At 33.9% G+C, this 71,318-nt stretch overlaps 8 protein-coding genes and 1 long non-coding RNA gene across 12 annotated transcripts; 4 read left to right on the top strand and 5 right to left on the bottom strand.

Annotated features, from left to right (window-relative positions):
• Positions 1 to 14,747: 14,747 nt before the first annotated feature.
• Positions 14,748 to 17,086, top strand: LOC137814143 (uncharacterized). 2 transcript variants are annotated; one of them, XM_068616720.2, is made up of 4 exons: positions 14,748 to 15,285; positions 15,562 to 15,623; positions 16,098 to 16,168; positions 16,249 to 17,086. In XM_068616720.2, the coding sequence occupies exons 1-4, from the start codon at positions 14,977 to 14,979 to the stop codon at positions 16,881 to 16,883; spliced, it is 1,077 nt and encodes a 358-aa protein (XP_068472821.1). In that variant the 5' UTR covers positions 14,748 to 14,976; the 3' UTR covers positions 16,884 to 17,086. The 2 variants fall into 2 exon arrangements, with proteins under 2 accessions (XP_068472821.1, XP_068472820.1); XM_068616719.2 differs by having other exon boundaries at positions 15,508 to 15,623.
• An 8,476-nt stretch (positions 17,087 to 25,562) lies between these two features.
• Positions 25,563 to 28,042, bottom strand: LOC137816175 (uncharacterized). Its single transcript, XM_068619257.2, has 2 exons — positions 26,751 to 28,042; positions 25,563 to 25,895 (listed from the first exon to the last, which is right to left on the bottom strand). The coding sequence occupies exons 1-2, from the start codon at positions 27,999 to 28,001 to the stop codon at positions 25,839 to 25,841; spliced, it is 1,308 nt and encodes a 435-aa protein (XP_068475358.1). The 5' UTR covers positions 28,002 to 28,042; the 3' UTR covers positions 25,563 to 25,838.
• Positions 28,043 to 36,413: 8,371 nt separating this feature from the next.
• Positions 36,414 to 37,537, top strand: LOC137814142 (uncharacterized). Its single transcript, XR_011081608.1, has 2 exons — positions 36,414 to 37,078; positions 37,210 to 37,537. It is a non-coding gene; the product is annotated as an uncharacterized LOC137814142 (long non-coding RNA).
• A 206-nt stretch (positions 37,538 to 37,743) lies between these two features.
• LOC137814141 (uncharacterized) lies at positions 37,744 to 39,812 on the top strand. The gene has a single exon (XM_068616718.2). It carries the CDS (start codon positions 37,949 to 37,951, stop codon positions 39,641 to 39,643), a length of 1,695 nt encoding a protein of 564 aa, XP_068472819.1. The 5' UTR covers positions 37,744 to 37,948; the 3' UTR covers positions 39,644 to 39,812.
• Positions 39,813 to 41,148: 1,336 nt separating this feature from the next.
• On the bottom strand, positions 41,149 to 46,976 carry LOC137814140 (Cation efflux family protein). 3 transcript variants are annotated; one of them, XR_016521235.1, is made up of 10 exons: positions 46,423 to 46,941; positions 46,093 to 46,201; positions 45,157 to 45,196; positions 44,324 to 44,400; positions 42,599 to 42,687; positions 42,418 to 42,487; positions 42,252 to 42,285; positions 41,969 to 42,119; positions 41,679 to 41,768; positions 41,149 to 41,374 (listed from the first exon to the last, which is right to left on the bottom strand). XR_016521235.1 is itself a non-coding variant. In XM_090302870.1 (10 exons), the coding sequence occupies exons 3-10, from the start codon at positions 45,159 to 45,161 to the stop codon at positions 41,273 to 41,275; spliced, it is 627 nt and encodes a 208-aa protein (XP_090158996.1). In that variant the 5' UTR covers positions 45,162 to 45,196; positions 46,093 to 46,201; positions 46,423 to 46,976; the 3' UTR covers positions 41,149 to 41,272. The 3 variants fall into 3 exon arrangements, 2 of the variants coding, with proteins under 2 accessions (XP_090158996.1, XP_068472817.1); XM_090302870.1 differs by having other exon boundaries at positions 42,252 to 42,290; positions 44,324 to 44,404; positions 46,423 to 46,976; XM_068616716.1 differs by having other exon boundaries at positions 42,252 to 42,290.
• A 548-nt stretch (positions 46,977 to 47,524) lies between these two features.
• Positions 47,525 to 51,985, top strand: LOC137816020 (uncharacterized). The gene has a single exon (XM_068619122.2). It carries the CDS (start codon positions 47,525 to 47,527, stop codon positions 51,983 to 51,985), a length of 4,461 nt encoding a protein of 1,486 aa, XP_068475223.2.
• Positions 51,986 to 53,364: 1,379 nt separating this feature from the next.
• LOC137814139 (uncharacterized) lies at positions 53,365 to 55,513 on the bottom strand. The gene is made up of 2 exons (XM_068616715.2): positions 55,326 to 55,513; positions 53,365 to 54,438 (listed from the first exon to the last, which is right to left on the bottom strand). The coding sequence occupies exons 1-2, from the start codon at positions 55,477 to 55,479 to the stop codon at positions 53,537 to 53,539; spliced, it is 1,056 nt and encodes a 351-aa protein (XP_068472816.1). The 5' UTR covers positions 55,480 to 55,513; the 3' UTR covers positions 53,365 to 53,536.
• Positions 55,514 to 57,961: 2,448 nt separating this feature from the next.
• LOC137814136 (nudix hydrolase 23, chloroplastic) lies at positions 57,962 to 62,492 on the bottom strand. The gene is made up of 8 exons (XM_068616712.2): positions 61,906 to 62,492; positions 61,637 to 61,768; positions 59,998 to 60,074; positions 59,678 to 59,813; positions 59,446 to 59,586; positions 59,291 to 59,349; positions 58,640 to 58,714; positions 57,962 to 58,301 (listed from the first exon to the last, which is right to left on the bottom strand). Exons 1-7 carry the CDS (start codon positions 62,104 to 62,106, stop codon positions 58,654 to 58,656), a joined length of 807 nt encoding a protein of 268 aa, XP_068472813.1. The 5' UTR covers positions 62,107 to 62,492; the 3' UTR covers positions 57,962 to 58,301; positions 58,640 to 58,653.
• A 295-nt stretch (positions 62,493 to 62,787) lies between these two features.
• LOC137814135 (uncharacterized) lies at positions 62,788 to 66,064 on the bottom strand. Its single transcript, XM_068616711.2, has 6 exons — positions 65,741 to 66,064; positions 65,370 to 65,465; positions 64,034 to 64,169; positions 63,408 to 63,696; positions 63,258 to 63,312; positions 62,788 to 63,122 (listed from the first exon to the last, which is right to left on the bottom strand). The coding sequence occupies exons 1-6, from the start codon at positions 65,855 to 65,857 to the stop codon at positions 63,048 to 63,050; spliced, it is 768 nt and encodes a 255-aa protein (XP_068472812.1). The 5' UTR covers positions 65,858 to 66,064; the 3' UTR covers positions 62,788 to 63,047.
• Between the last annotated feature and the right edge of the window lie 5,254 nt (positions 66,065 to 71,318).

Below are 71,318 nucleotides of genomic sequence, written 5' to 3'. Positions count from 1 at the left end.
TGGTTTCTTAGTTAGTTCGCATTGTTCTAATTAATTTCTTGGGCGCATGATTCAAGGGAGAGGAGGTAAGCATTCCCATGGAGTATACGCATGGAACAAAGTGGGTATTGATTAAACTAGTAGACGCATGCTTTACTGGTGAGTTTCAGTTCAATCAGATCGGCGCATGTTCAATCTGGTTTAACTCTGTTGGAGGATTGAGAAAAGATTAATCTTTAGAGAACCTGTGAAGAATTCAATGGTGGAAGAACTTGGGATCAACCGCTTTTTATTTGCTATTTTAATATCTTTTATATTTTTTGCACAACTATCTCAAACCCCATTTTCATCTTTATTGTTATTGCTAACTTTTATTGCTTGCAGATAGATTTTAAACCCTGATCAACTGATTTTACTATTGGATTCGTTGGGAAACGACTTGGGGTCATCTGACCACAATTATACTATTATCTCTCTAGTGTTAGACAAGTCTACGCTAGAATCATATTAATTTGACAGTAAAACGACTATCACACACACGCACGTAGCAGTAGTCGTTTGACCGAGCGAACGAGCAGGACGTAGATGAAGCACAGAGAACAGAGTGAAACCTGAAGAAGAGGAAGGGCACTGTGAGAGTGAGGAAGATCAACGACGAGACTGAGAGAGTGACGAAGAGGAATGTGAGAGATTGAGATTGAGAGGAAGGAAGAGGAACGTGAGAGACTGAGATTGAGATTGAGACTGAGATTGAGAGAGTAAACAGTGAGGGCAAACACAGTGAGAATCAGTGACTTCGAAAGAGGAACTTTGAAAAAATACTATTGAGTGAGAAAGAAAAACAGTATGAGAAATTAAGTTGAAATTGAGAGTATGTTTTGTATAAATTTAGTAAAGTGTAATATTTAAAAAATTTAATAAGTTAAAAAATTTAAGAGAAAATAGTAGTTTAAATTTACAAATTATAATATTTATTTATAAAATGTTACTGTTTCTTTTGTGTATAGTGACATTTATATCAAAATTGTTACTATAATAATTAAAATTTATGTTTATTTTATTTATAGTGACATTTATATAAAAAAAAGTGTTACTATAATAATTAAAATTGATATACTGTAACATTTTAAATAAATGTTACTAGGAAAATGTTACCATAGATAGAAAATGGTGTAGTGAGTGTCGCTACCAGATAAGTGGAAATGCTTTAACAAGGACCGTTATAACAGTATGACGGACCCTAACAAGCACATGGATGTGTACACCACACATGAGTTTGTACACTTCGGACGACGTAGTTCTATGCTGAGTGTTCCCTACATCACTGAAAGGAGGAGCCTTGAGCCGGTTTACGAAGCTTCCTCCAAACTCTGTCGGCAGCTTTGGAACACTGGTGTCCAAGTTTGAGACATAGTTCGCCACCAGCCGACCACATCATCTAACCTCCATCGCCCTGGTCGACATTCGTCAGGAGAAAGGAGAGTCGTTAAGGAAGTTCATTGATAGATTTAAAAAGGTAGCCATGAGTATTCGGAATCTGAGTCCGGACGTGGCCATGCTTCACATGCTTACGGCCTTGCGACCAGGACCCTTTGCTGACAACTTGTGCATGCAACCAGCCGCAAACTTGGACGAGCTTAGGTGGAGGGTCGCTAAGTTCATGTAGTTGGAAGAGCTGAAAGAGTTCAGGAATTAGGCCCGGGCTGAGTGGAGATAAGGGGAAGGAGGAGAAGGAGCGTCAGAACAGGCCAGTTGTTGGTCGAGGAGATAGGCGCAAAGACAACCAAAGACATTGGTTCACAAGATATACCTCATTGAGCGCAGACAGTGGAAAGATCTTAGATGAGGCTTTGAGCGTCGAACTGATTCCGCCACCAATAAGGGTTGAAAGTCTTGTGAACGCCGATTGGATTCGTAGATGACTCATAGATGTCAGTACCACAAAAATAGTGGACACACCCTTGAGAAGTAGTAGGCCCTGAAGGATAAGATTGTGAAACTTATCCAGGTCGGGCATCTCTGCCAGTTTGTACAAGGGGGTCGAGGTACGAAGCAGTCCCCATGAAGGGAAGAGCACACGAGACGAAGAGACTACACCCCTCCAAGAACGCAAGAAGACGACCATCGACCTGAGCGTCGGTCGAGACGGGAGGACCCTCCAAGAAGGGAAGGAGGAAGGGGTGACCGATAGGTCATTAACACCATTGCTGGGGGGTTTGCCGGGGGAGGTAGCTCCAACAACACCAGGAAGAAACACCTGAGGGAAGTACATCAGGTGAACACCGACTAAGGATGCCACACATCACCTTCACTGATGAAGATTTCAAGGGTGTCAACCCTTCATAGGACGATCCCATGATGATATCTGTCGACATCAACAAGTTGACCATCATGAAGACGTTGGTGGACCAAGGAAGTTCGGTGGATATCCTTTACTGGAAGACGTTCAAGCAGATGAGGATAGCCGAGGAGGAGATGAAGCCATATGACGATCACGTGGCTTCTCGGGTGAGAGAGTGGGTACCCAAGGGTATATCGAGCTTTATACCACCTTTGACAAGGGAAAGGCGAGCAAGACCATTAAAATCTGATATCTGGTAATCAACGTCAACACCTCGTACAACATTTTACTGGGATGACCATCCATCAATAGATTGAGAGCGATCGTTTCCACGCCTCATCCGGGAATGAAGTTCTCGTCGGCGTCGAGAGACATTCTCACGGTGCATGTAGACCAGAAACTGCCATGAGAATATTACGCAGAGAGCTTAAGGGTAGAGCCTACGCGTCAGAACGCCTATGGCAGTCGATCCCCTAGGTGTAAATCCTTCCGAGGACGGAGGTCCCCTCAAAGAGAAGCTCAGTTGGTGTGCAGAGAGCACACAATCGTTTTAGTAGAACTGGATCACTGAAAGGTCAAGCCACGACTTGAAGCTAAGGAAGAATTGCGTCAGGGTTCTCTTCTTGGTGAGGAAACAATACCTGCGTAGGCACGACCATAGCAACGGTTGAGGCCGAGGTGATACATTAGGCGTTGAAGAAGAATGTTGATCTATTCGTCTAGACAACATCTGATATGTCGGGAATATCATCACTTACAAGCTTTCGATTTACAAGGAAGTGTGTTCGGTCGTGCAAGAGAAACGTAAGCTTGGCGAAGAGAAGAGATTGGTAGCTAAGGAGGAGGCCGAGAAGCTTCTATCGGTCGGGTTTATACGAGAGGCTCGATACACCACATGATTGACCAACTTAGTCATTGTCAACAAGGATAACGACAAATGGAGGATGTGTGTAGACTATACAAACCTTAACAAGGTGTGTCCAAAAGCTGATTTCACAGAGAACAACCCTGATTCGTCACCTCCCAACACCTATAAGTCCTTCACCTCTCCACACCTATAATTCCTTCACCTCCTTATTCAATTTGACCCTAGATAGGTACCTTAGCATTTGTTTTCTTGTATAGATTCTCACTCGAACCTGACACGTCTCCACCTTAAAATTCACTGCCATTCTCATTCTTCTCTCACACCTACCTCTCCCACCTTTTGCCCCTAATCCAAAGATATTGAATACAATCTAGGAAACACTGTTTTGAGGTTATTACTGCCAACCCAGGCGTCCTCCCAAAATTTAGCTTTGTCCCTAGAACCAATTTTCCATCCTATCCTATTGTTTCTTGAAACCATCATACTCATTCTCCCTCACCATATAATTTAGATAAGTCTCTCCACCACCAAGATTGAAATTTCATTTAGGGTTGACTTTGACCTAATTCCATGCCATATGTTGATAACAATAACTCCTTCCACTTCCCTTTTTCATCACTCAAAAGTCACCATTTCCATTTGGTCAGAAAAGCACCATTAAATTTTTAGATATCTTTAATTCCCAGCCTTCCCTCATCCTTAAGTCTACACAAGTTCTCCTAGCTTACTCGTGATATAGATCTGCTAGCCTTCCCCCAACCCCAGAGGAAACTCCTTTGAATACTAATGATGCTTTTACACACCGATTATGGGGATTTAAAAAAGGACAAGTAGAAGAGTGGTAGCGTTGTGAACACCGACTTGATTAAGCATAATCTTCCCACGAAAGGCAAAAATCTCCCCTTCCAAACACTAAGTCTAACACTTATTTTGTTCAAAATTGGCTCCCACAACTGCTTCTTCGTTGATTTACTACCCACTTCTAACCCCAGATATTTAAAAGGTACTCTCATTTGTGTTCAATTTAAATATTTCATAACAAACAAGAGTGTTCTTTTCAACATTTATGCATGTCAACTTTGATTTATGGAAGTTGATATTCAACCCAAAAGCAAGCTCATAACATCTAAGGATAACTTTCACAGTGATAACATTATAAAAGGTAGCTTCACACAGAAAGAGAGTGTCATCAGCAAATTGAAGCATACATGACTCTACCTCATACCTACCAACCTTCACACTTTTAAGCATATTGGCCTTTAATATTTGTCTTACTAACCCAACCAAGCCTTCAGCTACAACAATAAATAGGAACAAAGCTAAAGGATCTCCATGCCTCAACCCTCTCGTTAGTTTAAATTTCGCAGTGGGGCTTCCATTAACTAGTACTAAGATCGATGCAGATTCCATGTATCCTCTAATTCACTTACTATGAAAGCCCAATCTATGCATCATATCAAATAAGAAGTCCCACTATACCGAATCGTGTGCCTTTTCATAGTCCACCTTCATGCATATACCACTCCTTCCATACCTCATGAGCTCCTCTACAACCTCATTGGCCACTAAGACACTATCTAGCATCCCTCTATCCTTCAAGAATGTCGATTGACTTTCATCAATTACCGAAGGGAGAACATTCTTAATTCTGCAAGATAACACCTTCGAAATGATCTTATATAAGACACTCACTAAGGAGATTGGTCTATATTGGTCGAGTTTTGTGAGGTCACACACTTAGGTACTAAAGCTATAAAGGATGCATTACAGCCTTTCGAAATATTATCCCTTTTTTTTGAAAATGATGCACAACTGCTACAATATTATGTTTAAGAACTTGTTTTGAGCTAACATGATTATGTTATATCTTGCAAGATCTCAAGGTTCCAATAAGCATGCCTACACCTTTGTATTGTGATGACCAAGCGACACTCCATATTGCAGCAAATCTTGTATTTCATGAGCGTACGAAGCATATCGAGATAGATTGTTGTCACATAGTACGGGAAAAGTCGCAAATTGGGATGATAAGTCCATCACATGTCTCTTCACATTGTCAGTTAACAGATATATTTACTAAGCCTTTCGCGAAAGATCAATTTGTGACTTTGTGAAACAAGTTGAGAGTCCATAATATTTACTTACCAATTTGAGGGAAGTATTGAAATTATTATATTTTCCATATATATATATATATATATATATATATATAAAGTGTATCAATGTATAATATACTTGAAAAAAATAAGACAATAAATAGATATAATTGTTGATAAATAAGCATAATATATGAAATAGCGAATTATATAGAGCATATATTTCTAATTTGATTGTACATAAACATTAAATATGCGTTGAATGAATATACATAAATATCTTTTTCACAATATTTGATAAATTGGATATTTATTTAAAAAATAATTTTTAATTATTTAATATTTGGAAAGTCCTTATTTTTATAAAAATAAGATTGTGTAAAAAATAGTTGTTAAAAATCTAAATTAAAGTAAAATAATCTGAATACAAATTAAAAAAATCTAAAAAAAAAGAAAAGTTACTCTTCAAGTATTTAAATAAATTTGAGTGCAAAATTTAATATTAAATTATAGAAAATTCATAATATATAAATGCAAACATCATATATCATCACTCCTTTATAATCACGTAGTGGCACGAGAGATGGGTAAAAGGGTCTATTAAAATGCTAGCTTGACTTTTGCTGTGTTTTTATGCATTGAAACACGAATCCAATTTACAGAAGGAAAAGGAAGAGAAATTTTCCATTGTTTGAAAGAGAAAATTACAAAATAATAGAAAAAAATCATTAATCAATTGTATAAAATAATATAATTAATATATATCTATATATTCACTATATTTCCTTTTTTTTTTCTTTTTCTTTTCTTGATTACCTATTTTCTCTTTTTATATTTCTTCTCTCTACCAAATATATAGTAAAACAATTGAAAATAGTAAAATATGTTTTTTCTTAAAAACTGAAAAAATAGTATAAAGTTAATAAATTAACTTATTTAATAAAATTGTAAGATAACGTTAATTGTTAAATTAGCTAAATAATAAAAAAATATTAATAAAAACCCATATTAATATTATTTTTTTCATAAGTTCAACTCTTAGACACAAATATTGTTTTAAAAATTATAATTTTAGTCATTTCAATAATTTTGAAAAGGTAAATTCCACAATATTTATATAAGTACTTTAAATAGATTATATTTATAATTTTTTTTCTCAAAATATATGAAAATGCAAATATTTGAAAAATTCTTCTATAGTCTTCGTGATATTTATGCTCTAGTATCACAGTTGACTCTAATTTCAAAAGCATGATCATAATATATAAAAACACCACATAACAAAAACACAAAGGGTAAATTAATTTAAATAAATATACAATAATAAAATTCATTTAAAATATTTTATTTAATATTCAATAAAATCATTCCATTAATTTGATATTATTTAATTTTAGATAGATAACTTTCTAAAAATTTCTTTGCACTAACATAAGTGAAGAACACATATCATCTCAACTTCCATCCTCATGGAAGATTCATATTCTCGTAGGATAGTTATTTAAAATCATTATGAGAATTCATGTTTATTTAAATCTACACAAAAATAAACTTTTATCAATTTCTCATCACCTAAAAATCTTTATCTTTGTTATCATTAGAACCTAACATCTCATTGTGCTTAAAATAAATCAATATTTACGTTATATTAACAAACACAATTTCCCCTTTTTTATAATATCCAAATCATCAAGGTGTGATTTATGATCAATCACTCATTTTTTATTTATTTAAGATTAATAATCCACTTGTGATTTAAGATCAAGTACCCACTTTTAATCTTAATTTAGAAATGCTGATAAGTAATTTATCATATATCGCCATGTAATTTAATGTTAATATAATTTTCATTAACCATCTTAACCTAATGATATGATCTAGAGGGATAATATCATTTTGGGCTTTTCTTTCTAATTTTTTTATCATGTTTTTTAGTTAAGAATACTGAACTTTCGTGGACATGAGAAGATAAAAAAACAAAGAGAAGATGGATTATTCATGTCATTATCAAGATTCCTATGTCTTATCATTATTTTTTTTCATCTTTTCTTAGTCAAGTGAATATCCTTCCCCAAACTAAATAATAATATTTTTATTTTCGTATTACTCACTTTTATTAAAAAAAAATCTCCTAGGAAAATTTAAGCAAAATAATTAATTAGTTGAGAAAATTTGTAAATACCTGCATACATTAACCACTCAAATTGAACCAAAACATAGTCGTTCTAATTACAAAATTATTATATCACACTTAAATTAAAATTATACATCAACAACAACAAAATTTCATAAACAAAACTATGTAGACATAATTCAATTTATTTCATAACTTCAAAGATTTACTTAAATCATATTTATTTCTCAATTACACCTTAAATAAAAAAATATATTAAAAAAAGATATTTCAGAATAATTTTTTTATCTTCTAAATTTACTATTTTAGAAATATTTTTGTTTACAGAACATCTTCTATTATGAAATAACCTTGCCCAAAATGAACTCAGCCTTCAAGTCCTTTAAGTTCATTTGGACTTCCTAATGGATATTTCTTCCTGTACCCCTACATTTATTTTCTGTACCCCTACTTTCTTTGAAATACCAGAATTATTCTTGATAATTTTGGGTGATTCTGGATTAGAGGTACCGTAAGTAAAAACTGTTTCTGGAAAAAGAGATCCATAAACAAAGTATGTTTCCAAAATAGGAAATCTGAAAGGCAAAAAACCATTTCGAAATATTCTTTTGGAACACATCTTTTACTTAAATCCAGAGTTCATAAAATGTGTTCCAAAAAGTATGTTCTGGTAATATTCAAGAAAAAGTAATCTAGTAGTCATTTTTAAAAAGGATAAAATGATATTTTTCGAAAATAATGGGGTGCAGGAAGCCATTTGTTGGGGGTGTAGGGAGAAACACCCTTTCCATTATGTCAAAGAAATTAGAATAGGGCTTTCCATTATGTGAAAGCATAGGGTATTTCTTTTTGTACACCTCCACATGGCTATGTAACAGATAAAAATATCTTAAATCTCTACCATTTTCTTGTACATTGTTTGTCATCGATAGACTTTTCTCGTCTTTTTGTGTTTGTTCGTGAGATCATGTCTTTTTCTGACCCTATATTTTGTAACTCTCACGCTTTTTCTATTTAGAAGAGTTTAATATATCACATTACATTTTGTTGAAATTTTTTCACTCTTTAATAATGATTTATGGATTTCATAATTTGAAAGTTATTTTTTTTATGAAAAAAAATCAGATTGTACAATCAGGAGTCGAAAATAGTTTTTGTACTGTACAATCAAGATGTTAAAACGAAGGATTTTTAGAATGTGTAATTTAGATGTTTTTTTATGCAACAAATATTTATGAATTGTGTATTCTAGAAGATATTCTGGATTATGCAATCTTTAATTTTTTTTATGTAAAAGTAATTTCATAATTGTGTAATTCAGAAGATACTTTTGCTTTTAGAATTGCACAATGTATTTTTTTTATTGTAAAATCCAAAAAAAAACTTTAAACTATAGAGATAAAGCGGAAATTTTCATTTTGATGAGGTGTAGAAGGAAAATAAGAAAATGCAAAAAAAAAATAAAAATTCCCACATTTAATTAGTACCCTTTTTTTAACATATATTTTCTTTAGTAAAATATCCTTTTTTATAAAAATAAGTACTCTATTTTTTTTCTCATTTACCTTCATTATTCTTAATTCTTGCTTTGCATCTCTATTTTTATTGTTGTTTAAATACTATTTTTCTCCTTATATTGTTTATTCCTCTCATCATTTAAATTATTTTCTTCCCTCTCTGTTCTTCTTTATGAATAAAAAGAATATAATTATACATGCATTCCCTAATTGATTAGACAACATTTTCTATCAAAACTGATATTGATTGTGTTTTTTCATCAATATAATGTTCGAAATAGTTCATCAATGTTACATCCCTTTATTTTTCTCATATCTAGTAACCATAATCTGTATGAAATATCAAAATAAATATATAAACATAATACAAATATGTTTACAACTCTTTTATGTAGTGTTTCAAAACATAACCTTCTTCATAGGACTTTAAATATCTACATAAAATTAAAAAAAATATTCAAAAGAAAATAAACATTTTCATCATCTAGCTTCTCTTTGAGAAGCTTTATCACCTGTAACATCATCTTTTCTTGTGTAAATACACGAATACAACCATAAAACAAAACCAAGGGTAAACTAGCTATTTTTAAAACTTCTAATATAAATATAACTTTAAATATTCATATAAAGTCATCAATTCTCATGCATTTCCACATAACCATAAAGTGTTTATCGAAATTCACAATTCATTTTTCTCATGTCAGACTTCTACTTTCTCACAACACATAGACACTTGACTCTACTTCCGGAAGACTCGTGTATTGAAATTAACATGAGACCTGCACATGTCATACTATTTGTTGTGAAATCCACGTAGTCATGCACATAAACCTCTCAATATCTCATCATCTTATCATGTAGTATGACAGGGTAAATTCATGTGACTTGAAAGAGCATATTATATTTCAAACCACAGACAAAGTCTTATGAACTTCTTTCGACTCTCACCAAATGAATAACTTCCATTATATACGTAGAGTCAGAATCATCTCATTAATTGGGACCTGGTATATTTTAAACTTTCTAAACAATCCAAACATATATCAAAATTACCATATAACTAAGTTCTTTTAATCATACTTTTAAATAAAATGTATAATATCCAGTTAAAAACAATAAGCAATAATACACTAGGCTTTCACAATAAAAAATAAAAATTAAGTTTTTTTTGGAATAATTTTTTGCTTGAGAAAAAATACACCCGTGAGCAACCCATAAAATTTGGCTTGAGTGAAAATCTTTAGTTTGAACGAAAATGCACCTGCGAGCAACCCAAAAATTTGGTTTGAGCGAAAATCTTTAGTTTAAACGAAAATTAACCAATGTCACTCCAAAGTTTTTCCCATTTTCGCTTGAACGATATTCCATCTTATTTGAGCGAAAATAGACCAGAAAGTACCTCATAATTTAACCATTTTTGCTTGAATGAGATCCTATATTGTTTGACCGAAGATGGACTCGAGAACACTTAATATTTACATTCAAATTGTTATTTTATCAAATATACTAAAACAAAGTAACAAAGTCCATGCTACAGTCGAATAATTACTCTAAATAACATCAAACAACCAAATACTCAACAAAATTATCCTTTAAGTGATTCATCAAACTATTTAAATACATTCATTTACTTATTCAAATAAAAAAACAATATCATTTTATAACATCTACCATATATAAAATTTCACATTCAAATCTCAAACAACTTCTAATATACTTAAAACAAACCAGCATGCAAGAAAGTTTGAGACTGGTGACCACGTCAACCCCACATCCATATCTTCTAGCCTAGGGTTCTATTGGAAATTAAGACTAGTTTCCCTTACTTGAACTTGAGCATATGCTCACTAAGAGCTCAAAACCTACCAAAAGCTTAAGGGTAGCTTAAGTTGCACCACAGAGTCTTGATTAAAAATCTAACTATATAAGTAGGACCTTGAGTTAACAGAGATTAATCCTGAAACTAAAAGAGTCACATGCAAAGACAAACCTAACAAGTGCAAAATTTAACTTAAAGAGAAGAGAAAAACGAACTTACTCTATTAAAGATTCTGATCGGGCAGTCTTGTAGTTATTCACTGCCAAAAGTCTGATGGCGGACTCCGATCATCAAACTGATGAGCGAGAAGATCAGAGTCTTAGAGAGAAGGCAAAGAAAAGAAAAAAATGAGTTTTTTTTAGAAAGATGATGGTTATTTTAAAATGAAACCTGAATAACTGAATTTCTATTTATACACTCTTTTAACTTTAATAATAAAATATTGAAGTGTCATTTTAATTGTATCACTTCTACTTCAAAACTATTTTTGTCAGTCCTTACAATCAATCTTATATGTGGCATATTGAAAGATATTGTAGGTAATGTTTGGACAATAAGTCATGTGACATTTATTTCATCTAAAGATAAATTACTACATTTCATGTGTGACTTCTTTTAGGCCCCGTTTGATGGATTTGTGTCTTCTTCTTTGCGGTTTTTGAGTGAATTTGCGGAAGCTCCATGGATTGATGGTGGAACAAGGATCTCACGTAGAGAGCTGGACTCCTTGAAGGTGTATGCTAAGTATGAAGAGTGAGTGGTGAGACCATCTCACTTGGAAGGTGAAAGTTTCGGAAGATTAAAAGCCTAATCCTAAGAGGTCTTAGGCAAAGAATGAGAATGGCACAAAATTGGCAGCATTTCACTAATGAATTAATCTTGTGGAAACATGAGGTAGGCTCCTCCTTTTATAGCCAAGGAGGACCGGAAATGGCCAAGACAAAATGGTGGGAAATTCAAAACCTAATGAGTTGAAAGTTGGCGCCTAATGGTAGCTCACATGGCAAGTGTGACAAGGTGTGTCTCATGTGATGCCATTAGGTCTAAATGACCGGCCTTAGTTAGATTAGGTGTTTCTAGAAACCCTAATCTAACTTAGCTTGGTTTTTAGAAGCCAATATTCAACCTAATTACAAATTAAACAATTTTACAAAAGAAATTCCTATGCTAATTTGACAAGAATTTAAAGACTATGCTACGCTTGATTTTGGACCTCTTGGAACATGTAGAGGTAAGTTTCTCTACCATCAGTAGCAGTGTTCCAATCCTCATCAAGCCTCTTAGCCATGACCCTTGTAGTTGGCCAAATATGTCTTGATGTTTGACTCTCTTTTGAGTTGGTGTTTGGCCCTCTTCCATCACCGTTTGGTTTAAGGCGATGAAAAGGTTACCATTTGTGAAGAAAGCGTAAATACCAATGTAGATACAACAAAAAACACACGGAAATCGAAAAAAAAATTCAATCAAAATTTTCTTCGCTGAATTGCGAAGAAAGTTGCAATTTACTAAATAAATATATATTTACTTAATTAATTAATTACAATTTACTTTCTTACCCTTTTCATTTTACACTTAAATTATTATTATTTTTATTTAAAATAAAATTATAATTTAAATATAAAATATAATCAAAATTATAAAAAATAATTATTATAAAATAACATAATTAATCATATTATATTTAATAAATTATAAATATAAATAATAATAATAATAAAATATTTTTTAATAATATAGAAATAAATTTATATAATAATTATATTAATTACAAAAAGTAAAGATAAAAATAATAATATTATTTAATATAAAAATAAGTTTTTATCAAATATTTATAATTATAAATATTTAAATTAAAATAATTATAATTTATAAGTAAATAAATTAAATTATTTTTTTAACAATTTGTAGATATAAGGGTAAATTTGTAAACTTACATTCTTATCAATTAAAAAAATATAATCTCAATCATACCTATCACATCACTCACAAACTTTCATAAATTTTTCCTACACTTTCCACTCTATTTATCTTAATCCAAACATCCTAACTTTCTTTACACTTTTTCTTCTAATCATCTCAAATTCACTTCCTCATTTCCATTTCCTCATCCAAACAACTCATTAGTGTTGTCGAAAATTACTTTATAGAAAAAGGTATACCTAATCCAAAATGTACTTTGTTATATTTTTATTTATTATCCTTATAACTTTATTCTCTTATTTTATTTTTCATAAGCATTATTGGAAGGTATAAATAGCAAAAGCTATAAGATGAAACAATAATAACAGTAATACAAATTTTAATCTTAAGCCAAATAAGCTTCCCTTGTTTATTCTTAATGACATTTTGGTAAAGGGGAACTCATTGAACAATTTTGCTACGTTCATAAAACTTTAACTATACTAAAACCTAAAACCTAAAAGTTTTATTATTTTTCGGAAAACCATTTCAATATGATTACAATGAGTTTGTTTCATAAGTTCAATCTGTCTTGAAAAATCAATGAAAGTCATAGTCTTGACACACATGTATCATCGTCAATTTATGTCATCAAACACAGTTGACTTTTCATGCTTTTGAACTTAATTTAATGTGTTAAAATTAAAATATGATTCACGTTTCAGAAGAATATATACCTTTTAAAATATAAAATACAATCGTAATTATCTTTTAAAAAAATAAAAAATCAAAGATTAAATTTAAATTTTACTTTATCTCAACTTTCAACCGTTAATCTTCCACTAAATAATTAAACAAGTGCATTTCATTATCTAAATTGCAACACCTCTCATTTCAGAGAAGTTAAATATCAATATCAATACTTTTAAGTTTTAAATATAATTTTTTAAATACACTCTTTATTATTAATTAAAATTAGTTAAAAACTATAAATTTTGATGAACCACATTTGTGTATTTTATGAACTCCACATATTATTCTCCATAGCTTTTCATTAATGATAAAGAATTTATCCAAAATGTATTTTGCTAGCATTTCTGAACTCTGGGGAGAAGTTGAAACGGTGGTTAAGGAATTGAAGCAAGTGTTGTGAATAAAGAAGTGAGAAAATAAGAGTATCATACACTAAGATTCATGTTTAATTGGTGTAATGATATTAAGATGGTATCTAATTTTTTTTATTTTATTACAGAGTTATTTTTATGAACTTGATAACAGAATTAAAAAAGGAACAATTTTCGAAAAACAATCTTAACCCGGGAAGATCCTGTATGAATTTTTGTGAGTGTTGTTAGTCCTGAGGGTATATTTAAAGGAGTGCTTGGAGTCTGATCTGATACAAAAAGGTTATAAATCTGATCTTAGCATCAGACGTAAAGTCCATATTCTTTGCACCTTTTAAGCAGCATATTAAAGCCAAATAAACCAGAACATATTCATCATTTTCACACAATTTTTTTTTGTTCAGACAAGAATTTTGTCGGATATAAACAGTTGAGCAATAAACGGAGAAGATGAAGAAGAAGAAGAAGAAGAAGAAGAAGAGATAAAAAAAAGAAGAGAACAAAAGAGGAAGAGAAGAAGACATGAAGAAAGGTGAAGAAGGTTAATGTTACGGTTAAGGAGGGTTGGGGTTGCGGGCCCCACCGTCTCTCATCTTAAAAGTATAAACGATAACGCCACCACCCACTCCCTTCTTCTCTTATCAAATTTTTCTTCTTTTTCCTTTTTTTTAAAAATTGGTGTAATTTTGTAATGTAATGCTTTCTTCCACTCTCATTTCCTCGTCGTACTCTGTCCCTTTCTCTTTCTCTCTCTTCTACCGGCTACCGTCCCACCCGGTGCCACTCTCACACGTGCCCCCTCCTCCCAAAAACTCCGTCGCACGTGCCGTCCCTCACCCATACAACTCCCTTTCTGTGGTGCAACAAATAAAAGTTAGAGAGAGAATAATAACTCAAGGAAGCAATATATATGGAGATAGATAGAGATGGATAGAGAGAGAAAGAGAGAGTGTAGGTATGCGTTTGTGTGTGAAGGGTGAGAGATAGAAAGAGAGAGAAAGAGTTGATAAAAGCATAATTTTTTTTTTCTTGGTCTTCGAAGGGGCATGTAGATGCAGTAGCTATAGAGTGGTTTATGGATACCGTTCCTTATCTTTCTTTCTACCTTGTTTTTGTTTGAAATCTGAAACTTCAAGATCGGTTTTGGGTGAGTGAATCTCGTGGTGGGTTGTGTTTTTTTTTTGTTCTGTTTTGCACCGATGAGGATCCGGAAAAGGCCGGTTCTTTTCCCGTCGTCGCTCTCGCCTCTGTCAGATCCACACCTGATCAGCCGGTCGCCGGTGGTGGTGCAACTAAACGAGGCTGCTTCCACCGCAGCGAAACATTCTCCTTCTTCTTCTTCTTCTTCAGCAGTGCTCCATCGCCATGCTGCTTCGTGGAGCTTGGATCGTTGCCAGCCATCCAATCAGTCTCTCCCTTCGATCGGGAAGCCAAGCAACGGCTGGGATTGTCCCTCCGTCATCGGTGAAAGTGGGGCACACAGACAGCACAACAAGCAAGACCCTTTGGTAAGTAAAAACACACACAAACACTAATTGTTTAATTTCTATTTCCCCTTTTTAAAAAAAAATTGTTTCACTATTTCCGTTTTGTTTTTTCGAAATTTCATGATGCGGGCTTTTACAAGTGCACTTTTGTCCAATTTCTAGCAAGTGGTTACCCGTTGGTCTCAAATTCGTTATTTTATTCTTTTTTTTTTAAATTAATAAATTTGTTTTTCGCACACCCAGAAAGGGGCACGCTTGGGACAAGAACAAGATCGTATGTATATTTTGTTTTTGCAGGAGGAGGTTGTTGGAAGGGAAGAAAGTGGAGAAGACTCCAGAGAGAAGGGTAATCATACCAGGTAAGAACGAAAAAAGAGAAATCGTTTTTCCCCTCTCTTGTTCTTTCATGAAGTCTCATAGTAAAAAAGGTTAAAAAAACTGTGACCCATATCTAGATTTGAAGTTTTTAACTAGCATGAAAAAAGAAAATATTATTATTATTATTATTATTATTTATAAAAATACATCAGTGGAAAACACTGTTGAAGTTGTTTTGATGAAGAGGTTTGTGTAGCCACCATATATACTCTCCCACATATCTAACCAAAGTCCTTGGTTATTTTCTCAAAATTGGACATCTACCGTTTGCACTAGAGGTGCACAAGTAGCCACCACCAAATGCTGGTCCCCAACTACACTGTGTTTTCTGCTTTCCAAGTTTTGCACTATTATTTTCACTTCAACTCCCATCCTTTACCGTAAATTTTATGTATTCACGTACATCTATGTATATCTAATGGTTGTGGGTCTTTCTGGGTCTGCTTTGTTTGTAGGAAAGGACGCAACTTGGCTTTGGAAACTCTAGCTGGGGTGGTGTCGCCGTTAAGCCCTTCTTCTACTCAAGGTAAATGGCCAAGACTAAATGCATGTGACTGTGTCTTTCTGCCTGGTGTTGACCGTGTTAGTGTTATTCATGCGTTTCAGATAGATGGTACGAGGAAGAGAAAGCTATTCCGCTGAAGAAAAGGAGAGGGGCACTCGAGGAGAATAATGCTGCTGCTACTCATAGCAAGAAGATGAAGGCGAAGATGAAGACGAAGATGAACAAGAAGTGTTCCTCTCGCAACGAGGATAGCACGGAAGAGGAAGATGAAGAAGAGAAGGGAGAAGAAACAAAAGTGGATGATGTAAACGTGAATGTGAGTGTGAGTAAGAAGAGGGTAAGGGGTAGTGCACTGATGGAAGGTTCTAGGTGCAGTCGTGTGAACGGGAGGGGGTGGAGGTGTTGTCAACAAACGCTGGTTGGTTACTCCCTGTGTGAGCATCACTTGGGGAAGGGAAGACTCAGAAGCATGACAAGTGTTAGAAGCCGTTCCATTGCATCAACTGCACCAAAGAAGGTGCACATACACCACCTTTCTTCTTCTTCTTCTTCTTCTCTTGAGAAGCAAAACACGAGTGTTGCTGAGCCCTTTGGGGAGGAGGAGGAGGAGAAGAAGCCAGAGATAATCACGAAGAAGAGGATGAAGCTTGGCGTGGTAAAAGCGCGTTCCATAAGCAGTTTGCTAGGACAAACAAACACCCAGATTACTGCTGTAGCTCATGAGAATAGCAAGTAAGTCTAATAAGTAGTACAAGTGCAGAAAACGGTTATTATTTCATGTACTTGTGCCTGAGAGAAATTTTAATACTGGAGTTTGTCTTAATACTTGGTGCCACTGCATCTTGTTCAACTTGGTGGTGCTTTACTTTGTTTCGTTCTGATGTTTATATTTTACTTCCTAATATGCAATTCGTTACGTTGTGTGCGATTGTTTTGAAACCATTGCACTGGGGGACATGTTCTGATTTTGCACTGGAATGTTTTGTTTTGGACTCGATCATGATAACTGTGTGTCCTTTGACCGAGGAAACAGCTTGGACTATCGCAAGAAAAATATTCTTCAATCCAAAAATTGTTATCAAGAGAAAGGAAATTACAGGGATTGTAGATTAAGACGCAGTTTAAGATTATTGTTATTGGTGTTGATGTACATATCAACCGTGCATGCATGGTGTCAACAATTGCACCCTTTACTTATATATACAAGTGCGCTTAGTTCTGCAATCCGCGTGGTCATTTTGATGTTTTAAGAAAAGTACTATTTACATTTTTTTTTTTAAATTTGTCATTTAATTATTTAACTAACTATTATAAATTCCAACCTTTTGCATGTTTTTGGAAGTATTCTTCACTCTTTTCAACATTTAATGTAACGGAATGCTTTTTACATTCATAAAACACATTTTTACATTAAACAATAAAATACCTTCTAATCTTTTAGATAATAATAGATAATGTTATTATTAATAATTTAGCTTATAGAACTGATGCATGGAACTATTTCTTATTTGTGTATTTTATTATAGGTGATAAAAGGAACTACAAAATAAAAAGATGACATAAGAATTAGTAAAAGAAAAGAGGTAACATCTTTTTAAAATTTGTTATAACTTTATTATTTAAAATATTTTAATGAAAAAATCCTTTTTAATAGAAAAAAATTGTTTATATATAAAGAACCATTATATAATGCTTTATTTAGGATCCATAAAATGTTAGTATATCTCTATCCTCTAAGTGCGTGAATTGGTATTTGGATTCTCAAATCAACGTTTCGGACATGAAAAATGGATATTACTAATAGTAGCTTCAACTTAGATTGAAGTAATGGTTTTGTTTTTAATTTGATTCTATACGAAATCAAACATGCATAAATTAATTTTGAGAATTTAGGTAGTTCTATATTGAGTAAGTCAAATAGTTTGTCTTTATTATTATGTGTGGCAGATACTTAAACAACAACCACTTGTTTCAGTCTTCAAAAGTTCCATATTGTGCTGTTTTATGGCTTGCATTAAGTGGAACACCTGTTCTTGAATATAATAAGCAATTATGGGAAATTATTTGCGGCTATAACTGGAGACGAACACATCTATGTGAAGTATATTATCCATAATTTGTTTCTTTTTAAAACAAATGGCATGACAAGTTTCGAGGTGGAAATAATTTGTTTGCTTCGCTTTTTGCAATCAAATTGGGAGAAAAGTTTGAGAAACGTGTATAAATCCGTTGGAAACAATTCTGTAAAGAGTTTAATGACTTACAATATTCTCAGTGAACCTGGCAAGTCTTTTTGTTTCTGTACTCTCTGAAATTATAATTTGTCTTCACTGGCCACAAATTTTTTGGTTTTAAGAGCTACATGGGAAACAACAGCTTTTGATTCAGATGCATGGACCCTCAGCTCCCTTTTTCTTCGATGACATGACCTACATATGGCAGGTCAAGTACCCCAAAATTATTTTCTTTAAGATTATTATAAAAAGGAAATCCTCGCAGACCACAGAAAAACCAACGACCGAACCATTTCTCAAATCACCTCTACGATGATTCGTTGCTTTCAGCTTCTATTTACATGAAAAATAATAACTAATTTAGACGTAAAAATTAAATTTATGTTTACCATCAAATTAAACATCATGCAGTCGTATATGTTATAGAATTTATATTTATAGTTATGATTTTCTGATATGATTTCGGGCTATTCTACACTGTTGTTCTAACATTTTGCGAGGAAAACTAAAGATGTAGGATTTGTCTCATAAAACAACATATTACAGATGAAAACTGTTGAGTGTAGAATACAATGGTACAAGAAATTATCCAGTCTATAAAGGTAAAGTTTCTCTTGCCTATAGCTATTAAGAAAAGCTTGAACGTAGACCCCGTGATTTATGTTCTTTAACAAAACTATCCTCTAAAGTCATACTTAACAATACCGTGTATAAATTTGCATAGCATGTAACTTTTATTACTAATTTAAAAATAAAAAGAGCTCAATGGTTTGACATAAGTCATTCCTGCAGAATAACTTTTTGTATGGTGAATGCCTTTTATGGCCTAATTGCAGTAGTATGGTAGTGCCCATCTGATTAAAATTATAATATAATGTATTCATTCTACCGAAGAGCTCTTTAATATCTTCTCTTTCATTTCCATGCCAATTCCATGCCAATTCCTGGAAATGTTTATATGAAAACCACTTATGTTTTTCCTCCTATTTTTCACATAGTATAAATACATGGTGTACTATCAAGAAAAGCCTATGATTTGTGTCTTGTGATGGGGAAGGATTAGATGACAGCCACCGAAAAATTTGCTATATTTTTTAGTGGCCATGGACTAGTATGTATATCCTTTACTTGTTGCAGCAATATAGGGCTAAAAAATATACTTGGTTTGTTTTGGTTTTGTTCATAACTAATATTATGCTGTTTCACTTTGGTTTCATGAATAGGAAACTAATTAATTAAGCTGTTCGATCAAGGACCTTCTGTTTTGTGGATTGTTTATTGTAGGTTTTCTGTGTTTCGGAGAAAGAGACCTAGCATTACATGTTGTTCACTTTCTTTCTTTTATACACATATATATATATATATAGTGCATGAAAAACTTTGTAATTAAGAAGAAGGTTTGAGGGCAAGAAAGGGTTATAGTACTATTAATATGGGTAAGGATGAAAAGGAAAGCAAATGTCTGCTAAAAGCGAGAAGTATAGAAACAGATACAGACATGAGAAATGCACGCTATGGACACGAGGGTGATCGACACAGATTTTATGTATGTTTTGAGGTGTTGCATCGCATTGGATATGCACGTCTTTAAAGCCTAGTGTAGGATACTCCTTCCTTTGATCATATTTCATATTTCTTTTTCTCTAAAATGACTTTCACTGTGCTTTCCAATTACTCTTTTTTACTCTATCTGACATGTTCTATTTTTAGTTCTTATTAACACACATTTAGTCTATCTCACTTTTCTTTTCTTTTCTTTTTACAGTTTTACTAAGTATTTCAAAGTTATATTTATTAGCATACCTTTATGTTTATAATATTATTTTGAATTTACAGGGATGTTAACAAAAAAAAGAGTGTTAATATTTAATTAATTCTGTAAAGAGATGAGAGTATATTCTTCCCAGAAAACATAAGGTAAAACTACCACTGAATTGTTTTATGTTAGAAAAAATACAAATAATACTGTTGGTTTTCATTTATGTGCCTGAGCCATTAAATATGACAGAGAGATTCTCTTGGATGGAGACGGTTGAGATGGATGGAGACCCTATACCAGCACTTCTCCACAAACCACAAGACTCATGCCCTCCACCCAATTGCCCTGGGAGTCTTAGCTAGAACAAATTAATACTGAAATCGAATAAAGAAGGCTAAAGAAGTGACAATTAATATACAAGGTTCTGTTGTGGTTGCTGGTGTCATAGTTCCTAGAGAAGCCAATTAAGTCATGTTCCTCAAACAACATCAACCAAAGTCCTCAAAGTTTAAGCATGCATTTAAATGCAATTAGAAATGTAATTAGAGACTTTATATGAAGACAAAAGCTTGAATCATAGTGTATTAATTCATCATGAACTAAAGGGTTGAAAAGGAAAGTCTGATTACTACATATAAATGTGAAAAGAGAAAAGGGGTTACCATGGAGTGTGTGTGCAATATTGTTATGAAAAAGAAAGAAAGGAGAAACATAGGATTGGAGGCATAACAAATTTGTAGACTTCCAACTTGTTAAAAACACAGCTTCTTTGGATCATGTATATTGCGTGTTGCTTTGGGTCTTAAATTGTGACTTTGATAGATGATGAAACTCACATGCATTAACATGTTTGTTATTGGTGGAAAGGGTTAAAAGGTAAGTTGATCTTTTGGGTATGTGGATGCCACTTGTCAGTAGAGAAAAGGGCAAATATGGTTAAGCTTGATGAGAAGAGAAGGGCCCCAAACAGCAGAGCAACTCTTGGCAATGGGCAATACCATCCTTTCACTTACCCCAGTGGGATAATGTATTCAATGGCATGTGGCTACATGGTCCACCAGTGCCACACCAAACCAAACTACACACTTAAGCAAAACTAATCAACCACATAAACTATTTTTTAGTTTTCAATGAAGCTCTTATCTAAAATACATTTTTCTAATTACTGAAACATAAAAGTATCTAACTTCATAGATAAAACCTTGAACAAAATACTTGTTTTCTTTTTACTCATCCCTTAACTGTTTTCTGCATACGTGTTAAATTTCCTTGCTCAATTATACATTACTAAAAATACCTTCGTGAGGTCCTTGAATGATGAGTATTAATTTTAAAGTTGGTTTTCTTAACCAGTGTTAACAGGTGTCCTTTTGCAACATTTTTATTCAGTTGCATGTTCATTGACAGCTGGCAAGGTGAGTTTTTGGATGTTTCATGCTAAAGCATAAGCATCTTTGGTTTTGATTCTTCACATTCCTCATGTATAAACATTATTAAAGGAAAAGACAATCGGCCACCACAAGTAATTACAAATAAGTACTTTATATCTATCTCATTTCATAAGTTTTTAAAATATGAAGTTACACAGATTATAAGAATAGAGTAGTTCATGCTATATATTTTGTGAGGGTACATATGAAGAGAATAAAGAAGAAAAGAGATTTGAATTGTGGGAAGTTAATGATGGAAAGCACAATGATTCGAGAATTGATTCAAGGTGAGGTGAAAAAGTGGAGGCTGAGGCCCCGTTTTGAGTCCGAAAAAAGGTTGTACTGCATAAAAGAATTAATGGATAAATCCCTTTAGCATTTCCATTTTGATCTGTAGAGTGAGATCTGGGTGTCTGAGCACTATGTGGTTGAAATGGGGGAATGTGAATTCAGAAATATGGTGGGACTGCTTCTCTCTTAGCTACCTCTGATTCTGCAATGATGCCATTTGCTTCTTTGAGATCATCATCATACCTCTCAGAAAGTACGCCATAATTACTGTTCCTTCTCCACAACCATGCTCTTCCTATACCTATGGATTCCACCTTCCCAGATGCACTCATGCTGCTCTCAACTCTTAAATCCCTCGCTAAAATTTTCGTCAAAAACTAATAATGGTCAAGCATGTGATTCCAGGCATTACCATGTTTCTTTTTAAGATAAGAGTATGAAATATAAGTAATCCATCTCGTGAGAGAAATAAGATAGGTTAATTAATTTAAGATTTATTCATATATAATTTATTTATTAGTATTTAGTATAGTAGACTACATCTAGTTTGTTTTTAATTTTTTTTATAAATAGTCTTTTTATATTTTTATATTTTTTTAAATAATATTTTTTTTTTATATGATGACAAATCATTGTCTTTATCATCCCTCTACTTTCTTTCCATAATACTTAATATAAAAGTTTTTATCTCTCTCATTGCTTCTTTTCTTTTCTGTTACATTGATCATTGAAAAAAATAAACAAAGTGTAAAGAGAAAAAATAATTAATTATTATATTAATTAAATTAAATATTATTTTAGAAATTAAAAATTATTAATATTTAGATTATTTTATTATGATAAATAGTTTTTAAATTGATATTTAATTAGTTATTAATGTATATATATATATATTTTTTATTTGGTTGGTATTTTTTTTAACTTTTTTATTTTCAAAAGATTTGTTGGGCAATATCCAACCACTGTGATACGGTTGTATTAAAATTTTCAACCCAATATTATATTAGATCAGACCTATTATTGCACTTCTTGAGAAATTTAAAACGAATTAAGTAGAATTCACCCATATACATAAATATAGGTCGATGAGACGTTTTTAAGTGCCCATTGATATTATAATATTTTTAATGTAAAACTTTTTGAGAAATTTTATAAGATTTTATTTTAATTTAAATGCGTCTCACCATTTTAGTTCATTTTTAAACAACTTTTATAAGTTTTGTTGAATTTTAAATTCCCATTAAATTCTTACTTTTTTAATTTTTTATTTGTATTTCAATTTTGAATACATGATTCCACTTCTTCAATATTTTCGGTGTTGAACTGCTATCATTGCTTTTATCATTAATTTTTTTTTATGAGCAAGAAACAATATATATGGATTACTACCCATATAAAAAAACACTAAGACAACCAAACAACTTGAGACCTTTCAGACATCTACTCAACTCACCCTACCAAACCACAACTACAAATAAGCTAAATAAAAAAAATGCAAGTCAAAGGATCAAGACACCAAACAAAATAAGAGAAACAAGCATATGGAAATTTAGAAGTGATCCAAGACCAGACTTTCAATTAAGCCAAAGAAAATATCTCACAGTAATGCAACATTCCACCTTTAAATAATTCTTAACCCTAAGTTGACCGAATCAGGAGCATTACACAACCTGATGAAGTGCAAAAAATGAGAGTTAGAGTTAAGAGGGACAGCCGACCAAATGCCTAACCACACGTAGCAAAGATTCCACACCAACCAGATTATCCTACAATAAAAAAGAAAAAAAATGATTTAGCTCTTCCTCTTTTACCCCGCAAAAGCAGCAGAGAACGCTTCCTACCGCAATCCCTCTTCTATGTAAGTAAATATTAGTGGAAATCTTATTTTCCGGCACCCTCCAAGCAGTAAGATGAACTGAAGGCAAAGCCTTAATCCTCTAAAACAATTTAAACATCCTCGACCATTCCTCCTCAGATTCACCTCTAAGAATCCCGTAAGTCGATTTAATCGAGAACTCTTGAAACTTAGCATCTTTCTAACCCACCTATCAACTTTTTCCAAGACATGGCACAAGTCATGCACTACCTCGAAAAGTTGTCTAACTTGGTACTTCTCCGAATAAAAAATACTTCTTCTCCACGCCAAAGACCACTCTCAGACACTGTCTGCTTGAAACCCACAACGTTCCAATGACGCATCTTTCTCAACACAAAGAGAAAAGAGCCTTGAAAACTTATTCTTCAAAATAACATTACCTATTGGTCCTCCCAGAACTTGATAGTCTTCCCATTACCAACTTCCCACCTAAAACAATCTTCGAAGTTACTACCCCATTTCTCTAACTTCCAAATCTTCTTCAAATCTTTCCACCAAAGGGAAACATGGTAGATTGACCTGTCCTCTTTCAACTTTCTCCAACCTTCATATTTAGACACTAAAACCTCCTTCCACATACCTCCCTCATTAGACCCCAACCGCCAGATCCATTTATCCAGCAAAGCCAAGTTGAAAAACTTAATATTAACTACTCCAAGTTCGCCACCTTCCCGAGACTCACAAACTTTTTCCCAAACATGATTCACTCTATAATGATATTAGGATACGTACATCTTATTCAAACGAGTTTATTTTTTATTAGAATTTTTCGGGCCATGGAGTTATTACAACAAATATTATTTCAAATCATTCCACATTCGTTACTATTGTTTCTTTCAGGTTTGAACCTTCTTCTCCGATAAGAAGCACGTAATTATCTCCTAAATATATTATTTTAATGGATTACAAGTCCTAGAGAACGAAGGTGTTTCTTTTATTATATCAACAACAAAAATGTATTAAATATCGAAACACTAGGAACGTTTCAACCCTTGTATAAAACAAAAAAAAACAAAGGATGATCACAAAAATCTCAATTGTGCGAACATCCATTTGTATAGTTTCTAATTCCTCTAAACTCAATCAAAAATTTCAAGGTATTATATAATACTTGCAGTTACATACAAAAAAAAAATACAATAATTGTATTAAACTAAAATAGTATTGACCAAAATGAAGTTCTTCTATTTTTGTTACGTCATTTACACTTCCAATCATACTTCTTTTCATTTCATTTTTTTTTCTTGATCTTTTGTCTAGAACTCCAAGTGATAACATTCATACTTTGTTTTGACATCATTCATTCTTGTAACACTTGTGCATAGTTGACATTCTTTTCAACACTTCTCTACTTTTTTCATTCTACTTTTTGTTTGTTATTTGTTGTTTTTCTTTTTGGCTATGTATCATTTTTTCATTAATTCTTTCTATATTGAGGGTGGTTTACATAAATTTTGACATTTCCTATTTTGCTTATTTTGCTTTTAGTAAAAGAAAGTCTTAGTCTGTTCTTAAGAATTCATGTCTCGAGGAACCAAATGTTTCCCTAAAAGTGTTGAATCAACCTTTTAAAGTGATAAAATAAAATGCATAAAATTTTAAAAATTGATTGATAATGTATAAATAATGTGATGGTAAAATTCTTAAAACTATAAAATATAAACGGTAAAATGTGTCACTAAAAGTGTATTATTTACTTTTTTGGGATAGTAAGGCTCTTGCAGTGGTCCTAACGTGAGAAATAGTGAAATTGAATTCCCACCATATAACTATAATCCTGAACATTATAATAGCAGCAAAGAAAATTGGTGAATAGCTCAGTAAATGAAAGTGCCAAAATCCCAAGTCATATATATCAAACATGGTTCCACAAAATCTACACAATGATGATCTGCACAATCAAATGCTTACTCCATTACATGATCATAGCTAACAAAGAAGATATATCTCTCTCTATTTTGTTACTACACAAATAACACAAATTGCTCTATGTTGTATGACTAGTTTCTTGCAATATCTTTCTGTTCTCCTGAAATTTGCAGACCAATTTATTCATGGTTTTCATATTATGTGCTCCAAACATGGTGTGCCAGCCACGTGTCTATGCTAAAGGGCAGAAGTTTAGGAATTTCTTCCAACAAGAACAGCTGGTTCTTCCCTGAAACAATATCAAAGTATATAACATTAGTATTTAATTTATTTTTAATTAGTGTCATCATAATGAAAAAGACCCCTTCCTGTTTTTACCTGTCGGCTATTCGCAAAAGGCACCATACTTAATTATTATGACTAATAATTATACATAAGAACCAAGCAAAATAATTCGTGTTAATCCATATTTTATTCACACCTTTTATTTTAACCTTATCTCTCTACACCAACCTTTTTATGACAAAAACGAAGAGATAAATAAACTTGTACACCCACCCTTCTCTTTCCCTTGTTATATTGTGAATCGAATTTGATTTTTATATCATATTTTCAACACTAATTTTATATTTCTTTTTAGGATAATATTTGCTACACATCAATATTCCCATTAACACCCACAGATATGAAAAAAAATAAAATAGAAAAAATGGAAGATTATAGAAAATATAATATCAAAATACTATAAATATTCAATATGTATTTATTAAAAGAGTACTCATATTTACAATCAGTTATACAATTAGCTGAATATTACTTACTTAATTATTTATAAAAATATTATTAGTATTATTAATTATTATTATAAAAAAATTGTGAATATATAATTTCTCCGGTTAATAAAGTTTTCTATGTACATTTATCTTTCTTCCTACCACTTTCTTTTTCTGCTTAATTACATTCATTTTTTTGATCTATCTCTTTACCTCTACATTCCACAGTAACTAATAATGGTGTGGAATGATTTTTCATTTTTTTCATTTAGCTGAAAAAATAAAAAATAGAATCGAATGAAGAGATTCTATTTTGTAGCGTGGAGGATGAAGAAATAAAAACTACTATAGAGTAGTTCATTGGAACTTACTGTCTCCGATATAGCAATTGTTTCGTCTTGAACAGAACTTTTAGCGTGCCTTTCGTTACGATTTTTCATCATCACTCTCTGGCTTGATTTCCCAGCATCACTAGTTCGTCCTTCTTTGATGAAAATAGCTGCGTTCAGCGTATTATTAACTACAACGAATGGTTCTTCACGTTGTGCACAATTGCTTCCAACGTTAGGTGTCTCTGGCATAGTTGCAGCTCGTGTTATCTGGTCTTTACCACCTTCTTTTTGTACCTGACTTCTACGTGCATGGGATGAATATGACTTTGCCAAATCTATTGAAAAACACGAGTCACTGTATTGGTTACTAAACGGTGCGTCCGAGTGATCAGAAAGTGGAGTCCATTTATCCCGAAGTGGGGTTCTTCCTTCTAGTTCTGATAAAACTTCAGCAGGGCTTAGTGCTTTTTCTTGGAATCCAAGTTCAACATTCTTCATCTTCTCACTCTCAGCTCTGTTATGCTTTTTCCTTGGACTACTATACAATCTCTTGTCCCATCCAGCGGTTGTACTATCAAAATTTTCCCTGGTCCCCCCTCCAATTTGTTGTGCCACCAAACTCATGATCCCATACTCATACCCTTTGAAACTATCACCTACACTTGCACTAATTTTTTTGTGTTCCACTTGATGACTAGTAAGTTGCCTTAACAGAGGGCTTGACTGAGGGAAAGATGGGATATGAAACAAACGAGGATCTAGGTTTTCAACGGCACAAGCTATATGTGTGTCGAATTCACACATGTTGCACCTATACAGCCACCGGTTATTATGATTACTGGGCTTGTTGCACAAGTCACAGAAGAAGTCATAGGGTGGTGAAAACTGAAGCTTGATTTTGTGGGGATGGTATGTGATTGCGAGGGACAGAGGGAGTGCAAGACAGAAGGCATGAAAGAAGATGGTGCATTGAGCACAGTGGTAGGAAAAGCCCGTGACATGGTGGCCACATGCCGCACAGTTGGGAGTGGGTTTGGTGGAAGGTATAAGAAGGAGGTTTAGAGGGTGGGTTGGATGTGAAGGGTGGTTTGTGATTAAGGGCATATTGTAGCAGACATGGTGAAGAGAGAAAGCACATGTTTTGCAGTGGTAATAGTCCTCAGCAGGCTTAAGTTTTAGCTTGCATCCAAAGCAGTGTAGAATATTTGGTGTGGAGGGTGAGGTGGTGCATTCCAAAGGATGTGGATGGGTAAAGTGGAAAACATTTGGGTCCTTGTGTGGTGATCCCATTTCTGTTTTGGTGAAAGTACTTGAACAATTGAAGCTGTCCATCTTTGTGTCTGTGTGTGTATATACTATATATTGCAGCATTCCCTCATCTAATAATGTTTTCTTTTTCACTTTTCTTAGGTGGCATTCGCATAATTGAAAGCTATAGCTGTTACGGGTCTTCTTGTCTCTCTAGATGCTGTTTAGACTTATCCAAAATTCAAATGCATATGTTGGGGCACGTGGCGTATTCTTGTTGGGAATTCCGTTTATGTTTTGGATTCTTCATCTGTCAAACTGAAACCGAGGTAAAAGGATTTGCATCAAGGGAGAAGTCACCAAAGAAAATCTTATGTTTTTATTTTACAAACAAAAGATTCCCACATTTTAGCCGGCGATACTAATGCACACCATATTTCTATTCACACTATACTGATATATATATATATATATATATATATATATATTAGAAGAAATATTTTTTTTTTAAATTATGGATTCGAATAAGGAGAATGAGAAATTTTTAAAAGGTTATAAACGGATGCATTTAAACTGTATATATGATCTCTTTCTATTCGTGTTTTCAAGTTGCCTTTTTCTTATACCCTTTTGTTACTTTAAACTGACTGAGTGAAACTAACATAATAAGAAATGTGAAGGTGTAGGTTAAGTTAATCGAGCTGTGTGAATGCAAGAAGAATTCAGGTTTGCCCTTATCTCTTCTACAAGAGAATGAAATACCTCAAATTTGTTTTTGTAATTAACGTTATTCACTTTTTTTTTTCTTTTGAATGAAAATTAATAGCTAATGTAATACTAAAGAACTATACTTTGTAATCTAGTATAATAAGATTATCAATATCTCTTACTAAAATAACGTATATATCCAAGTTATATTTAAAAGTAAATTTTATGAAGTTGATATCTTTTAGAAAGACATATTTATAGTGATTTAAGATATTAATAATTAATGCAAAGTAATTTGAATATAAAAAAATTATGACATCGATACCTATCACTAAAAAAGTATTAAATAAAACTAATTTTAATGATAAAATAATTAATTATTATTTAATTTAATTTAGAGATATTTTATAAATTATTGATATCTAAAATATTTTTATTACTAATAAAAATTTATAAACCGTTGATGTGACAAAAGATATTAATATTTAATACCTCGCGAGTTTTTGAAAGTCTTTCTAATTATTTGCTTGTAGATTTTATTCTAGGACTTTTCTTTTCTTTTGTTAGTTTTTCTCTTTTAAGTTTTTCTCAATAGTTGTAAAATTTATTCTTGTGCAAGGAAGTTTTGTTTTTCTTCTATGTTAACTTTGTGTTTATTTTGATTTCTTATTATTATTAAAACTAATATTAATAATAATAATATTATTATTATTAAAGAAAAAAAATATTATTATTATTATATAGTAATAATATTAATTAATTAATAATAATTATAATAGTAGTAGTAATTATAATAATAATATTATTATTAATTTTAATTTTAATATTAATATTAATACTAATTTTAATATTATTATTATTAATAATAATGTTAAGATTAATAATATTAATAATAATTACAATACTAATTCTTCCAACTTAGTAAGTGTTGTCTATCTATCTTCATGTTCTTACAATCTCAATTTAGCCTAGTCGAATATATTGTTAAATAAATTAAATATTTATCATAAGCATACTTTTTAATTAGATTTTATTGACAGTGTTGTTATACACTGGTGCAGAAAGGCAAAACGAGTGTAGCTATTTTACATTTACAAGAGCGACTATATAGCCGCATTTGATCAGCACGCCCTTGTAAATCACATTTATGAGTGCGGCTATGGTAACAATCGTACTTATAAATCTTGTGCTGGATTTATAAGTGCGGCTATGGTAAATAACCGCCCTTGTAAATAGTGTTTTTTTTAGTGCAATCTGTTTAGTGCTAATTCTCATATAAATTAACTTGTTCAATTATATATACCCAGCTAGACAAATACATAAATTCATAAAATCAAATATATATTGATCAAAATGTATTACAAACACTAATCAAATTATATATAATTCCCACACTATTGATCAACTATAATAGAGTTATAAAAATTTATGAAATATGTGGACCAAGAATGTCTCACATATGCTATGGCTTCCGAAGTCATTGGTGCTTCATCCGTGAAGAACTGCATTTCAAAATATGATTGACATAAATTAGTTTTAAGATACATATATGTTCAAATATTATAAAAATAATTTAACATATCATGTTACCTCTTTCCAATCACTTTTAAGGCCTAATCTTACAATGGTAATCATCCATTGCATAATGTAATAGCCACACTCATAGCTTCCTGGTTGTTTATTACACTATTATTCAATAAAAAGTAAAAGTTAGTATATTGATAAACAATGAAAAGAGAAAGAAAAAAGTTACAAACTTTTAGTCTTATCCAGTTCAAATTTTGAAAATTTGAATTGGATCGACCTTTTAAGATGTTATATCCACACCATGAACTTGTTAATACAAAAAACCTCATTAGTAGATGGTTAATTAGTAACCTACATGATGGGAGAGGCCCAGGCCCATGATAGAAAAAGCTCAAGCCCAAGTCCAAATACAAGTTCAAGCTTCAGCTCAAGCCCAACAAATAGAAGATTTGTGCCAACTAAGCATCATTGGATGTCTTTTTTTGTAATTACTTTTGAGTATTTTTAGTAGAACATAAAGAAAAGTGTAGATATAGATATAAGAGGTGCAAATGTATAAAGATAAGTCACACCTTTCATGTGACATAAAAAAAAAGGTGTAGGTGTAGATTTAGGAGGTGCCAAAAAAAGAAACCAAGTCACACTTCCCTTGTGACTAGGAATTGGCTCCAAATTCAAATGCTTCTCATTTGAATTTCCCTCCACTTTCATTTGAATTTTCAGCCCTCTAAACACTATAAATAAGAGGGTTTGGCTCATGTAAATTGAAGATTAGTCTAATAGTGAATTGCTGTCAATTTTGTGCCAATCTCACTACTTGTCTCCTACCTCTCTAGGATAGACAATTGATCTTCAAACTTTCATTCTACCAAAGTGAGATGACGTCACCACTCACATTTCATACCTAACCTGCACCTCCAAGGCAGCCACATCTCCTAGGAGAGCCTTGACCGTGAGCATCCATTGAGCTTCCACAAACTCCACCAACAATTATCCAAAGGATTAAGGCACTCTTCCATCAATACAGAGTTAAGTTTATAGTGTACTTACGTATCAATGATTTAAGACTTGGGGATATCTTCTTGTGTAGGGAACAAAACCACACAACAGTCTTATCAATCATTGATACAAGTAACTGCCAATGACGCCTATATCATCCAAGATATCACATGAAAAATAAAATTGATTACTTTAAACATTTTAAACAATGTAACATTGGTAACACAGACCCACTAACTAATAAAATTATCCAACCTAAAACATAAATTACAAATATTGTACACGACTACAAGTTCTACTGGTCCACTATGATAATTGTACACCAATAATAATGACATAAGAGAAATTCACCATTCCACTGGGTCACTTCACACATACCTCATGCACCACCACACCGAACAACAACAATAAGCTTAAAATGTTGGGAATTTGTTTAGTGTGCAGAAAGTTGATAGCATGTCACTACTTATTCCTATACAAGTCACCACTTATTGTGACTAACTACATTGATACTGAGATTGGAGAACTTTCCTCGGTGTCCTTCACTGAGGTCAATTTACACACACCTCATGTACCACCCCACCCAAGAACAACATAAAGCTCAAAATTTCCAAAATTACTTCAATATGCATAACTTGGTAGTAGGTCACCATGTATTTCTACCTAGGTACCACTTAGTGTATTTGTCACTAACTACATTGACACTGAGATTACACAACTTGACTTTGGTGTCATCCACCGAGGTCTCTTTACAAACATTTCATGCACCACCCCACCCAAGAACCTCAGATTTTCAAAATTTTGATCAGTGTGTAGAAACTTGGTAGCAGATCACCACTTATTCCTATATAGGTCACCACTTATTATGACTAACTACATTCACACCGAGATTAGAGAACTTGACATTGGTGTCCTCCACTAAGGTCACTTTACACACACCTCATGCACCACCCCACCCAAGAACAAAACAAAATTTAAAATTTCCAAAATTGCATCACTGTGCAAAAATATGGTAGTAGGTCACCATACATAGCTCACCACTTATTGTGACTAGCTACATTGACACTAAAATTAAAGAACTTGACATTGGTTTAAAAGATTGAAATGATTCTTTTAAAATGGGAAAGAATAAACTTTTAACTTGTACAATTTTATTTTTATCACATTAATTCCCTATCACATGACAATTTTTAATTTTTTCTATTTTATCTGTTTTGGCCACTTGACAAAACTGTCCGTGTGTCACATAAATATCTCTCTCCGCCTCATAAGTTGTATTTTGGCGCAAACTAAACTCTGATTGTCTAAGAATATTTTTCAATTTATTTTTGTAATTAAGGTTATTCACTTTTTTTTTTCTTTTGAATGAAAATTAATAGCTAATGCAATCCTAAAGAACTATACTATGTAATCTAAAATAATAAGATTATCAATATCTCTTACTAAAATTACGTATATATCCAAGTTATATTTAAAAGTAAATTTTATGAAGTTGATATCTTTTAGAAAGACATATTTATAGTGTTTTAAGATATTAATAATTAATGCAAAGTAATTTGAATATAAAAATTTGACATCGATACCTATCACTCTAAAAAAAAATATTAAATAAAAACTAATTTTATAGAGCAAAATAATTAATTACTATTTAACTTAATTTAAGATCATTTTATAAATTATTGATATCTAAAGTAATTTTTATTATTAATAAAAATTTATAAAATAATTTTTAAATTAATAATTAATCATTAACTATCAATCTTTTATCTACTTACTATTTTATATTTTAAATTATTCTCTATTAGTCTTTTAAAAACTAATTTAAAAATTATTTTATAAATTTTTATTAATTATAAAAATCAATTTAGATACTAATAGTTTTTTAGTCTATGATATAGTATCTAATTTAGTCAATACAATAAGTAATTATTTTTTTCTCTAAATTTGATTATTATTTAATGATTTTTTTTATATATAAATAAATTCATTTAACAAAGTATTACACCATTTTCTGTCCAACAATTTAAAATGATAAATGTTTTCTCTTTATATATTGCGGATAACTCTAAAGCTATTAATAAGTTTTCAATTTACAAAAAATACTTACAAAATCTCATACTTTTGTGTTCATTTTAAATAAGGTGTATTCGTGCAACTAGGCCCAAAAAAGAGTTTCCCCAACCACAGGCCAGGACAAGAAACAGTCATGGCAAATTATGAAGGGGTCAACAACAAAGATTTCATTTTTTTAGGATTGTTGCTTCTTCTTTTTGGTGGTCCAATCTTTACCCAGATGTTAAAACAAAACCGTCTACAATTATTTTTAATATTATATTTTAATTTAAATATGTTTTAATCCACAGAGGATACTATTTTTTTTATTTTTTAGTATTTAGTAACGTTCTCTTTATATTATCATTATTTGCAACATTAATCTCTTTAACTTCATTTCATATTTCAAAATCTCAGTCACACCTAAACTAAAATATAAGAATGACTTTATGTGTTTTAATTTGATTTCCTGATATTAAAATGCAAAATAAATAAATAAAACAAGAAACACAAAAAAATAGAGAAAAAAAAAGAAAATGTAAAAACTGAGAGCAAATTAAAAAAAAAAAAAAACAAAGCGAGAGGAGATTAACCATCATTTGACCATGTGTAATCTGATCATAAATTTAGATTCAACGAATATTATATATATAATAATTAATTAATGTCCACAGAAAATAAACTTCTAGAAAAATTACAGGTATAACTTAGCATTGGGAAGCCCGTAAATATTATTGAAAGGATAATATTAACTGCTAACCTGAATAAAATAAATATCAATATTTTTATGCAATTAGATTTCATAATTAAAAATATAATTCTAAATATGATATATGAAATAATTTAAAAATATATATAATTTTATAAGTATCCACTTGGTAAAAGAAATATTAGATAAGTATAATAATAGGGATTTTCTGGATAGACTTAAGTCTGAAAAAAAAGTTTATGGAAGGATATCCTAGGGTGGAGGGGCTTAAGGTTCCAAGTTTAGAATTGTAGGAAGTCGATGTGGTGGAGGGACATAAGAAAAGTTTGAAATCTAGAGGAGTGGGATAATGACTATAATGATAGAGGTAGGTGGGAAGTAGGAGATGGAGAAGAAAATAAATTTTGGGAGGATAAGTGAGTGGACAATGTTCCTTTAATGCAAAAATTTCCTAGACTATTTTTGATCTCTTTAGATATTAGTCGCACTTTGTCACAAGTTTAGATTTAGAATAATAATAGATGGTTGTGGAAGTTGAGTTGGAGAAGGGCCTTTTTTGTAATCTAGTCAGGCTGAACTTTTATCATAATTGTTGGACAAAAAGAAGTTATTAAGAAAGGGTGAAGGTAGGCCGATAAATGGTTTTTGAGGGATGTAGAATTACAAACTTTTCTGTGAAGGCAACCTATAATATTTTTTTGGGGGAGGAGTCTGCAGGGTATGGAGACTTATTTGCAGAGTTCTGGAATCTAAAAATCTTACCTTCAACACAAATTACAGCTTGGAAGGTGTTATCTAAAGCAATTGCCACTAAGGACAATCTTTTGAGACGTGGTATTTCTCTGGTGTGTGATTGTTGTCCCTTGTGTGGTGTGGAAGAAGAGACGGTAAGTCATATTTTTTTTTTTGTGTGTAAGATCTCTTGGAGAATTTGGGGATTGTCTCTCGAGTGGCTAGGGGCTTTTTCGGTATTACATTGTGATGCACAAATGCACTTTAAGATGTTTAAACCTATAGGTTTGAAACATGCTATTACTAGGTGTTGGGGGTATTTGGGTAGGTATTATAGGTGAAATTTGGAATCATAGGAATAGGGTGATTTTTAAGAATGGGTGTGTTGATCTAGTTGAGTTTTTTTACTGTGATACAAATGAAGACTTGGTCTTGCATTAGGTAAAGGAAAGATTGACTAATTTCTCTTACTCAGATTGGTGTTTGGAACCCCTTTGTTGTATGGAATATTTGAGAGATTGATGTTTGGTGATTTATGTTTAACGTTTTCTCCAGGTTTGACAGTTGTGGTGTGTTTTGTGCAGGTTATCTTGACTTTTATTTCTTTCTGGCAGTGTCGGTGAGATGATTTTGGTCTTGGGTTACTGTAAAGGAAAGATTAGTTGATTTATCCTACTCAAATTGGTGTTTAGATCCTTTATGTTATATGAGATATTTGAGAGACTAATGTTTGTTGATTCTTATTTAACGATTTGTCTAGATTTGAAAGAAGTGATGTGTTTTGTGCAGGTTTTTTGACTTCTATATCCTCATCGCAGGGTTGGTTTGATGGGTTTGGCACTTGGGTGTTTGGTTTACTTCTGTTTGCTGGCAAAGATTGAGTTTAATTGTTGGACTTTTGTGTCTTGTTTTGAGAATGTGTTCCTTTGGAGGGTTGATGTAATTATATATTGATGTGCTTTTGTATGTTAACGTGTCTGCTATATTGTAATGTATGTTTGATCCCCAGTTGGTTGGGTGATAAAAAATTTGTGTTGGGATTGTATAAGGAATGAGACATCCCCGAAGTATCTCATTTTATTTTATTTATTCTTTACTCATAAAAAAAATAATATACTAAAATTCTATACTTTATATGAGATATTAAAATTTACTCCATGGAAGATTACAGTAAGTAAACTGAAGTTTTTTAAACAAATGACGTCACATTGCTGATTTATAAGTTAAATAGATTTAAAAAATGCAATGTCATATTGTATGATGCGATATCCTCAATTGCACCTTGGATGTCAAACAATCATTTAATAATTTATATAATAGTCTTAGAAAACATATATAATATAGTATTAGAAAACAAATAAGAGTACTAGTCAATTTTTGACATGCTATAGAAGTAATTGAATAATATGTTTAGGATAAGGTATAAGTTATATGTATGAAAAAAATATTGAATATAAAAGTGATATTTGGAAGTAGTGGGCATGGTGTGGACTATGGATTATTATAAAGATGCAGAAAGAGAAAAGAAGGAAGCAAGAAAAGGTTCTCCTTTTGGTTTGTTGAGTTTGTCTATGGCCATCGTTGATCTGGGTGAGAGATACGCGTATCCAATGCTTAGATACGGGTCGCTCTCACCTAGGCTAGTGTTGCCCAAATTTATTCACTCCTCACTTTTCACTTCTTCACTGTCATCTCATCTTTCTGTCTCCAATCTTTCCTCCACACAACCATTAACCATGCTTTATACTTCTTTCTCGTACATCATTCTTGCTTTTATGTTTATCTATATATTTTGGCTTCTTATTTATTTGAATTATTGTGTTGTGTTTGTGAAGTGAGAGCTTGAATGAAGAAAAGGGGTAAGTTGAAATGAGTTGAAGTAAACTAAGCTTCAATTATATCAAATTGAACTGGTGTCCTCTTACTTTTATGACATGTCAATAGTTGGAGCATGTTTTGGATGTTTTGCTTATTGAATTGTTTTTTAAGATCATATAGATCTATGTAAATTCAACCTTTATGCTTGCTGTGTTTGCCTTCAAGAAAGTTGAACAAGAAAGTCTCAAGCACCTCCTAATCCTTAAGACAGGTTTTGCTAGGCTTGCAATTGGTTGTCTTCTCTGGTGGAAATATGTCTTCTTTGGATGTGATGTGCTATATTGTTGAAAGGAAATTGAGGGAATATGGATGTGGCATTTGCTATTAGAAAATGTCTATGGTGTGTAAAGTTTGGGGACAAATTCCAATTCACTGGCACCCTTTTATGCTTTGGTGGAAGAAGAAACTAAACAGACCACAGATTGTGAAGGTGGCTATGGCTGGACACTTGAATGTGGCCAATGCAAATGCTACTTCCATGGAGAAGGACTCTTTTTTTAAACAATTTCAGAAGGTGAAATCTATTTGGCAAAGCAAGAAATGATGAGACACTTAGGCAAATTTGTTGACCTCCTCCCATATGTGTGTTGCTCTCTTTCAAAGCAGAGCTTTAAGGCTAATCTTTCTCTTCATCCTTTGTTTCAGAATATTGGAGAAATGATGCCAAAGATATTAAAGTAGATGAAACATGAAGAATTCTTAGCAATGAAAGAGGGAGGAACGTGACAACAAGGACATCACAGAAGACACACATAATAAGAACAGAACGCGAAGAGAAGGGAAGAAATAGTGTGCTTCTTATTAAAGCCCACAACTGATTAGGAAGCAAACTATTTGTTATATACTTCATCTCCTATAATCTTTTAGTTTTTGATGGTACAAGTATTAATATGACAGGCTTTTGTTATTTTCCAAAATATTTTATTGACTTTAATTGTTTTTAATATCTTAAATAATATATTTATTGATTTAATTTATTGGTCAGACAACACTGGGTAAAGTTAAATTGTCAGAGAGCCTAAAATATCAGTATGTTAATTGTTATAAAAAATAGACCAGATGGAAAACTTTACAATATCTAACTTAATAAAAAAATATTTAGCATGAAATGTGTTGATTGGAGAAGGTTCATCATCAGTTGAAGTCTCTTACTTTGGAGGTGAAACCAGAAGCCTTTCCTTTCTTTAGTGGGAAATTCCTTGTGTTTTTTAGTGGGTTAAAACAAGAATAAGTATATCTGTCTATGTTACCTTTGATGTCTTATCAATGAAGCAAAGCTTATAAGAGACTTCCTCCCTCACAAACTGTAACCAAACGCCAAAGAATCATATTTAAATATTAATGTTCAAAAACAAAAGCAGAAGATCATCCAGAATTTCAAAGCATGGAGAAGATGGAACATTTCAGCCATATCCACCCTCTTTTGTTAAAGCAGGAAAAGAGAAATAACAACAACCGAGTCCTTTGCTCAGGTTGTGAAAACCCAATTTCAGGTCCTGTTTTCAGCTGCGAGCAATGCAACTATAACCTTCACAAAACATGCGCAGAAATGCCACGCCATGTGAAACACCCACTTCACCCTGAACACCCCCTTGTTCTCCTTTCCACTTCCCCTTATGAGGGACGCTACGTATGTGATTCCTGTAGAGGCATCTTCCAAAACTTCGTGTACCATTGTTATATCTGCAGTTATGACCTTGATGTGTCATGTGCTTCTCAGTGCAACCCTGATGATGGCCATAAGCACGAGTTCATGTCAGTGACAAATCCACAATCGTTTGTTTGTTATGCTTGTGGCTTGCAAGGAAACGAGGGTCTCGCTTGCCTATGCTCCATTTGTCAGATTTGGGTTCATTCTAGCTGTGCTGAATTGCCTCTTGCTGTTAGAATAAAAAGCCATGACCACCCTTTGAAGCTCACTTATGCCCTTCATCACGTTTATGGTTTCTGGGGTAACATAACTTGTGGTGTTTGTAATGGAGCAATGAGTGCAGCTTTTGCGGGTTACTTTTGTTCAACGTGCACATTTCCCGTGCATTTGAAGTGTCTACAACAAGATTTAAGAGATGAGTGGGAGGCCGTAACAGAAGATGAAACTGGTGAATCCTTGGATATTGATTTTGCTTTCAGTTTCTTTGGGCATGAACATTTGTTGAAGTTGACGGACGAAGAGAGTGATCTGCGATATTCTGGTAAACTCTGTGATGGGTGTATCCAACCCATCATGCCACCTTTACTTTCTTGTGAAGAAGAAAATTGTGGCTTCATTTTGCACCAAAGTTGTGCTGGACTACCAAGAACAAAGCTACACCCCTTTCATGCACACCCTCTAACTCTTCTCCCCAAGGCACCAAATTATGATGGTATTTATAGGTGCGATGGATGCAAAAGATTGAGCAATGGTTTTGTGTATCGTTGTGATGAGTGTCAATTCGACCTTGATGTTTGTTGTGGTTCCCTTCAAGAGAGAATTGAACATGAAAGTCACATGCATCCCTTGCTCCTCAAGAAGACAACCGTTGGTAGGCAATGTAAAGGTTGTCAAAATTGGTCAAAGTATGTGTTTGTGTGTGATGTTTGTGAGGATTTTGCTATTGATTGTGGATGTGCTACTCTGCCGCTTAAGGCATGGCACATGTATGACAAGCATCCTCTAATTCTGAACTACTCTGCTGAAGAGGGTTTGAGGGAATATGAATGTGGCCTTTGCAATGAGAAAACTTGTCCGAAACAATGGTTTTATTACTGCGATGACTGTGATTCTGGTGCTCATCCTTATTGTGTTGAAGGCAAGTCTAGGCGTGTCAAGTTCGGAGGCAGTTTCCAATATGATGTTCACTCACACCCTCTTGCTTTGGTTGAAGAAACTGATCAAAACACTAAATGTGAAGCCTGTGGTGAATGCTGCAATGGCTGGACACTTGAATGTGACCAATGCAAAAGCTACTTTCACCGTGAAGGACAGTGCTTTTGGAAACAATTTAAGAAGAGCGCCAAGTATTTGGAGTTGTCAGGAGTTATGAGACACAGGTATGCAGCAAACGTGTTAGCCTCCACCCCCAATGTAACCACAAAGTGAGGACCTGAAGAAAAACCAAACGTCTGTGCAAGTACTTTATTTTAGGAGAAAAGTTTTATTGACACAGTAAAGTAAAAAACATCCATTTATAATAATATAATAATATTTTTAAATTAAAAGTAAAATAAAAATGAATAAAATATTAATTTATTAAGGTGTGAAGTATATATTTTTACTGTATTTTAGCTTGTGTTTGTTCTACGACTTGATATATATATATATATATATATATATATATATATATATATATATATATATTGTGTTTGGTTTGCAGTTACAAACCTGCAGTGTCCTTTCAGTGGAAAAAGGATAATTTCTTGTTTTTCATTAACTTTTATGATTCTGGGAACTTGCAAACCCAAAATGCTTTTACATATTTAACAAAAAAAATGAATATAAAAGCATAGTAAAAATTGCGAGAAGAAATACGTGATTTGCAATTGTATTATTATATATATGAACCAAAATATACATAAATCGAGTAGCTTATGTGGTGATTATAAATCAGTTGAATTTAGTTTGGAAAAGAATAAAATTTTAAAAATTCTAGCAAAGTTTAAAATACATTTAGTTCTAAAAAAATAATTCAAAATTCAAACATACTTAGAACGTAAAATAATTTTCAAACAAGATTTTCTTAATAAAATTGAAAAAAAAGAGTCATTAAACTGATATTTTGAATAAGAAAAGTTAAAAGAGCTATAATGAATGGGAGCAGAACAACATATACAAATTTATTTTGAAGACATCCGTAATACAGCCCTAACTTCTACGAAATTTTATTTACCAACCAAAGGATGCGAAATGAGTTTGGTTAAGCATCCTTCAACAAAAACAAAATAAAATAAAAAAACAATTCCAAAAAATATTTGAGGTTGGATATGTTCATTAAAGAATGTTAGGAAACTAAAATACATTCCAAATCAAATAGGTGGTACGCACTGGACATATATAAATATTTTTATACGCTTAAATATTATTAGAAAATTACTAAATAAAAATTAATTTTAAAATAAAAAATTATTAGTTTATTAGATACTATTTTAAAGATTAAAAAAATTATTAATATCTAAATTAATATAAATAGTTTTTAAATTGATATTTAATTAAGTACTTACGTTTTAGTTACGAATTATTTAGAATTATTCTAATAATTCTAAAGTTAATATCTAAAACTTTGTATATAATTAGATATCAAATTAAAAATTATTTTTTATAATAAAAATTAATTTAAATATTAATAATTTTTTTAGTTTCTAAAATAATATCTAATTTTTTCAATACAACAATTAATTATTTTTTATTATTTTTTGTTGATAAAGTAAAAAAAATTTAATGATCTTTTTAGTGAAAATATTTCTAAAATATTGTAAGAGCATCCACGAAATTTTCAAACATTTTCATATGCATCCCTTTTTATGTGAGATAACCTTTCTTAGTTTAAAGGAGCAGATATATTATACATATAACTAAGCTCGTGAAGTTTGACGGAAAAAACATGGCGGTTAAAAAGCAATAATCGCTTTAAATGAGAAATGTCATTACTGTCCTTTCCATCGGTGATAAACAATGAGAATAATGCGTATACAATCCTTAGTAATAACTATTAGCATAAAATTGAAAGGAGTCTCACGCATTATCAGTCTGCACCGTAAGGTCCTGCACGCCCAAATCATGGTATAGACCATGCACAAATTCTAGTATTGGCCGATCGTTTGTCCCTTCCTTTACCTGTCAGCATCACCCTCTAAATAGTCAATATTTACATTAAATCAACTAAATAAAAAGAAAAGAAAACATGCCACACTAACATAACCAAAATTTTAAAATAAAATTCAGGTCTCTCTGTACAACAGATAAACAACGATTCACTTGGGTACCGGCGTGAACAGGACAACGCGTAAGAGGATGTAAATCCGGACATATACTATTTATTATATCCTATTAATAAAAAACTTATCAAGTTTCAGTTTTTGGTTACCACTAGTTAATATACCAGTATTGACAAAGGATGGGAGAACAAATAATAAATTACCTGTACTATAAGTGAACCGATCACATGACCTGGCACTAATTCCCAGAAACGAACCTGGGAGACTTCCACTACATCTTCCCGAGCAGAAATCTGAACGGAACATACAATATGTAGAAGTGACACGTTGATGTATCAACAGGTAACAAATTAAAAATGCAAAACTTAAATAACAGACTAAAGTGAGCAAAGTGTATCTATCACCACGGCCCCAAGATCAAAAAATAAATTGAAACTTAAATATCATTTAACAAGTGGAGCAAAACACATTTTGCTCAAGAAAAAGTAACAACCTGTCTCAAGCATTTGTTCAAAGCAGTAGTTGGGATGCTCGGAGGTGCCATTTGGAGCAAGATACCACCAGTTGCCCTAAAGAGAGGCAGAACAAGCATAAAAACTGCAACAGAAACAAGTCCTAAACACAAGACTTCTGCATTCTGAACCCTATAATGAAGGAAACAGAAATAAGTCAAATTACAATATCTAAAGTGATAATGTTAGGAAACTGTCAATTGTTTTTTCACGTTTTCTTTATATCACACTAGATTATTAGACAGAAAATGAAATTATATTTACCTGATGGACAATAACCAGGATGCCAATATCAGACCTGCACTGAGAAACCATTAAAGTATGTAAGCTCGATAATAATTTGTACATAGGAAAGGAAATTCATTAGCATTGATAGGGTTTTACTATCATACACGTGCCCAACAACATGCATAAATCAAAGAATATCTACCTGCGAATGGAATCTGCAAGGACATGCAGGAAAACAGAGTGGTGATTCATATCTTCTGCATTTCTGTAAGCTACAAGACATTTTTCAGATGAAACATTTTATGATTAATTATTACAGGTCAAGGCTCAAAAGAGGGACAATGTTAAATCAAGTGAATTTGAGAACATCTAAGAAATACTACCAAGATTAATCCGAGCATAGTTTCTGAAGAACCATACACCAACGAGATTCACAAATAAATTGGTCACCGCAGAAACAATCAAGTAATGCCTACAAGAAGAACATAGTCAGCATAAATAAAAATTAGAAGGAAAAAAAAAGCAGTCATAATAAAAAAAAGGTCACAATTTAGACAAACAATTCCTTCCAATGCTAAAAGGGACACGATCTACAAATGTGATGAAGGCAGCAGCAAAATCTAGAATACATAAATTGGAAGATAGATGTCTCAAAGTCAATTGTAATTTTCAATAGGCATCCTTAAGAAACGTATTAATCAGGTTGTCTTCAATGGCCATTAGTTCTTGTGGATATTTCTGAAAGTCATTGTTGTTATTTAAGTTTTCTTTATGTTTATTAGAACAGGCACATTTATTTTGTCCTACTATTTTGATAAAGTTTGACTAGTTCTACATAAGTGACGTGATAAGCCAGCAATTCATCTCTTTCTCTTGGGTACAGTGAAAATATGGATGCAAGAGTAGGGTAGAGATACACCAAGAATATTATTTAGAACTCTAGACAAGGTGCCATGAAGATACAATTAACCACAGGCATATTCTAGAACACCAAAATTCTCTCCTCAATTAACTTCTAGTTCAGTTTTCTGCCTAACTACTCAGACCTGTCCTGTTTAACTAATAGGATCCTGTTCCACCTAGCTATTTCTTCCCCTCTAACTTCCTATTTAAACCCCTTGACATACCCTTTATTACTGAATACCTATTAGTCTAGGTTAAGTACCTAAGTTGCTCCTTATATTATCTCATCATCTATCATTAGTTTTTTTTAATTTTCTCAATAACAAATATTTGATCCCTTTCGAAGGAAGCATAGAACTTCCGCCTGGTCAACTCAACTGGTATTAGGGAAAAAAGAGAAACAAATATGAATGCAAGAGTAGGGTAGAGATACACCAAGAATATTATTCAGAACTCTAGACAAGGTGCTATGAAGATACAACTAACCACAGGCATATTCTAGAACACCAAACTTCTCTCCTCAATTAACTTCTAGTTCAGTTTTCTGCCTAACTACTCAGACCTGTCCTGTTTTACTAATAGGATCCGTTCCACCTAGCTATTTCTTCCCCTCTAACTTCCTATTTAAACCCCTTGACATACCCTTTATAACTGAATGCCTATCAGTCTAGGTTAAGTACCTAAGTTGCTCCTTATATTATTTCATCATCTGTCATTAGTTTTTTTAATTTTAACAAATATTTGATCCCTTTCGAAGGAAGCATAGAACTTCCGCCTGGTCAACTTCTCAACTATTCCAACAAATCCTAAATCCTAATATCACCAGACAGATACTGTTTAAAGCCCCATCAAAGCCATGGATAAACTCTTGAGCCCTCATAATGTGCACAAGCTAGCCATATCGCCACATACCCCACAGATCAATACCCCTATATTATAACCTTGGTTTTCTGAACAAACCCTGACTTTGCTATCTTAAATCCTGCCCCTAGTGCTTTCCTTCATCACAATATGGATAGAACATATCAATTATGACACCAATAGCAATCCTCTGCATGCATCAAATGGAACTCAGCTCAACAACAAAAAATTCAATTTTTACTTTGAAAATCATTTGGTCAATCTTTCTCCTGCTGGATATGTACAATATTTTATTGTAAGTAATAAAACACAGACAGACAACAGTTATTGTGTGTACAACTTACTTGTGCTCTGATTCATCTTGTATGAAGGCATGAAGTGCCTCAACTGCTAGGGAGAATGACATAAACAAAAGAAACAGCTGTCTACACAAGCAGCAGAAGAGCAAAATTAAATATGTTAGCGCATATAATGTACCAAATAGAAGAGAAAGAACGAAAGATGTTTAAAACAGGTCATTTAAAACAGTCACAGAAATTTCTTTTAGCCCCTTATACAAGTGATCATTCAAAGACTCAACAAATAAAATTCAAACCATGTATTATCCACTCTGCATTTGCTTAGGGTCTGTTTGAATAAACTTTTCTGTAAGCTCTTATAAGGGAAGAAAATAATAAGAAAATGAAATAATTTTTTCTATAAGTAAAATTAACTTTTACACTAATTAAATTAGCTTTTGAAAAAAGTTAACATGAGAGTTTCAAAATATTAGCTTATACATGAGCTAATTTTAGCTTACTTTATTTCATTTTTCTCTTTTAATTTTTCTTTTTGAAGTGTTGATGGAGAATTGGATCCAAACACATCCTTAGTCAAAAGATAGCTTTCAGCAACTCAATTCAGTTAAACATGGCAATCTAAAAATTTATTATGCAATATCATTAGCATTTTAAAGATTTTAAGAAAAATAACAAATTCTACAATAATATAAAAAAATTATTCTGTAGATATTTACATTAAGGATAAAAATTACATGTTACCTTGTCAAAAACCACACAAAGGAACCAAACCTGGTTAGAGATGAGCACCATAATCTCCACAGCTTCCTTTTACATGGTTATTAATTTTATTATAGAAGCATCATTTTAGTAAAGTAAAGGAAATAAGGAATACTTACGGCATTTGTAAATGCAGACAAGACTTCTAGCCTTTTATACCTGAAATTAAATCATATTAGTTAAAAATGTAGACAGGGTTGAAATGCTTAATAAAAAAGTAAATCGTAGTTCAAAAAATACCTACAGTATTACAAATGCTCATGTGCACACACAAGGAACAATTTATATTGAACATCATTATAATTATTTAAATTGACCATCAAGATTTATGTAAGCGCTGATCAGAGAAGAGGATTGGCGACAACATCAAGTTGAGAATGCATGGAAGGATTACTTTTATACACAGAAGGGGAAACTCAAAAGTTGAGGTGTTTGAGACAGCACACATGTTTTATTTAAATTGAGAAAAAGAAATCAACACAATAAATAAAGGAGATTTGATATCCTCCAAATAAAAATGTTCCTAATAATATAAGATTTGCTCCTTATTTTTATAATTATAACAGAAACTTTCACAATAAGTTTTTGACAGAACCAACTCTCAGTACAAGAACTCAGGAAAATAAAAGTTAAAAAAGAAACATATGAGCTAAAGGTACACTCTTCTGCCCACAAAACTAAGAAACGTCGGGTAGTAAAGAACTAACAAGTTCCCTTTAGCATATGGGAAAAAACAATCATATTTTGTATAGAATGTAGTCAATGAACAATTTTGCCATAGAAATTCACTCATACCTTACGAATTCTGCAATTTCATAAATGGCATAACTATACATGAAAATTTCCAAAACTAGTCATTACAATTATAACTCTAACAGTAACAAAAGCCTTATAGGGTATTGCCAGAAGAACTGTCCAAGCAACTACCTTCCTACAGTGCTACCTACTTTAGGCATCAAAATTCAGTTATACAATAAACTGTGTCACGTAATTAAGTAGAAACAACTAAAGGAGCACAGTTGACAAGTACATCGCAATAGATTAACAAATCTTACCCATAAGTATACTCTCGATCGGCCTTCTTCCTAGACGCAGCCATAACAAATAACGAAAATGTAAGAAGACCACATCCAAAAGTCAAGTGAACCGCATCAGACACCAAACCTGAAACGGCAAAGGCATACATCAAAACGTCAGCAGAGATTTGATTTCAAATTCGCTTTACATTAATCGTTACGCCAAAATCAGAGAGCGGTTTTGAAAAGTAAAATTAATTTCAATGCATCACGTACAAAGACTCGTGAAATCACGCATATATGTAATAAAAAGTAACGAGGATTTGAATTTGAAAATTTAATGAAAATTCAACGTTGATTGAATCTGACCTACGCGGCCTGTGAAGAGGCCAATGAGCAATTCAGCGGTGGAGTACGCGACATTGAGCGAGATCATCAGGAAGAGCCTTTTCATATACCTTTGGCCAGATCTAACGTTGCGGAAGACGGAGAAAACGAAGGAGGAGAAGGACGATTGGCGGAGCGAGGCGGAGGGCTTATCGTCACGCGCGGACCAGTAGAGGTGGTGGTGTAGGCCGTGTGCGGGAATGTCTATTGGCGTGTGAGGTTGTTGGAAGGAAGATTGGCGCGAAAAGGCGAATCGGCGATCGGTGGCACCGCCGAAGCCGAAATCGCCGTTGATGGATGTGAGAGACTCTCTGGCTTCCTCCATCTAGAAACCGGAAAATATCGACGGAGGAGAAAAAAAAAACAATGGAATTTGGTTAGGGATTTGAAGTTTAGGTTTGAAGAAGGATTGTAATATAGCTGCGAAGGGAAAACAACCAGATTTTGTTCTGTTACTCAAATTGAAACTTCCTTGTTCCAGGAAATGCCGCGATTGAAGTCAAAGTAAACTGTATTTTTATTTTTTTTTAATATTAAGCTACCTTGTACCGGTCGGCACTGGACGACCGCGTTGTTCGAAGTAAATTATCTAATTAAGCAAAGAACGTGGTTACACGTGGGACAAACGGTTACAATTCCCACTGAGCAACAAACACACGTGAGCACTCCCTGGATTTTCGGGAACACCCCCTAGATCCCAGGAAACCATCTAACACGACCCACGACCCAAGGACCACAAAACAGGTCGCAAACCACTAACGACCCGGAGGGCCCAAGCCCAAGGGGACATACAAAAGAAGAGAAAGAAAGAGAGAAAGGTATGTTTTTCAGATTATCAAGGATTCTCACTGAGAGAGATTACTGACTTGACCGTCGGAGCACAATCGCAGGTACCCCACCGACCGACCAAGGCACGCGAGGAAGAAGGAAACTCGAAGGACAGGACAACTAAGACTGAAGCAGACACCTTGTATCGACGTGGACCAACATTACTCAGTCCCCAATATCCATACAGGTATAATTGGCGCCCACCGTGGGGCCGAGTAATCATTATTCCCAGACCTAAAGATCCCAACGCTCGAAGATGGGCTCAACGGCAAACAACAACAATGATATCTCAGAAGAGCATAGGACAATACTCCAAACTCTCCAGGTTCAGATGCAGGAGTTACTCCAAAAAGGAGTCATCGACCAACTTCGCCAAGATGAAGAAAGGAAAAGACGAGAAGAGGAGCGCCAGCGGCACGCGGAAGAGATAGCCCAATTGAAAGAGCAGAACAAGAGATTGTTGGATAGACTCGAGCAATCTGAACGTGAAGGACATTCACGTGCGCCTTCCCCATCACCGTTCCAATCAGGAACGAAAACAATAGCCCAAACTATACCTCACACGTCACTCATTCAACACACCCATCAGAGTGTAAAGCCAGTAACCCCAAACAAGGTAACAAACCCGAAAGGCCATCCGTTCACTGATGACATCATAGCCACTCCTCTCCCTGACAAGTGGAGGGGCCTAACGATAAACCTTTATGACGGTTCCACAGACCCAGACGAACATCTGAATATATTTAGAACTCAAATGACCATTTACACAACCGACCGAACAGTATGGTGTAAAGTCTTCCCCACCTCTCTCAGGGAAGGCCCCCTTGGATGGTTTTCGGACCTTCCACCCAATTCCATTACAAGCTTCGACGCTTTGGAATTGAAGTTCACCACGCAATACGCCACAAGTAGACCTCATCGGACATCCTCCATGTCTCTTCTAAATGTCAAACAAGAAAGGGGAGAATCATTGAGAACATTCATGAACAGATTTAGCAAAGTGTGTATGAGCATTCGTAATCTTAATCCAGAAATAGCCATGCATCATTTGGTCTCGGCCATACTACCGGGAAGGTTCACTGAAAGCCTTATCAAACGACCTCCGTGCAATATGGATGAATTAAGAACAAGAGCGACAAAGTTCATGCAGATAGAAGAACATATTAACTATCATCGAAAAACTTATGCTGAGAACACGGACAAGAGCAAAGGGATTCGTCCCCCCACAGTACCGACCAACCGAGAACGACATCGCCCCAATAGGGGTCCCCGTTTCCACAACTACACTCCCTTGATTGTACCAAGGGGTAAGGTTCTCGACGAAGCACTGCAGATTGAATTGATTCCGGCATTGAGGCAATCACAAACTCCTCCCAATGCCGACACCAGTAAACGTTGCCAATACCATCGTAACTATGGCCACACGACCGAAGGATGCCAAGCACTGAAAGATAAAATTGAAGAGCTCGTCCAGGCCGGTCATCTCCGCAAGTTCGTGAAAACCACCATCACTGCACCCAGGTCACCCCAGCGTGATCATGATCCCCGTGAACGTTCGGGACGAAGAGACGACCGGACCCGCGACAACCACTATCGTTCAAACAGAAGAAAAAGAAGCGAAAGTCCGATCAGACGAACGAGGCCTAAAAGCGAAAGCCCTGAACGTAGAAGTCGAACTAAACAAAAAGTTCGCACAGTCATCAATACAATCGCTGGACCGGTGTCGCTCGGTCAGCCCCCTCAAGAAATTAATTACATTGCAGGTGGCTTTGCGGGTGGAGGATGCTCTGATTCAGCAAGGAAAAAACATTTGAGAGCAATTCAATCCGTTCATTCGACTTCCACACAACGCCGACCGCATATACCACCAATCACTTTCACTGACGAAGACTTCACAGCAATCGATCCATCTCAAGATGACCTCATGGTAATAACTGTGGAGATAGATAAATTTGCAATTGCAAAACTTTTGGTAGATCAGGGTAGCTCGGTCGACATCCTGTATTGGGAAACGTTTAAGAAGATGAAGATTCCAGAAGCAGAGATACAACCCTACAACGAGCAGATAGTTGGTTTCTCAGGGGAAAGAGTGGATACGAAAGGATTTATCGATCTATACACCACGTTCGGAGATGATTACCTCAGCAAGACCATCAACATACGATATCTACTCGTTAATGCCAATACATCGTACAATATTTTGCTCGGTCGACCATCTATCAACAAATTGAAAGCCATTGTCTCAACTCCTCATCTAGCTATGAAGTTCCCCTCGGTCAATGGAGATATAGCAACCGTGCATGTAGACCAGAAGACAGCGCGAGAATGTTATGTAGCTAGCCTGAAGGTGGAGCCGACCCGAAGGCTTTATACCACGTCAGCCGAACGGACCACAGAGCGAAGAGGTCGGTCAACAGAAAGACATCCTAGAGGGAGAGAATCTAGAAGACACTTGGTCGCTTTAGTCGATCTAGATCCTCGACTGGATGATCCCCGGATGGAAGCAGGGGAAGATCTTCAACCCATATTCCTTCGGGACAAAGACCGGAAAACATACATGGGAACATCTCTCAAACCAGACGACCGAGAGACGATCGGTAAAACATTAACAAAGAACGCTGATCTTTTCGCCTGGACGGCTGCAGACATGCCAGGGGTAAAATCAGATGTGATTACCCATCGATTGTCTGTTTATACAGAGGCCAGGCCGATCGCTCAAAAGAAAAGGAAACTAGGTGAAGAACGGCGCAAAGCCGCACGAGAAGAAACAGACAAGCTAATTCAAGCTGGTTTTATTCAAAAGGCCCACTATACGACATGGCTAGCCAATGTAGTGATGGTAAAAAAGACGAATGGAAAATGGAGAATGTGCGTAGACTACACAGACCTTAACAAGGCGTGCCCAAAGGACTCGTATCCCCTACCTACTATCGACCGTCTGGTCGACGGTGCAGCCGGTCATCAAATCCTAAGTTTCCTTGATGCTTATTCAAGTTACAATCAAATACAAATGTACCACCGTGATCGAGAAAAAACCGCGTTTAGAACAGATTCTGATAATTTCTTCTATGAAGTCATGCCGTTCGGCCTCAAGAATGCAGGAGCCACATACCAGCGACTCATGGATCACGTATTCCACGACATGATCGGTCGGAATGTAGAAGTATACGTTGACGACATCGTCGTCAAATCAGACTCTTGCGAACAACATGTTTCTGACTTAAAAGAGGTTTTTCAAGCCTTGCGTCAATACCGCATGCGTTTAAACCCGGAGAAGTGCGCGTTCGGCGTAGAAGGGGGGAAGTTCTTAGGCTTCATGCTCACACATCGGGGTATAGAGGCTAATCCAGAAAAATGCAAGGCAATCACCGAAATGCGAAGTCCCAACGGACTCAAAGAGATCCAGAGACTAGTCGGCCGTCTCACTTCGTTGTCTCGATTCGTACCTAAGCTTTCCGAACGAACGAGACCCATCATAAAACTTCTGAAGAAAACAACTAAATTTGAATGGACAGATGAATGTGAACAAAATTTCCAACAGTTAAAAGCATTTCTGGCGTCTCCACCGGTCATCCAGAAATCAAACCCACGGGAACCCATTGTGGTCTACCTCGCTGTCTCCAATGCAGCAGTAAGTTCCGTTCTAGTACAAGAAATTGAAGCAGAAGAACGTCCGGTATATTTTGTAAGTCGAGTCTTACACGACGCGGAAACCCGATATCAAATGGTCGAAAAAGTTGCCTTAGCTTTGATCATTACCGCACGACGGATGCGGATGTATTTCCAGAATCACAAGGTTATTGTTAAGACTAACTATCCCATTATGAAGATTCTCACTAAACCTGACCTCGCCGGACGAATGATAGGTTGGGCAGTCGAACTGTCAAAATTCCAAATTGAATACCAACCCAGGGGGGCTATCAAGTCCCAAGCCCTCGCCGACTTCACAGCAGAACTCACTCCCTATCCGGCCGAACGAACTTCCCAATGGACGCTATACGTAGATGGGTCATCAAACAGTCGTTCGTCCGGTGCGGGAGTTGTACTTGAAGGACCAGGGGAGATTGTTATCGAACAAGCCATGAAGTTTGAATTTAAAACTTCCAATAATCAAGCCGAATATGAAGCTATAATCGCAGGTCTGCATCTGGCGATTGAATTAGAGATAACAAATATAATTTGTAAGAGCGACTCCCGTCTAGTCGTCGGACAGCTTACAGGGGAATATGAGGTAAGAGAAACATTACTCCAACAGTATTTTCATTTCGTGAAAAATCTTCTAAACAGGTTCAAGGAAATCTCATTCCAACACGTACAGAGGGAAAATAACACTAGGGCGGACGCTCTATCGAGATTGGCTACCCTAAAAAAGAAAGGCGTCCATCGGTCGGCCATACATGTGACCCTTGCTAAACCGAGTGTTGGTACCGAAGAATGCATGGCGACCGACACGCAACCTAACTGGATGACCCCCATAATACAATATCTGACCGATGGTGTATGCGATCCACATTTGGAGAAAACGATGAAACTACAAGCCGCCCGATACGTACTCATTGGCCAAGATCTTTACAGGAGAGGGTACTCCCGTCCCCTCCTAAAATGCCTTGGTCCAGGAGCGCGGACTATGTCCGCCAAAATTCTGAGAGCTGGATACTACTGGCCGACCTTACGGGGAGACTGCACTGAATACGTTCAAAAGTGCGTGAAATGTTAAGAGTTCGGCACCTTATTACACCAAAAACCATAACACTTGCACTACATCCTATCCCCTTGGCCGTTCGTGAAATGGGGAATGGATATTATCGGACCTTTCACACCCGGAAAAGGGCAATGCAAGTTCCTACTGGTGGGTATAGATTACTTTACCAAATGGATTGAGGCTGAACCACTAACAGCCATCACCGCCCGGAACGTACAAAGCTTTGTGTGGAAAAACATTGTCTGCAGGTTCGGCCTACCTCAGATCATTATCACAGACAATGGTCGACAGTTCACCGACTGTGGGCTAGCTGAATTCTATGAGAAACTTCACATCAAACATATAACGAGTTCGGTCGAACACCCTCAAACCAACGGTCAGGCGGAAGCCGCCAACAAAGTTATTCTCAATGAGTTAAAGAAGAGACTTGGCCCGTCCAAGGGAAACTGGACTGAAGAATTGTTAGAGGTTCTGTGGGCTTATCGTTGTACTCCCCAGTCAACGACTCAAGAAACACCTTATAGCCTGACGTACGGCACAGAAGCCATGATTCCGGTCGAAATCGGCGAGCCTTCACTACGCCGACAGACATTAGACCTAGACTTAAACAAGGAAAGTCTACTAGTCGGCCTCGACCTCATCAATGAATTAAGGGACAAATGCAAGATAAGGGAAGAAGCATGCAAGATACGAGCAGCACGAAGGTACAACTCGAAAGTGAAGCCACGAAGCTATCAGAAAGGAGATCTAGTTTGGCGCATGCGCAGCGACGCCCGGAAGGACGGAGGAAAGTTTTCAAGCAATTGGGAAGGTCCGTTCCGCATCTCCGACACAGCAACAGGAGGAGCTTATTACTTAGAATATTTGTCAGGAAAATCTATACCGAGAACGTGGAATGCCACGCATCTCAAATTCTATTACAGTTGATGAATGAACTTAGTGCACTCTTTCCTCGCTCGGTAGTTTTATCCCTAAGGAGGGTTTTCTACCGAGAAGGTTTTAACGAGGCACTTTAAATTACCAACCTTGGTCAGAAATTAATTAATTCATTAACCGTTCGTTCGGCCAGAATATATAACTAGAGTTATCCGAATTATAACTTAAACGTTATTCACCAACCTTGGTCAGGAATTCAATTATTAATAAACCGTTCGTTCGGCCAGGATATATAACTAAAGTTATCCGAATTATAACTTCAACGTTATTCACCAACCTTGGTCAGGAATTCAATTATTAATAAACCGTTCGTTCGGTCAGAATATATAACTAGAGTTATCCGAATTATAACTTAAACGTTATTCACCAACCTTGGTCAGGAATTCAATTATTAATAAACCGTTCGTTCGGTCAGAATATATAACTAGAGTTATCCGAATTGTAACTTAAACGTTATCTACCAAACTTGGTCAGAACATACAATTAGTAACTTAAGTGTCGTCCGGGCGCATAACTTCGAATACTGACATGATATGTTCAAAAACAATAGAAGTGCGCGGAAAAAAGCAAGAACTAAAAGCAGTTAAATTGTTCAAACGCCCACAACCCGGGTCCAGATATTTTCACAAATTATACTATCTCGATGGCTTCATCCTGCTGCGGAGCCTCCGACACAATTTCTTCACGATTCTGACGTTCGTCCTCCGCCCCTTCTGCCTCCTCACCCTCTTCGCCCCCAAGAGGTACTAGGCGGCCATCCACCACATCCATACCCGGGTCGTAGCGGTCATCATCAGTCGGCACACCATGAAAGAAAGCTACCTGACGAACGCCCTGATTAAAACTCTCTTCACTTACACGCAGCATAAAACTTTGGCATTGTTCGATTTCGGCGGTCAAAGACTTCTTTTCAACCATCAGACCATCTTTTTCTCTCTTTAAAAGATTTCGTTCGGTCGTCATTTCAGCCAAAGCGGTTTTCAATGCTTCTTGCTCTTCCTTCGCAAGTCGGATATCTTTCTCCCTCTCCCTTTGGCATTCTTCAACAGACTCCAAGGCTCTCTTCAAAGAAGTGGCCGAGTCGTCAAGCTTCCGCTTTAACTTTGGAATCACGACCGACTCAGCCCTCTTCAACTCCTCACCAATAGCATGGCTTACAACCGCTGCCCGACACTGAAGTTCTACCATTTCTGTAATAAGGTCCAAAGTCGGGACGGCAGCCAATATCCCCTCGTCCTCTGGTCGCAGATCAAATTGCATGGTGGGGGCAACTCGTATCCCAACTCCCAACATGCTGATGGGTTTGCCTCCAGAAGAAGAGCCCGCCTCGATTCTCGGCACCTTGGTCGGACGGCCCCTCTTCTTATTCGCAACTGGGGCAACAATAGCAGTCTCGGTCGGCTCCTCCCCGATGACAGCAATTGGAGATTTCGATTTCACACCAGCAATAGCAGCAACCTTGCTCTTCTTCGCTTGTCTTTTCAAGCTGTTCATGAACTTACTCAAACTTGGATCCATTGTTACGACAATATCTGCAAAACACACACAGTTAAATAAGTGTCAAATATCAAATCGAACTAGCGAAGGGCAAAGATGCTCACCGTTCAGATCTGCCCATTGCTTGGACGATCCATAGAGAGCTATCAGTTCCCGAGTGGGAAGTCTACACGGCAATTGGTTTATAATCATCAAAATCTCCTGATCAATAGGGGATAAAGATTCCCAAAATCGATTTTCAAGTGTGGCAGGTTTCTCGGTCCAATGAAAGGGAAATTTGGTAGTCCCATCAGCATTATAGAAAAGATCTCGGCCGTTCGGCTCCACAAAAACTTTAAAATAATAGTCTTTGAAATTTTTGTAAGAGGAGGTAAACGCAGCGAAACGCACATTACCCGGACGACTGGATAGGGATAACCAACCCACAGGATGGCTGGGATGAGTATTATAGTAGTACAAGAAGGACTCAGGAGTCGGCGTAAGGCCAAAAATTTGACAGATAACCCGGAAGGCTTGTAAAATGGCCCACGAGTTCGGATGTAGTTGGGTTGGTGCAACATTAAGTATCCGAAGGATATTCATGGTAAAATCATCAAAGGGGAAAGATACGTACAAATGAGAAAATAAAGTGCTATACACGAAGAAAAAGTCATGCGGAGCATTTTCCCGGCCGTGACACACACGGTCGGTGATACCGCATATATCGACATATAACGCCTCTGCCGGACAATCTGGTGTTAAAAAGTTTTTATGGACAGCAAGAAATTCATCTAATTTATCAGAGGACTTTATTTTACTAGGAATCCTAAGGACGGCAGGATCGACCCAGTCATACGTTGGGCCATCCGATGCCTGACTCGCACCGCGAGTCAAAGACGAACCCACAACACTAGAAGACCCCTCAGAAGAAGGCATGACTAACCTTGAATTGAAGAAGACACCGGCAACAAACTCAGCACCTGGCAAACGAAGCAAGCGACGTGAAACTCAGAGCAAGAGAAACGGAAAACCCTCAACTCCACAAATGAAGCACTATTTATAGGAGAAGCAAAACCCCTACGTTCGTCTAGCACCATTAGATCAAATCTAATCTAACGATCAAACACGCTCGGCATATGAAACGGGACGTAATCCCTACCATTCAATCGATCTAGATGTGACAGCATCCCCAAACGGCAACTCTGCCATGCGTCACATCTCTGCCACACATTAATGATGCCAGCTATCAAGCATTGTCTCAAAAACCCTCTGCGTCTCATACGACTCTTCGTCCTTCCATGACTTCGAGCCTGGGGGGCAAGTGTACCGGTCGGCACCGGACGACCGCGTTGTTCGAAGTAAATTATCTAATTAAGCAAAGAACGTGGTTACACGTGGGACAAACGGTTACAATTCCCACTGAGCAACAAACACACGTGAGCACTCCCTGGATTTTCGGGAACACCCCCTAGATCCCAGGAAACCATCTAACACGACCCACGACCCAAGGACCACAAAACAGGTCGCGAACCACTAACGACCCGGAGGGCCCAAGCCCAAGGGGACATACAAAAGAAGAGAAAGAAAGAGAGAAAGGTATGTTTTTCAGATTATCAAGGATTCTCACTGAGAGAGATTACTGACTTGAGCGTCGGAGCACAATCGCAGGTACCCCCACCGGCCGACCGAGGCACGCGAGGAAGAAGGAAACTCGAAGGACAGGACAACTAAGACTGAAGCAGACACCTTGTATCGACGTGGACCAACATTACTCAGTCCCCAATATCCATACAGGCGAATCGGCGATCAGTGGCACCGCCGAAGCCGAAATCGCCGTTGATGGATGTGAGAGACTCTCTGGCTTCCTCCATCTAGAAACCGGAAAATATCGACGGAGGAGAAAAAAAAAACAATGGAATTTGGTTAGGGATTTGAAGTTTAGGTTTGAAGAAGGATTGTAATATAGCTGCGAAGGGAAAACAACCAGATTTTGTTCTGTTACTCAAATTGAAACTTCCTTGTTCCAGGAAATGCCGCGATTGAAGTCAAAGTAAACTGTATTTTTTTTTTTAATATTAGAAAAAAGTTAGTAAGCTACCTCGCATTGTATTTACTATTCACTTCATATTTAGTTCAATAACTCATCTAATGTGGACACAGACTAAGATCAGGATAGAACTATTTAACTACTAAAGTATTTTTCTTAGTATTAAAAAAGTCACTTAATTAAATTTTAATTTTTTACTACCTCTACTTCTTTCATGATTACTTAGCAAACCAATAATCATTAGAGTAGATGGTATGAAATTGTTATCTCTCTATTGGTTGTTGAAATTACCATATTCTCTTTCTCTAAAATTACCATAAACTCTTCTTCTGAAGCATCTTCTGCTAATTATCACGACCTGTCTACACTTTGATTATATTATATTATGTTCATTGAAATTGACTTGACTCTTTATCGTTTCTTTATTTATCTTTTATGCTTTCTCTAACATTCTTCAATGTTTCCATGTAATTGTGATACTAACATAATGTTTGTGTTGTGGCAATATACTATTGTAGTCACTGATCATATTTGATTGAAAAAGTTGGTAAAATTTTCTCCATCACCTTGTTGTCAAAAATATCTTCTCCTTACATTCTCATTCTATTTACGAGGACAATAATATAAGTAAAATAGTAACATTTTTTAAGTTGAATGTCTCACATTTGTCATAATCTCTTTGTTAGAGATTGCAATTTCGATTTTTGCGTCTTCTCTACTACTTCGTATAATAACTTTAAAGTGTATCACACATTTTGGTAGTTGTGTAATTTGCACAATTTTATCATAAATATATCTTGTTGTCAAATAATTATTTCTTTTAATTTCTTTATTAGCTTTATCCGGTAAACCTAAAACTCTAAACATTGATAGCTTTTAAATGGGTAGTCATTAACAACTACCAATAATTATAGATTCCCATGTAATTTGAGACTAATCATATAATATTGTAATTAATTGTCATATCTTACTCTCTTATAATATTTTTTGAGTTATAAGAACTCTTTTTGTTCCTCGCTTACAATATAGTATTTTTTATGTACTTACACTATCTTGGACTCACAATAACAATATGCAAAATTAATAAATAAAAATATATGATAAAATTACCATATAAACTTCGTGATTATATATGTAAGGAAAGCAACCTGGAATGCCTTCAAAGCATAATACTTCATAAACTTGATTTAATTCTATCAACAAGTAATAATAAAAATAATAATTAAGAAATGCTTTCGCCGTATTGTTCCATGATGTTAGTATTGTATGACAAATCTATAAAAAAACGCCTGAGTATTTTTCTACCTATATTTCTTACAAAAAGGGTAATGGTCTCATTTCATCCCTTAATTACAAGTATTTATATACTTTCACCCCAGTAATATTTTTCTCGTACTTTTTATACAATTAAATAAAAAAATATTTTTCTTTCTAGAGTTCTAAGATGGTACCATTGTCTTGATCATAACATATTGCATCGTACATGTTAACAAAAGTGCCATAAAGAGTGCCTGATTTAGAAAAGGGGGGCATTTTCAAAAATAATTTGATTAATCTCGATGAATGTTTATGATTACAATTCCAAAGCAGATAGCAAAACAAGTGTTATTCTTTCTTCTGCAATGGCAACTGCCCTAGCAATTTGATATGGTAGGTCCAAAAGAGCAGTTGGGATTGGCAGGCAATGATGCACATTGGTGTAACATGTCAACTGGAATGGAAACACTGCTAGTCTACCTCGTTAAAATGTCGAGTTTAAGCTTGTGACAATGGTGAATTCAAGTCAACAGTCGGAAGTTCTTGCAGAAGACGTGCAATCTTCTCACTAGAGAATTTTTTTTCCTTTCACTAACAATCTTCTGATATACATTACTGTAACAAGTGAAATGTCAAGAAACCATGATCATAGATATTGTTGGCAAATCAGTATGGAAAATAAATAAGAATGATGTTGTTGTATCTTCCTACAACTTGCTCTTAATAATCCTCTTAAATTAAATACACAAAAAGAATTTATAAAAAAATAAATGCATTTAATATCTTCAAAATAAAAATATATAAAAGGGATCAATGTTACTCTTTATAATTTTGATGCAATGCGGGGGTGTCTTTTATGAGGTGATAATTGAAAACTAAACGCATGTGATGATGATACCTAGTTCATTCTGTTCGTTATTTTTTTCCCCTCACATATGAGATATGTGGCTTACCTTCTTATCATAACTCATGACTGCATGTGATGATCCAGTGTATAGGCACGAATATCAGAAGGACTTGTACCCGGCCTAACAACAAGCATCAGAATAATATTATACAGCGTGAAAGGTCTAAGAAACCAAGTATCAGAAATATTACGAAACACCCGTTGTTTTCATCAGTTTGCGTTTGCAAAAAACATACTGAAGGTGCAAACTCACAAAGTGTTACCCTTTTTGTCCTAGTCAAACTATGCAAATGGTAAGACAGCTAATTAAATCAACAGTATGAGCTTTTTACAAAAAAAAAAGTTAAGTATTACTAATGCAGTCTCATCATGATTTCTATTCATTCTTAAGCATAACTTCCAACAAAAAAAATCTTTTTATTGAATTGTTAACCAGCACTTATAATAATAGTTGGCAAGATCTCAACTTATCTATCATGCATTTTGCTAACTTGTCCCAGGACAGACTGGACCTGAACAGCCATTAAACTAGTAACCAAATCAAGCAAACTAAATGAGATGAATGTGATCAACCCAGTTAACAGATTTCTGTCTTGACCGAAAGTACAATGAATTTCCCATACAAAATAGTTTCCTGCCCTCAAACCAGACAATGCATTAGATTTAGAAGAATAATCCGGAGTTGGGAAGAAAATACCTTTTGTTGATGGTTCCATAATGGAATTTGAGTTTTCCAGTCTTAATATCCTCAACATACTGTGACCATGAGAAATAACACAAGTTATACAAATGAGTAGGTGACATAATAAAACCTAAAGTCAGCAAGTTGAAACGTCTGATTCTGAATCATACCAAACTTAAGGTAACCACCATTGATGAAAAGGATAGAGAATTAAAAGGTATATCGTCAATTGGAAAAAGTTGGCATGCTGATGATTCCGGACCAGGTGAAAAATGCGGCTTCTTCAGCTTTGCCAAGAATATCAAATAAATCTGCCCCAAACATTCCATAATCATGATCAAAATTCTCTAACTAGTCAAGGAAATAAACAAAAAAGAAATAGAATAATAAGAAATTTCTCACTTGGCCGATTAAAGGAATATCCAGTTGGGCAAATGGAGAAATTACTTCTACATCTGCATTTGCTTCCTCCCTTGTTTCTCTTATGGCACCATCCACAGCCGACTCTCCAATTTCTAAATAACCAGCAGGAAGTGTCCTTGTTGAACCAACATACGAAATTAACATAGCTCATTGATGATAAGAGATACAGTATTTATAATATAAAAAAAATTAGTAGTAACAGCATCATTGTTTTAAAAGTAGTTCTGGGAACAGGAAGGTAACATGCACATAGATAGAAGCAACAAAAATAGGCAGTATAACACAAAAACCATTCCTACCAAAGGCCATGAGATGGTTGAATATTCCTCTTGCAAAGGAGCACCTTGTTATCATGTTCAACGAGGCAGCCAACTACCTACTTTGCCAACCAAAATCATGTCATGTTTAGAAGAAAGTAAATAATCATGTATCAACTGATGGAGTGAAAGAAGAGCTATTACAAACAAAATAAATCATCAATTCAATGTTGAAGTCTACTACCCTCTCTCCTAAGTGATTACTGGCTTTAGTAGTTTAAGGACTACTTAGGACAGAGGATAATAGTTCGAGGACGAAATTGGTGGTTTATTCTACAACGACCCGTATAATTCTTTTCCAGTCAAAGGTTAGAGAATCTCAAAAACACAGCAAGGAGATATAACTTTTTTTTAAAATTAACAACACAAAATTAGTATAAAAATAATATAAAAACATAAATCTTAAATCAAAAGAGAGATTTCGTGTCTTAGAAGTTATCATGAGTCATTGTAGACATAAAGAAATATTATCATTTTATCTAATTATAGTGGAATTATAAACATTAAAAGAGGTAAAAAAATTATAAAATGCGGAAGGAGTTTATGAAGAGTCCAACATGAATACAAATCCAATACAAGTACAGCTACCATTTTAAATTAACCGTGCTTCCTTTCAGATAACATATCTAAAAACATATGATACTCATCCAAATACTTATTTGTTATACATTTTCATTAACTATTTTGTGAAAAGCAAAACTACTTAAAGAATGAGAGCTATGACCATACCATTTTAAATCATGTTATATGCAGATACCTTAACCTCCATATCTATTTCAGCATCAAATTCATGCATCGCATACCATTTTGTTTAAAAAAAAATAGGAAACCTTGATCCTAAAGATGTTACAATTAACCTGTTTACTCAGATAAGTGAATAATGTGGGAAAAAGTTAATATCACACTTCCTTTCTCTCAAATCTCTACTCATAATGCATCTTAAAACTCAAGGAAAAGTAATAAGAACATTTAATTTAACAAGAAACAACAATTTCCTGTGCACTGTATTCTGTACCATAAAAATCCTTCAGATTAAACTTTAGGTATCCACACATAACTCTGCTGTTCTCCAGTTACTTACAACTAAAGCCACAAACAAGGTCCTCAAGAAAACTTTAATGAACAGAAATAACTATTCTTCCATAAATACAAAAAAATATTACAAAAGAGAAAGAAAAAAAATCATTTTTAATCCAAAGAGTACTAATCCAAATTTAAGGGTGAACAGAAACCACAAAATCAACTGCCCAGATAATTCGTATGACAAATAAAAGAATAAGTAAAACCAATTTCATGGTACAGAAATAAGTTATACACTACCTGCAGTACTGTCATGTTGCAAGTCACACACAGCTAAGACTCCATTTAGAAACAGTATCACAGAAACACTGATTTTGTAAATCAATTCATTCACATTTAAAAAGATTTACTTCAAACATACTAGAATACCCGCCATTACTTTACCAACAACAACAAAATCTTATCTCACTAAGGGAATTCTAATCTACTGAACGTATGCACGACATCATTCGGTTACGTTAAATACATATATACGCGTTATTACTTCACAAGCACTAAATCAAATAAACCAGAAGCTACAGAGATATTTCTAGACAGTCACCATCTTCGGATTTTGATACGCAATCTTCCCACAAACCGTACATATAGCTCTCAACTTTTCTTCCCCTTCAGGAATATCATGCTTCGTAGAACCACCACACCACTGACAGAACTTCATGTTTCGAACATTTCCCTACAGTGTCACGATCAACAACATTCCAGCGAACCATTAAAATCCACAATTGCAAGATTCTAACGTTGCATCATCAACAACAATAGACATATATCATATTAAAAAATTAACATTAGAAACGCGGGAAGATAACTCACGGCAGAAGGAAGCGGTGTCGAGGAAGCGTGAAATGGCGCGAATCGAACCCTACGAACGATGGTTTTGGTGGGAAGCAGTTTGGAATAAGGATTAGGGTGTGGAATTGGGGAAAATGAGAAGGATGAGAATGTGCGGGGTTTCTGGATCCATCGTTGACTTACCAATCCACATATCTGAATCTGGATTCCTTTCACCATCATTTTTGTTATTCAGTTTCGAATTGGAACACACGCAATTATACGCAACCAAAACCCTTTCAGTTTTCAATGTTCGCTTTTAAAATTCAAATCACCCAATTTAACGAACAGAACAAACCACTCTCCTCCCCCCTTTACTTAATCCAAAATCTTCAAACGATAAGACCTAAATCCCCTTACTTCAAAAATAAACTCTTACTGTTTTGAATTTTCGAAAAACATTTTATTATAAATAAATAAAAACATCATCAGGTACACAAATGGTTGGATGATTATGATACATCATTCTATGCATGAAAACTGGCAGATTCATACGCACACTTCTTTCTCTTATTTTACATTTTTTCCAATTCTAATCTACCTATTTGAGATTTTAGGGAAACTGTGATACAATATATATATATATATATTTGAGCAGAAGTAAGAAATTTAATAAATATATTTTATCTTGTCCTGAAAATAGAAATACTACATAATTCTTGAAATAATTAAATCTATTTTATATTAAACACCACACTCACTCTCGTTAATAATACTTTTCCTTTTAGATTGTTTATTTTTCTTTTTTCAATTTACATTTAAACTTATTTAGTTTATAGGTACTCCTACTCAACTCAAATGTTGCAAAAAATGCAACTCCAAGAGGAGATTCTGGATATCATCAGCCGCGACAATAAATGGTAATTTTGAACAATAGGAGATTCTTAACATCAGCTGAGACAATAGATGGTAAACAATGGTACATTTGACCTATCAAAAAATGGTACATTTGTAATTGTAAAATAGCATGCACGATATTTGCATGATCATCTAATAAAATTATTTAAAACTACAAAATACAGTGAAAGCAGGATTGCTGTGTTAAATAATATAGCATGGTCAATCATCTAGTTTGATCTGGCTGGAGAATTCTACAAAAGGATTAGCATGAGCCTGAAGGATCCTCAATCCAAGGCCAGCTTATCACATAAAGATTGATAAGCTGCACTGCAAAGCTTGAACTTCTCTTCTGCTATAGCCTATCAAGTATCAATGTACAGAATAAAAAATTAAAAGAATTAGGAAGCTGTGCAAACTAATGATAGAAACTCGTGAACATCGAATAGAACAAAAAAGGAGGAGGAATATAATCGGTGATTAGAGCAAGGCAGCACCTTGCAAGAGCCTTGATGACGATCTGGATGCCATTTTAGAGCACAGGCCCGGTACCTGATGATATAAAAAGGTTAAGAATATCGTAGTATAGAACTATGAATTCCTAAAATTTTGATGAAGACGAGGTTACAGAAGAAGCAAGAACTCACGCATTTTTTACATCTTCAAGTTTCAGAGGACCAGAAGCAGTCAATCCAAGGACTAATCTATCCGGACCTAAATCTAAGTCAGAACTATCTGACTCAGATGAAGAGTCATAATCATTTTCACTTTGATGTCTCCAATTCCATGATTTCCCAAAATTAGAAAAACGTCCAGACCTCCCCCACTGAGAATTTTCCTCATTGATGAAGGACCAATAGAAGAATCTATTCCCACCAAAGGCAGAACGGAAAATGGTTTCGACTTCAAAATCATCTTCACAAAACAAAGGATCTCCTGAAAGAAATAAAGTTTGTTACAAACATACCTTTAATACATTTGACTCCAGAGTAGACTTCATAAGTATCTAAAAGCTTCTATGTTTGGTTGAAAATAATAAAAACAATGTAGAAATTAAACTGATTTCATAAAGCTTATGATGCAAGTTGAAATCAAATCCTATTCATGATCTCCGCAAGTTGAAATCTCTCAATCCTAAATGAGTAAACAAGAAGTTTCCAGCAATATTAAGTTGGATGATCTCTTACGGATACAACCACCAGTAAAGAGAGGTAGTACTACAAGACACATGTAATGTATTCTGTTACAGCACAGGTATTTCAAGCATCCTTACTTCTGTACCGATGATTTGATCCTTGCTTGCCATTCCTGTACCTCCCAGAGCCCCCATCAAAATATTGTTTTTTATGAAACCGTGAGGTATCTTGACTTGATGGCATCTCGTCCTGATCAATACCTTGCTTCCAGCTCTAAACCATCAGAAAAAGAGCAACCATAAGCTTCAAAACATATTTAGCACAAACAAAATCACGGAAGAGAAGGGGTTGAGTTTGCTTCTTAGTTAAGTGGTTAAATTTTATTTATTAATTTATTTTACATTAAAACTGAACCCATCCTTTCCAATCTCATGAACACCATATACGGGCGGCAGTATATATTGAGGGTCATTTTAGTATCAGAGAAAGAGGAATAAATATAGATCATACAATTGTACATGAACAGTCAAGACTAAAGGCAATTCAAAGATGCATGGCCACATAATAACAACACTTTTATGTTCTGATATTCAATATTCATGATCGCATACAAAAGACCTTCTAACTTGATGTGTGTTTGTGTACGTGCTATATATATATATGAAAGCTTCTCAGTTGAATATCAACAATCAAATACAGTCAACCTAATCTATGTCATGGGTTCTCCAAATGTTGCACCTCCCAAGTCACACGATTCAAAAAAAAAACAGGTAATAACATGAATGGGTATAATGTCAATCTTTGGCAGTGACATTGATGCATTTTACATTAAGTTTGATGGGGAAGAGTGGGTTTAGATAAGCCAAATAGATGGCTCTGATGCCTCAATTCTCAATCTGATAGGGGTCATCAATTACATGGTTTCTTAGTCCATCAGAAAGAAAGAAGGACCAGCGCTTTCATAATTGCTGGATGTATTGGCAAGAGGCCATTGATGATGTTAACCTTCAATATTGTTATCCTTAAATTGCAGGTCACAAGCTCACAGTATATTTATGGACCCAGATAGTCAATGCGAGCCCATAAATATCCTCATTTTATTTAACATGTGTCACCAGATTATACATAGAAATCTCATCCTGACAATTCACAATATAGTTTGTCCAGGACCATCTTGCTCAAACAGAACACAAATATTTAACCTATCTAGACAGATTGTAGCAGGTCCTAAATGCTAAATACAAGGCTGTTCATCACTGATCCTACATACTTCTTCCAAATAAACCAGTGAAGCATAGAAAATATATAAAGGAGAAATAAAAAGATTGTAACAACCGGAAAGAAACCAAGAAAAAAAAACCACAGAACTACCTCATTAAGCAACACTATATTAGACTATAACTGAACACGAACCAGGCTAAAAATACAAGAAACTGCACATGCCCAAACATACACACATATGAAACAACGAACCTGAAACAGGGATTCTGCATAATCATTGATACTGTTCATTACTCTATGTTTTGCTTGCATCCGTTTAAACCTTCTGGACTTATGGTTGTTGCCTCTCTGCAATTAAAAAGTTCTCAGCCCAACAAAACATATCAACAACACTTTCTACACAACCAAACGACATTGAAACTCTCATTAATTAGTTCAAAAAAAAAATAACATTGTTGGGTCACAAACAGTTCCCAAATACAAAAATCAGAAGGAAACACGGAAAATTGACGCGGTGAGGCCCACTATCAAAAGAGAGAATGGTTTCCAATCTAATAATTGTTGAATGAAACGAAAAGTAGTGAAATGACAACATAAAGCATAGGGAATTGAGAGAAACTAACGGGTTCCCAAAAATTGCGGCGTTTACGTTGCAATGGAGGGGTTGAATGGAAGAGTGCGGCCCTGAGAGAGGAATGGAGATTATTGCTGGCTGAAGCTTTGAAGATGGTGCTGTTCATTTTCTCTGCAATTCGACTCCTTCGTTTTGCCCCACTTCGATTGATCGATGGAACTTGTTTAAGCGGAAACGAAAATTGGAATCATCCTAAGTTAGACCTAACCAGAATCGGAATGGCCTTAACTCACCACAAACTATTTTAAAATGGTGGTTTATTATGCAAAAAAATTGAGCTTTCCATCACTTTATTCTCATGTAATACTTCACTAATGAATAATCTTTAGAGCATATATATATATATATGAAAAATAAATTATTTTAATCATTATTATTAGAAAGTATTCTCAACTATAAATTTGATTTATTTTTATGAATTTCTTGAAAAAATATTTTCAAATTATTAAAAATTGATTTTTAATATTTATATTTATGTGTTCGTGAATTTTCTTATTCAATACTAGTTTAAAAATATATTATATGAAATTGTATATTAAATTAATAATTTTTGCATTAGTTTTATCATCATTATGCATACCTTTCAATTGGGTTGGGTCAAGTCCTTTATGTTCAAAGAAACATTATTTATAGCTTTTTCTGGGCAAATATATAAATAGTGAGGTTTTGTTTTGATTAGTATTAGTCAAGTAGAGAAACTTTGGATTTTTTGACGTGCTGTGTAGGTGGAATATATATGATTCCTTACTCCTTAATTTACTATTATAATTAATAAGAATAAACTCATGCTTATTTTTGTTATATCTTTCACCTTCAAACACACATCCTAGTCAATCGCATTGAAATACAATTACATTATTTTTACTTAATTCAATAAAAAAAAAGTATTCTATCAAATAGAATAAGTTTATTTGTTATTTAAATATTTTATTAATATATCTATAATTACATTTTTTATTTTAAAAATATTAATTATTTATTTTGTAGGATTTAAATCCTTCACGATTTTTCCATTTTATTGTTATTTTTCAAATTTGTATTTAATTTAAATATTTTGAAATAAAAATAGCTTTAGTTTTATGTATATGATGCTTGGATTTATTGTTGGATTATTTATTATGTTACTAGTGGAGGTATTTATAGAGATAACAAATATTGTATTTATGAGTTTTTTATATGTTTATTTTTAGTGTGAGAATACCATTGAATTTTGTTTTAAGTTTGAAACTTTTTTGTTTGAATAATCATATTCATGACCCTTTCATTTTAGTTATCACATATTCATAATTTTAATTCATTTCTCTTAATATTTTATAAGACAATTTCAAGAACTTGCTATGAAATGTTACTAGAACAAGTTGTTTTGTTATTTAAATTTTTTATTAATATATCTACAGTTATATTTTTACATTTCTAAAATATTAGCTGTTTATTTTATTTATTTGATAGGATTAAAATCCTTCACTATACTACCATCTTATTGTTAAATTCTAAATATTTATTTAATTTAAATATTATGAAATAAAAATAGGTCTAATTTGATTTTATGGTGGATTTATTGTTGTATATTTATCATGTTACTTGTGGAGGTATTTATAAATATAATATTTATGAGATGTTTTATATGTTGAATTTGTTTAAGTTTCCAACCTTTCTTTGTTTGATTTAATCATATTCATAATATTTTCATCTTAGTTATGATAGACATATTCACAGTCTTAATTATTTTCTCTTGATATTTAAAAATAAAACTGAAGAAAATGTCAGTCATGTGGATGGAGAAAAAAAATTCAAAAACACTTGTGTCATTGGTTAAGGACCTTGAATTTATATTAAGAACAAAACTAGCCCGACAAAAAAATATAGAGAGAAACATCTTTTTTCAAAAATAGTAAAGAGTGTAAAAAAAGTAAATGATTTAGACTTTTTGAAAAGAATAACTAGTATTATTCAAAAGAGAGAGAAAAAAATTAATATTAAAAAATAATTAAATAACAATTAATTTTAGAAAAAAAAATTATCACTATATTTTTAAGTTAAATATTATTTTATAAGTTAAAAAATTGTTAATGTCTAAAGTAATTTAATTATCTAATATAATTTATATTATTAATAAAATTTTATAAAGTTGTTTATAAATTTATATCTAATGAATTAAATATCAAGTTTTGGTTACTAAATATTTTATATTACAAATTAGTTACTATAAAAATTAATTTAAAATATAAATTAATTAATAATTAAAATTTTGATAATTAATATTGAATATTAATTTAAAATTTTATATTAATGATATAAATTATTTTAGATATCAACAATTTTTTAATTTATAAAATAATATTTAACTTAATTAATTCTTTTTTGTTTTTAGAATTAATTATTATTTAGTATTTTTCTGTAATATTCAACTTTAAAATGAATTATAATCTTAAAATCAATTAATTAAAACTCAAGAACTTGTTATAGAAATTTAACAAGATTAAATGAATCAAGATGTTGAAAAATCTAACTATTTAAGTATTGTTTATTTTATTTATTTATGTGGGATTTAAATTCTTCACGAGCCATTTTATTGTTATTTTTCAATTTTATTATTTAATTTAAATATTTCGAAATAAAAATTAGTATAATTTAATGTATTTGATGTTTGGATTTATTGTTGGATATTTATCATATTACTTGTAAGTATTTATAAAAACAACAAAGATTATATTTATGAGTTTTCATATGTTTACTTTTAGTATGAGAACACCATTGATTTTATTTTAAGTTTGTAACCTTTATTTATTTATTTGACCTAATCATAATCATAACATTTTCATAATCATAACATTTTCATCTTAAATATAACATACTCATAATTTCTAATAAAAAGGTATTTTTGGTATAAATTAATACTAATGACAGCTAATTTATTATTATTATTACATGTATTGAGAAATAATTTATACATATATTTTAAATTCTTACTATAATTTGTTATTATCATTATTATTAGTAATAATTCTTTTTTCATAACAAATACTAAAAAAATAAATAACTTAATAAAATAAAACAAAATTTAAAAACTCAAGTATCACTAAAATTAAAAATTCTTTCAAGTAACGGTAAAATCCACTCAGACATTCTAATAAAATTACATTTTTTGAATATTTATTTTCATTTCCATTTTAAATAATTAAATAATTTATTTATTATATTTTAAATAAATATGTCAAATGTAGAATTTAATTGATCTACAAATTTTTTTAAATAAAAGTTTTCATGTTAGGTATCACTATGCCACTTAAGATCTCAGCTAGGCTGACACCTCAAGTAACAACAATCATTTACCATCACATGAAAAGAATATTATTAAACAAAAGAAAAAAAAATACAAAAATACGGGGACTAGACCAAAACTCATATGTTAACAAAAACGATACATAGGTAGACTATACCTATTCATAAATAATTCTAAGAACAGACAAGGTGGAAGCCTATTATACCAAAGAAAAGGTTCTCTGTGAAAAAATCCTAAATTAGCCAACTTATCAGCACACGCATTTCTTTCACGAAAAATATGAGTGACTGTAAACCTAATTTTCCCACAGTAATTAAGACAAGCATTTCATCGATTACGAAGCATCCAAGGAACATTTGTCCTAGCAGTAAACGCAGCACAAATCAAAGCAGAATCACATTCTAGCCAGACATTAGTAAGCCCCATCTTTTGAGCTTCCTCCATAGCATGTATAACCTCATAAAACTCAGCAACCAGAGCAGTCTGAACTTCAAGAAACGCAGAAAAAGCTCCAATAAATTCCCTCATACTTCCACGAAAAATACCTCCGCAAGTAGCAAGACCAGGATATCCCCTAGCAGCCCCATCAGTGTGTGTTAATTTTTACCCAGCCTGGTGAAGGAAACTCTCATCTAACAGGAAGAGGACGTAGAACTTTACCAGTACGAGTGTTAATACCAACAAACTTTAGCACATTGAAATCAAACATATCATTCTTCATTGAAGCTTTACACGAATTACCCACTAGACAAGTTAAGTCTTTAATAACCAAAATAGCCATAGAAACCTCAATCTTATCCTGAAAACGAACATAATTCCTCATACGCCATATCATCCAAATAGAAAAAGTTATCACAGCTAGCTTAATTAATTTAACCAACGAACTACCATCACTCTTAATAAAAGAAAGAAGATCATCCTTATTAGAGAAATGATAAGTAGGAAAAATGTGTTGAACCCAACTTCAAATACGCAAAGCATTAGCACATTCAAAAAAATAAATGTTGAATAGATTCCTCGTGCTTTTCACAAAGCGTACACATAGAACAAATATGCAAACCTTTATTTAGAATATGCTGATATGTAGGAAGCCGCCCATGAAAAACTTTCCAAAGGACAAGAGTTTTGGAAGGCGGAATATATGAAGACCAAATAAATTTACCCCAACCACTGGAAACCCCTGGATCCAAGAAAAAAGTCCTAGCTGATTTAAGAGTGAGACGACCAGACTCATCTAGAATCCAATTAGGAATATCCTGTACCGCCCTAACCATGATATGACTAAAAAGATGAGGCATCTGCTGTAAAGACAATGGAATATTCCAATCACTACCTGTCCAAAACTGAGAGACTGTATCCGGAATACTAGCACCATCAGATAATCCTGCAATATTTGTTAAAGAAGTAGTGGCACACCATTTATCATTCCAAAAATTAATAAGAGAACCTGTACCAACAGTCCAAGAAGTATAATCAAGTATAGTAGAATAAAACTGCTTAATTCCAGGTCAAAGAGATGACGATCTATAAACCATTCGAAACTCATATTTTGATTTAAGGACCCTAGCTTTCAATAGCAGAGACCAAGGCTTGTTGCTATAAGCAAAGTTCCAAGCAAGCTTAAGAAGATATGCATTATTTTCATGGTGAAGGTTAATAATTTTCAAACCTCCATTCTCAAGGGGAGAACAAATCGTATCCCAATTAACAGTAGCTATACCTTTTTTCAGAATATCACCAGTCCAGATAAAATTTCGACACCACTATTCAACTTGCTTAAGAAGAGAAACAGGCCATTTATACAAATTAAAACTATAAGCTAGAAGACCCGTAATCACCGTATTGACCAACTGAACTCGACCCATCATGCTAAGAGATTTACCTTTCCAAGAAGCTAGCTTCAATTTGACTTTATCAGCCAAAGGTTGAAGAAAATGACCCCTTGGAGCACCAACAAAGATAGGCACTCCTAAATAAGTGAAAGGCAAACAACCATGACTACTACAAGAAGGAATACGCTGAATTTTGGTGACAAATCTTGTAGAATTATCCATGGTGAAAAAACTACTCTTAGAATTATTAACATATTGACCAGAGAAATCATCATATGTTTTAAGAAAATTTCTCAAATTTCTAAGAGACTTAGTATCCACCCTACAGAAAATAAAAATGTCATCCGCATATAAAATATGAGAGGGAGTGAGAAAACCTTGTGGACTAGCCATATGTAGAATCTTCTTATCATTCACAAGCTTTGAGAGACCTCTACTAAGAACTTCCTCTG

Source organism: Phaseolus vulgaris, chromosome 1, assembly GCF_051622355.1.
Source record: "Phaseolus vulgaris cultivar YP4 chromosome 1, ASM5162235v1, whole genome shotgun sequence".
NCBI classification, from domain to species: Eukaryota; Viridiplantae; Streptophyta; class Magnoliopsida; order Fabales; family Fabaceae; genus Phaseolus; species Phaseolus vulgaris.
The sequence above is the reverse complement of the archived record's forward strand: the minus strand, read 5'-3'. Positions and strand labels throughout refer to the sequence as shown.

Coding starts and splice junctions, on each gene's coding strand:
- LOC137814135 (XM_068616711.2), bottom strand. CDS start 65,857: ATGAACAGCACCATCTTCAAAGCTTCAGCCAGCAATAATCTCCATTCC. Junction 64,170..65,369: donor ATGCAGAATCCCTGTTTCAG/GTTCGTTGTTTC, acceptor CTGATGGTTTAG/AGCTGGAAGCAAGGTATTGA. Junction 63,123..63,257: donor GTCATCAAGGCTCTTGCAAG/GTGCTGCCTTGC, acceptor GATACTTGATAG/GCTATAGCAGAAGAGAAGTT.
- LOC137814136 (XM_068616712.2), bottom strand. CDS start 62,106: ATGATGGTGAAAGGAATCCAGATTCAGATATGTGGATTGGTAAGTCAA. Junction 61,769..61,905: donor CGACACCGCTTCCTTCTGCC/GTGAGTTATCTT, acceptor GTGACACTGTAG/GGAAATGTTCGAAACATGAA. Junction 59,814..59,997: donor CAACCATCTCATGGCCTTTG/GTAGGAATGGTT, acceptor TGGTTCAACAAG/GACACTTCCTGCTGGTTATT.
- LOC137814143 (XM_068616719.2), top strand. CDS start 14,977: ATGAGGATCCGGAAAAGGCCGGTTCTTTTCCCGTCGTCGCTCTCGCCT. Junction 15,286..15,507: donor ACAACAAGCAAGACCCTTTG/GTAAGTAAAAAC, acceptor TCGCACACCCAG/AAAGGGGCACGCTTGGGACA. Junction 16,169..16,248: donor AAGCCCTTCTTCTACTCAAG/GTAAATGGCCAA, acceptor CATGCGTTTCAG/ATAGATGGTACGAGGAAGAG.
- LOC137816020 (XM_068619122.2), top strand. CDS start 47,525: ATGGGCTCAACGGCAAACAACAACAATGATATCTCAGAAGAGCATAGG.
- LOC137814139 (XM_068616715.2), bottom strand. CDS start 55,479: ATGGTGCTAGACGAACGTAGGGGTTTTGCTTCTCCTATAAATAGTGCT. Junction 54,439..55,325: donor GGTGTCTTCTTCAATTCAAG/GTTAGTCATGCC, acceptor TGTGTTTTGCAG/ATATTGTCGTAACAATGGAT.
- LOC137814140 (XM_068616716.1), bottom strand. CDS start 46,765: ATGGAGGAAGCCAGAGAGTCTCTCACATCCATCAACGGCGATTTCGGC. Junction 42,488..42,598: donor CTATGCTCGGATTAATCTTG/GTAGTATTTCTT, acceptor AATGTCTTGTAG/CTTACAGAAATGCAGAAGAT. Junction 41,375..41,678: donor TCGGTTCACTTATAGTACAG/GTAATTTATTAT, acceptor TGATGCTGACAG/GTAAAGGAAGGGACAAACGA.
- LOC137816175 (XM_068619257.2), bottom strand. CDS start 28,001: ATGGGATCACCACACAAGGACCCAAATGTTTTCCACTTTACCCATCCA. Junction 25,896..26,750: donor CAATTGCTATATCGGAGACA/GTAAGTTCCAAT, acceptor ATATTGTTTCAG/GGAAGAACCAGCTGTTCTTG.
- LOC137814141 (XM_068616718.2), top strand. CDS start 37,949: ATGGAGAAGATGGAACATTTCAGCCATATCCACCCTCTTTTGTTAAAG.